We start from the raw sequence: 60,948 nt of genomic DNA on the forward strand, positions 1-60,948 counted from the left end.
TTTTTTTAAATATTATCTCGTGTTTAAAAATAAAAAATAAAACCTAGTACCTAATATACAATGGATACAGTTATTCTTGAGAAAAACCTTGAAGACCTATGGTAGTGATGAAATTAGAAAAAATAAATAAAATACGCAGAACAAGAAAAATATTCTTAAATAGAAACACTGAACACTCGATGAAAATTTACTATGGTATAATTGTATGCATGTATGGCAAATTAAAAAGAAATTAAAATTAGATTTTGTATTTATATTGTGGTAATATATTAAAGATAGGTCTGTAATCACTACACTATATTACATGTTACATGTTTTATAATTTATTACAGTATAGTAAGGCTGCTTACGAACTGAGTCCCAGTATAACCTTTTATGACGAATTGAGTCCAGTGAAATTATAGGTATAATACTAATTGAGTCCATGTTTTAATACTAACTGAGTCCCGTAAAATTAAAAAAAAAAACATTTTCCTTCCCATTTTTACAGACTTAGGACTGTCTGTAACAAAAAATTCTACTCACTTAATATAACTTCATCCATGATTCTTGGCGTACCTCGTAAACTAGAGTGTTTAATATAATGAAAAAAATGTCCGGCCTAAATAATATGTATTATATTATGTTATCTGACGAATGTGATGATAAAAATGATATCGGTAGACGGTGATTATTATACAAGCGATGATAGAAATAAAATCTAAAATTCCCGACCCATAGTATGATATGTTACTATATTATCTGACGAAAGTCATAAAAATGATATGAATGATATGTATATATAGGTATATCCGTATGGAGCGGCTGTGCAGCATAATTTTAATTATTATTATTATTATTTTTATTATTATTATTATTATTATTATTATTATTATTATTATTATTTATTATTATTTTTATTATTATTCATAATTTTCGCTGTGCCTGGACTCTGGATGGTTATTTCATATTTTACTCAAAATAATCCTCGGACTCAATTCGTATACAATTAGTTTCCTAACCACGGACTCAATTAGTATATGTCTCGTTTGTACCCGGGACTCAATTAGTATATTATTTTTTCCCCGTTCAGGTATAGGGACTCAATTAGTATACAGTGTATAGTAAAATGTGATACAAATTTTACAGGGATTCGATGTGTACTAATAAATAGTTAATTTATAATATATTTATCAACATTTAATACAAATTCATTGTATCATCAATAAAATATTTTGGACACGAATGTTATACTGTGTTTTAAGGAAATTCCATTTATATTTTATATTATACGCAATTCGTATTGGATTTTTAACGTTATTAAATTTATGAGCTATTGAACGTAATTTCTCAACTAAATTATGGGTATGTGATTTTCCTTCAGAATGTTATCAAAAATAATGCTTAAATATCATATTTTTTAACACATCTCTATTATAATTGTACAACTACTTAGATTACAGTTTTTACCGGCAATACAGGTATTATTTTTGTATCAGACATTCATCATAATTTTTTAAAATCGTTCAACATTTCTCATAATACACCTATCTTTATATATTATCTTTTATATGTAGTTTTCCCTATCTAAATTGAGACATTATATCTAGTAGATATTAATCAATGTTTTGGATTTGACAATGGAGCACAGTCATTTGTAGTTAATAACTACCAAATTATATTATATAAAATTACTGTGAGAGTAAAAAGGGCTCAAACTTCCGAGGAGAAATGAAAGAAAGAATATCACCACTACCAATATGAATACTGTAGTGTTTGTATCAAAGGAGCTGGTACGCAAGGTTCTTCTACTTCAATTTTGTTTTTATTTTTTACTTTTGCTAATTCACTATCCTAAGTAATGCTGTACGAAACTTATATAACAAAAAAAAAAAACCTAAATAAAATAAAATATAACATAATATTTTAATTGTTTATAAAATAAAAATTAAGTGTTTACTTGATACAATATAAAAATTAAAATTTGGTTATGGTTCTTACGAAGGATGTTTTCAGTTCTTATTAGAATTACCTTATTCGTAAGTACGTATAAGTAATATAATATATTATTAATAATATAACATAAATAATAATAATAACAACGTTCTACCATCAATCACTATCTGTTATAAGATATTTGAAGAAAAAATTAGATATCTGAGAAAAAAGAATGTAAAAGACTATAAAAGGTAATACACGCTCAATGTTGAAAGTATTATTATTTATTTTTCATACAACGTTCAGATTATTGACGAGTTTGTTTTTTGTAAATATTTAATAGGTTAAATAAATATTCCGGTATAGTTTCTTGTAAAGTAATTTAAGAAAACATACAACGTAAATTAATTAAAAAGCGAATAGTAATGGTCACAATAATTGGATAAACAAATATTATACTACAAAATTAACCCCCCATGCTGCACCATAAGATACGTGCTATACTAGTACATGAATAAAACATATAATAGTAAACACCATCTGATATTTTTCATGTGGTGCGAACAGGGCCGTCCCGAAGGGGAATATTTGGGGGGGGGGTGTCTCACCCACTAACAAAAATACCAGTCGGCAGTCGAACTTGTTTCATTATAGCCTAAAAGGACCTAATTTTACTTACGGAAAACAAATATTACATATTTCGTAATACAATGTATACATGAATAAAATATATATAACTACTTATTATACAACATAATATATTATATATATATATATATATAATTAAATTATCAATTTTAAGAACGTGCGACACTGACACATATATTTTATATACATATATTAATATTGTATTATATTATACATGTTAAAAAGTAAAAATACGACTACATAGTAAATTATACTACATACATTGAGTAAAAAAAATTGTAGTCGGCAATTTTCATATTATTCAACCCCCCTTTATTTTCATCTTCGGGACGGCCCTGGGTGCGAAGGAAGGTTTCGCCACTTATTGCTCACCTCACAGATAAAGTTTTATATCGGTCGGTGTTAAATAATCAGAGTCGTTTTCAAATTCTGCAGGGACCCTTGGACACATGGAGTATAGCGGCACTTTTTGAAACAAAAGTAGGATTATTATTTCACATTACCTATTAATTTCGAATTCGAAACGATATTTTCAAACCCCTTTGTTTAAAAACATATCAATAATATTTTTTTTACCACCTGTCACTGTCCACCGATAACTTGTTGTCTATCAAATGTATCGTCAAAGAAAAAATCGTCGTATTTATAACATTTTCATTTCGAGTTGAATACTATTTGATATTAATTTTTAATTACAACTTATTAAGTCCAACAATCAAATATTTGGTTGACATGGGTCGCGTCAATACGTTACAAGTGGATATCCTGAGTGCATCCTAAACAGTACTTTTTTTTTAATTGCGTAAGCATGTCTACAACGAGGTATCGCTCGAGTGCGTCCCGAGAAATAATTTTTTTTTTTTTACATAGCCCGATTACGTCCTAGTTAATTTAGAGTTATCTAGTATGCACCACAAGGAGGTGAACTGGCTTACACCTCAAAAATGTTGTTTTTGATTTATTCAATATTTATATTAAAATTATATTGTCTCGTTTATTTAACGTACACCGAATAATTGTAGATGAGTGTCTTAGTATTTTTTTATGCTTATATAAATTACATTGTTACTTTTTATGTTATGGTTAGGTACGGTTTCTAAGGTACGACATGTCGCAGTGACATGTCGCTGTGACCAGAGGTCACAACGACATGTAGAGCAATTTAAATGAAGTGTTTTATAAAAAACTACATGTCGCAGCGACTTTATTCTTTTCGATTATGGAATATGTTTTCAGTATAGCTTCTAATTTGTAAGAGAACACACGTGAGTGCTGCATTATATTATTTTTTCAATCTAGAAGTTTTCACACTCAACTTTATCTAAGAAGACAAGATGAGGAGTCAAAAACCATCTCTTCTTATTGAATGCTGCTGATCCTGTACCTAGCTTTCGTTTGTTCCTCGCAGAAGAGTCCCTTATGTTCCTCCAACGTTTTTTAGTATCTTCCACTAAGATAATTAAAATAAATTACAAAATTATTTGAGTTAATATTTTAATAAAATTGTAGATCATAAATTATATTAATTTGTTTAATATTTAGGTACTTACCACTTTTTCCAATGGTGGTTGATATATGTTTCCAAATATTATTTTTAATTATGTTGTTTTTAAAATTTTCATCTGCAATACTATACAAAACAGAATTGTTTTGTACTTCATGTACGAGTAGTTCATCTTCCGACGGAGAAAATACTAATTTTTTTGCCATATCGTCATGACATGTCGCAAAGAATTGCTCTCGGAGTAGTAGTGTCATCAGTCGCAATGACTCAAAGTTAGGTCGTTGTGACTTATCGCAGCGACATGTCGTACCTTAGAAACCGTTCCTTTAATGTTTAAAAACCATAATTTTTACAAAATCAATCCTTGAAATTTGGTTATTCTTAAATTTATTAATATTTTCTTCGTTGAATGCAATTTTTTTATTAGTTGTTTCTTTTTTCTTCATAGTTATTTTTGTGGCTACTTTAATTGCAATTTTAGTGTCAATTTGAATTTTTTTTTAATATTTCTAGTTCTCGTTACAACAAATACCGATACAACGAAAAAATCCCGTTATAACGAAAGCCATAGAAGTCCCCAACCGAAAAGCTATTTTAACAATGTTAAGTGAATCTCAATACAACAAAATGATTGATTTTTAAAAATCCCGATACAACGAACTATTTTTACAGGTTAAAATATATTTGTGAGTTTGGAAGTAATGCAAACATTCATTACATCACAAAGCGATGTATCGAATTTAATATTTACAAACATTCACCCTCTACAAAATTATTTTGTAAATAATAATATTTTTACATTTTTTTTTTTATTCGAATTTTCGAAATTTCGTTACAAGGAAAATTATAACGAAAAAAATGTCGGTCCCTTGGAGTTCGTAGTAACGGGAACTTACTGTATATTGCGCGGACGCAATCGGGCTTCTCAGTCCAAGTAGTTGATAAAACCTCGGACGCACTCGGGAAACCCGCCGTTACAACGTAAAGGTGTAAATTATTTATTTTTTTTTCCGTAACCTCTCCCGGTCGGGTGCCCCATTGGTTCTGAGCTCGTGCCCCACACGCCATCAGGGTTAGTAACGCGGGTTTGTAAACAACAGTACACGCTAGGGAACGCGGATCAAAAAACCGTTTTTCTTCTCCCTTCGTTCTCCCTTCGTTCTCCCGCGTTCCCCCTTCGCCGTTTTTTAATACGATCGCCGCCGACCGCGGTCCATTGGTAATAGCGCGTCACGCCGCGCACGATAACGGACCGGCACAACGCTAATCTACGGGGCGACGGCAAACGACGTTAAACACCGCAATTACCGCCGGCGCTGCGTAATAATGGTAATAATATTGTAATGGCGACGACAATCTGTCCGGTGCCGGATCCGCGGCGGCGGCGTACGATTTCACTTTTCCTCCGCGACGGTCACTCGCGTTCAACCGATTTTTTTTTTTTTTTCCCGTTTCGTTTCGTATTTTTCCCACGCGCGAGCCGCGCATTTCCGCCGCCGTATCCTCCGTGCCGACGTGCGCGCACACACGTTACGATGTTGATAATGTTTGTAGCGCTCATCAATAGCCGTCGCGGTCGTCTTCCGCGATTTTACATGCCGGGTGCCTGTTGCCGTGTGAGAACAATCCGCGTAAACAATCGGAGTGTAACAGCCGGGTAAAATAATTTATAATGATACGGCGGATATGGGATGAACCGTCCTGCGCGTTATGCACGTGTGTGTGCAGGCGGTCGTTTTCACTTTTCGCCCGAATAGGAAAACGCCAAAACCGTATTATTATTATTATTATTATTAGGTCCGTTTGCCCGCGGCACGCACTACGTGCTCGCGCGCCCCCGTGACGAACGTTTAAATTTACGGCGACGACGTGGACATGCAGCACGGCAATAATAGTAATAGTCGACGCGACGACGGGCGAATTAGGTACCTGAGGATGTTACGCTGTACCTACCGGCTCACCCACCCGTTTAACTGTTACGTGAAAAATGATTACGAGTTTAAAAACGGAACACGACCGGATGAATGTAAAAATAATTGACGAAACGTGTGCAGCCTAATAATGATATACCACGCACGCGAACTCTCGTTGTGTTCGATTTCGAGGCGATCGAGGGAAATTCGAGAAATCAAAAAATTCGGCAATTTACTTGAAACGTTGTGAACGAATGACGCAGTACCTAAAAGATTCTCGTCGTCATCGCTATCGAAATAAATTCAAAACGCAAACTATTTCTAACAATAATGTATTCCTTAAGTACACCTGTACGGAGTTGTATTGAAAAGAGATGGATTCGTGTTTCGAATATTATTATTTTTTTTTTTATATTCTAATGTACATCAATAATTTGTAATTTTATACTTGGTTACACGTTTGATCTGTTATATTTTACTGTTTTTTTCTTTTATTTCCAACAATTACTCCGTAGACTAATTGTATTCACTATTTTATGCTTGCAAGTCTTTTAACGCGTTACTATTATAAAAATGTTTGATTATAACATTATGACTATAATTCACATTTAATACGTTTTAAATTATCATATATCTTGTACAATGTACCTACTTATTATGTATGTATTTCTTGAACTTGCTTTATTTTATTTTTATATTTATTTTTAAAACTGTTTTATAAACGTATACTTATATGTTATACAATTGTTGTGTAGAATATTTTTCAATTTTTAGTTCTTTGCTTGCACATGTCATAAAAAATATAAGTTTTCTCTTATAAAAATTATATTTTATTTAAAATAATCGTTTGAAGACTTTTAGTATTTATGTAATGTAAATATTCTTTAAATCAAACATTTACTTGTAATTATGTAAGTATACATTTTAAATAAGTTTTATTAATAAAATAAAAAAAAACTTTTTTATGCATATCAGTTATTTTAAAGCATATTTTTTAGTTTGTAAAACATATACATCAGTTACCTAGATATTACATTCATATTGTTATTGTTCGATAAAATATAATATTATAACAATAGTAAGACATTTATAATTTCAATATTATTGTTCAATTTTCATCTGTGTAATACTTGGAAGTTACGTTTTGTTTCATTAGAAAACCGATTGTACATTTGAAAATTAATTGGGTAATTCAAGTTAAATAGTCACGGTTATGATACTAATTCAAAATTGTTATAAAACTAATATAAAATGAAAACTATATTAATTGAATCATAATTGATTTCAAATGTTAAAGATTTACGTAAAGTAAACGTAATACCGAGCCAGATAAAATATTATAATAAAGATTAATTGATTGGGAAAGTATCTTAGCTCCGACAGAATATATAAAACTTCGATCCACGTAATTTTCAATTTTACCAAAATCTATTCACCAAAGGTCACGATTTGTCCTACTTTAAAACACGAATCCGATTAATGTCAAACTGTTATGAAAAGCATAATTAATTTTATTGTTATATGCATTACGAATAAACAGATATTAATTGTAGCTATGGCGACTTCTCATATCATATTTTTACTGTGTTATATGATTCTTTTTTTATGAAAATTTAAAATGTTTTAATTTTATAACTTTAATACAAAATTAATTATACCAACAACTATTGAATAGTATCCGTGTAAATATAAACTAAAAAAAGAAAAAAGTATTTTACGTATTTTGTTATACATCGTAGTATATTCCATATGTTGTAAAACAAAAAATAATGCAAAGTTCATTTTTATTTTGAATGCAACTATTTCAATTATTTATAAGTATAATAAATTCGAAAATAAATCGAAATAGCTTGCATTAAATACACAATAATACAAATTTGTGAAACATAATATCTATATATATATATATATATATATTTCATACAAATATTAGCATACATTGATAGTAAAATTTAAGATTCTAAAAAATTATGATATAAACGCAATATCATATTACATACATTAGGGTGTCCCTTAAATTTTTTTTTTGCATTTTTGTTGGTCTCGCCCACTTAATTTGTGTATATGCCTACAAAAATGAAGTACAAAAAGTTTTAAGTCAATCTATTAAGGTTAACCCGTGCCGACTTGAATTTGAAATTTGAGTATATTAATTCATTCATAATTTAATGATATATTTTACATTTTCATATATAATTCATTTACAATTAGGAAAATTAAAATTTGTTACATAATATATTTTAAATATAATAAAATTATCTATAAATTATGTTCTTACATACTTCTTCTTATTTATTATAATTTACAAGATATATTGAATTTTGTGTATGAAAGTACTATTTTCTCAAAATTATATTATGAATTTTTATAAATACACATTTCACATTGCACACAATTACAGAAATCATTAGATTATTTGAACATTAAAAACGTCGTTATGTTCAATATTATCGTATTTTTTCTAGATAAGAATGGTATGGATTACGATCAACGAGTCTAATAGATTTTTATTAATAATATCGTGTAGTCGTCTTCGTTACGGTACGTGATATAGTTGAGTACATCGTTTGTTGTTACGTTTTTTTTTTTTTTTTTGGTACCTTATTGTTTTGCAAATATGTCTAGAAAATTACGAGCTGATGAACAAATATTTTTGATTGGGTCACCATCTACCCAAATACTAAGCTCAAAACTCCCATCTATTGGACAAGTGCTTTCAGTATTTTTTTATAATGTGAGAACAGTAAAATTTAATACGAGAGAAAGTGCTTCGTTAACCGTTCGTGAATGCAATATTTTTTGGGAAAAAGCTCGAATTCCTGTTCGAGCAGTTCAGCATTATATTAATAAACTTTTAAATGTGTACGAAGAATGGCGTGCTCTACAAAAAAATTCACCAAAGGTAGGTGATTCATTTAAATCAAAAGAAACAGAATTCATAAACAAACTGAACAATTTATTTGATATTGCACATGTTAATGCTTTAAATATAATGGAAATTGAAAATGACAAACAGTTTTTAATTAATCAAAGACTTCTTGGTCGAATTGGTTGTCTTGGTGGTATAGACAAAAAGTTACTTGAAAATGAAAACAAAGCAAAAAAAACGTAAATATAGTGAAATAGAAAAACTAACAAATCGAAAACTTCAACTTTCAAATTATAATGCAACTGAAATCTTCGTACACATTTAAAAGTTTATTAATATAATGCTGAACTGCTCGAACAGGAATTCGAGCTTTTTCCCAAAAAATATTGCATTCACGAACGATTAACGAAGCACTTTCTCTCGTATTAAATTTTACTGTTCCCACATTATAAAAAAATACTGAAAACACTTGTCCAATAGATGAGAGTTTTGAGCTTAGTATTTGGGTAGATGGTGACCCAATCAAAAATATTTGTTCATCAGCTCGTAATTTTCTAGACATATTTGCAAAACAATAAGGTACCAAAAAAAAAAAAAAAAACGTAACAACAAACGATGTACTCAACTATATCACGTACCGTAACGAAGACGACTACACGATATTATTAATAAAAATCTATTAGACTCGTTGATCGTAATCCATACCATTCTTATCTAGAAAAAATACGATAATATTGAACATAACGACGTTTTTAATGTTCAAATAATCTAATGATTTCTGTAATTGTGTGCAATGTAAAATGTGTATTTATAAAAATTCATAATATAATTTTGAGAAAATAGTACTTTCATACACAAAATTCAATATATCTTGTAAATTATAATAAATAAGAAGAAGTATGTAAGAAAATAATTTATAGACAATTTTATTATATTTAAAATATATTATGTAACAAATTTTAATTTTCCTAATTGTAAATGAGTTATATATGAAAATGTAAAATATATCATTAAATTATGAATGAATTAATATACTCAAATTTCAAATTCAAGTCGGCACGGGTTAACCTTAATAGATTGACTTAAAACTTTTTGTACTTCATTTTTTTAGGCATAAACACAAATTAAGTGGGTGAGACCAACAAAAATGCAAAAAAAAAATTTATAGTTAAATAAGGGATACCCTAACATACATATACTCGTATACATTTATATTCGAAATCTATATTTTAACTATCTACATGAGAGCAATTACGTGGGCTAGTATTTTAAAGAAGACTAGTTCTTTACAACGGTGTTGCTTCTCTTATAAATTTATTTTATTTTTATACAATACAATATTGTTGGGGCCCATAGCGTATATATATTTTTTTAATTTACCACTGTGTATCCAATTAAAATACATTGATCTCCTAAGAAATATATGATATTGATTATTATTAATCTATCACCTATGCGATGGATAATTATATTAAATAATATAATTATGCTATGGAAATATTTTGTATGCAAAGTGAATTGAATAGTACAATTATATTTTTAAGTCAAAGATAAAGTAGGTAAATTAATATGTAGGTATATATTATACACATATTATTATTTCATTATCTATTGACAAAATGTTTTTCTATTTTTTATTTATAAGCTTTGAAAATCAAAACAGATATTATATTTTATTTTATTTTATTATTTTAACCATTACAATAAATTTAAAAATATAGTATATTTTAATTAGAAAATGGTAATTAGAACTAATCATAAACAACCCAAATGTTTTATTTTTCGTATTGATGTGTACAAGTATAAAGACATTATTTTATCAAAAATATAAAACTTAATTCATTTTTGAAGAAAAATGAAATTTTATTTCATAGGAGAAAAACATTATTAACATTATATCATATCTACTGCAATATAAAAATCTCATAACAACCATTACGATTGGCGATATAAAAAAAATAGCGGTAACATCAAATCAATGTAAATATTTTTTTTATATTTTTCATAACAGTGGTTTCGCACCGATAAATAAATTTATATTATATAAGTATATAATTATAACTCACTGGTCTATTTTTTAGGAGTAATTTATGTATTTGTGAAATAACTCCTTACCGAACAATATTAAAAATTATTTTATCATTTTTTTTTTCGTACATTACAAAATGTACTTTAACGGCTAATACATTAAATTAAATTAATTCGCTCCATATTTTGTAATTTTTATAAATTAATACTAATGATATATTATAACATATTATCATTATTTGGTAATTTAGTAAGACCCGAAAATTATTGCTATAATAATAATAGAATATAGTGAGCTTTATTTTTAACAATGATTTTATTTGTACAGATTTAGTATATCAAATTTTGTGTTTGTGAAATATTTGATGTTTATAATTCATTTAGAGTTCACCGTTTTCTACATAAGATATACGTATAGCTTATAATAAAAGTTATGCCTGATTATAAATTTGTGAATAACATTGTAAGTGAATGATTGAGTTGTATACACGTCATAAATAATGAATACGGTTACTCTACATTTATGGAAGAATATCGCAATTCAATTATCTCGCTGAAATTATGTCAAATATTAATCGTTATTACTTGAAAAAGGTTGTTGGCCGCTTTATTTAATCGACAATGGATAAATAGCACCAACGATAATATTAAACACTGTCAAGTATCGAGCAAGTTTCGATCAGACGGTTCAGTCTTCTCTAAGTCTACTGGATTATACCGTTATTCGAATTTGATCAACAAAAGAATAGATTAACAACAAAAAAATAAATCTCATCTCTTTTGTGATTATTTTAAAATAACCTTACTCAAGAATAAAAGATAAAGCAAATGCAGTATGAATGGTAATTAACATTTCTACCTAACATTCTTATTATAAAACTAGAAATTGCACCCACCAGTGATCTGCAAGTGTTACATTTTTGTCAACAACACATGGAAGTGATAAAAGCGTTTTTTGTCCTATATTATCATTATTTGTTAATAAAAAAATCAAACGAAAAAAAAATAAAAAATACACTAGTCTTACTAAATGTTCAGGGTACAAATAACATTTATTTAGTACGTTTAATGATGATAATTGTATTATCTATGTACCCAGGATATTTTAAAGTGATATTATAAATTATTAAAAGATATAAATTCTACAAAATCTAGTACATTTTGGATAATACACGTAAATATTCACGAGTTAGAACAATTATTCAGATACCGATATTGTTTTAATACAACACTGATAGAATCTTCACTAAATTCCAAAAATAATAAAGGCAAATAATTTGCATTTTTACGGTGTAAATATCCATTGTTGGCTACTTTTCTAATTTATTTATACTTGTTGAACTATGATCAGTATTTAAATTTTAAATTATATTACTAGTAAAAGTGAATCATTTTAATATTGTATGTACATACAATATTCAATATTTTACAATATTAATAATAAGCGTTTATTATAATACATTATTTTATAAAACACATGGACCATAAATACTTTGATGAACTGATAGCCGAATGTAGACTACTGACTAATAATAAACTTTCTTTTTGTCCCATATGACAAGACGAAAAACTCATACACAATAAAATATAACAATTCAATAAAAATAATTTGTCATTAAGCTATAAAGGGTGTTTACAATTACTGACTTAATTGAGTTTGACGAATGGACAAAATAAAAAAATGCATGTTCCACATTTAATATAATTTTAAAATTTCATAGATTTTAAGTAAAACGATGGCTGTATAGTTTACAATAATTTTATTTTATTCATATGATTTTTATCAGTTTTTTATATCTGCCCCATTATCAATTATCATAAATTATATAAATGAAAATGTGCACAGAATTTACAAATTCTAAAGATAAAGTATAAAAAATCTATGAATTTAATATCAAACTAGTTTTAAAAGAAAATAATTACTTTCTCACTGATCACTTGGGCTTTTTGAAACAAATTTCTAAAAGTCTTATATTCAATTATATTAATTATTTTTGAACTTGTTAAAATATTATGGTCCCTTGTTTATTGAAATATTATAAATATTATTATTGTATTTAAAAAGTGTAATAAACTTTATAATTATTTGTATGTACGAGCATATACCGATTAAAATTGAAAAAAAACAGAGACTAAGACATCATTAATTAATTAGAAATGTATAAATACAACTAAAAAAAATTAAATTTGAGCATTAAAATATTTGATGAAATATGTGAATTTCCTGTATATTACCTATATTAACTCTTTAAAAATATTTTTTGTCATGTATTTTTTCATGTGGCTGAAAATTACAATTTTTAATAAACTAAAATTACGAATAAAAAAAGAAAAAATACGTAAAGAATGCATTTTAAATATTTACTATTTTAATAGTAATCTATCTTGAATTAATGAAATTGGATTTGAGTTAGTAATTGATTAAAAATTGGAAGTGGAAGTGGATAATATTTTAATTGTTTTTAAAAATTTTTAATTAAATATTTATTCCAAAAATATGTTTTTAGTATTTTTTTTTATAATTTTATTATAATATAACTATTTTGAAAGGTAACTCACTTTTTTAGGAGTTTTATATAGGCAATCTTAACAACTACAGTACATGAAAAACTAGAATACTTAAAAAATATTATATTTAAATACATCTTTATAGAAATTTTAAATGAAACATTTCTTTAGATACATCAGCTATTTATTTGATCACTCATACAAACAAAGATCAATCACATATTATGTAGAATAATTATTATTAGTTTTAGATTTAAGTTAATTCAGTTATAATTTTTTAGTTATCATCTTATTAACAATACTCACCAGGTGAAACTTGGATAATATTTAATAAGTATTGGCATGACGATTAAAAAAAAAGTTAATACTTCTACACCATTTTTTATAGTATTTATTAATTATTCTAAAAAGTTAAGCAATATTAATTTAGTAAAATTTTTATTTGTTTGTAGTGGCATGATGCATCATGCACTTGGAGCTCCCCCAAACCATTCCAAGTTTCACTTAAAATTTTTTGTTAATCATAGAAGTATATTATTTTGTTTTTAACCTAATTTAGAAATACCAAATGAAAATTTCTACATTTGAACAATACCGTTCATTGAGTTTATTTCAATTAAAATACTTAGTGAAAACAAAGAAAGTAATTTATTCGTCTATTAAAATGATTCAGATAATTTCTTAGGATTTTATTTAAGAATGAAAAAAGTAACTCAATTGCATTCAATTAGGGTTGGGCACTTTTCATTTACAGTAATTTAATTACTTAAATTGTTAATAATAATAAAATACCTCTATTATGTGACAAATTACATTGTAGATTCTATTTTTTTTTTTTTTTTTTTTTTCATATGAAGCAAATAAAGCAAATACATATTTTCATCTCTTATTCATAATACATTGGATTACAGAAGGTATTAGTGAGTTTAATAATTATAGAATACGAATGTTTTGCTCAAACACAGCTAAACATATAATTGTAGTCAATAATTATGAAAATTTGAGTTCTAATACATTATCAAATGATGAGAACAATTTTTTAGTACGTATGTTTTCGAAGTCCAGTCAATATTTTTTAGATACTTCAAAGCGATATTGAATTGCAACTAATGCAATTTTTTAATAATAAAAATAATAATAATAAAACGCTACAATTCTTAGACAATTTATATTATTAAGTCGTTACAAAATTATTAACTCAATTTAATACTGATATTTGTTCGTCAGCCACTATAGAAATATTTTCTATGCTGATTTTATAATGTTACCTACCCGTTTTGAGCTCATTATCCGATAAGCAATTTGAAAAGCTTGTATTTTTTAAAAGGAAATGATAATTATGGCGTCTAAAATGTATATGTAATTTATAGATTATAACGTTATATTTATTATATTCTACTTATTGTTATTTATTTATCTAAGGTTTCAATAATAATATAAGAACTTCTTATTTACTTTTTTATATTATAATTTGTAATTGCAAGTAATTTAATGATGTATTTTGTAATTTATAATTCAATTTTTCATCGCAATGTAATTTGTAATTTGCAATTAATTACATTTTTCGAATAATTTGCCCATTCCTGATTGCATTTATATGAAATATAAGCTCATAATAATAAAATAAAATAAATAATATATATTAATCATGTAAATACGAAAATACTATATTTTACTACTTAATAACCACAAATAAATATTAATTTAATTTTCACTACATTTAAAAGTAAAATTAAATCATTTTAACGAAAATATAATAATTTATCCTACCAATGCCACTTAAAACGGTATAAGATTGTTAGTAGTTTGTAAACAATGTCTAAATGAAAACTGACCATTATAAATCATAATTGTTTACCTTGTTATAGATGACTAAATCTAAATCTAAAATATATCTGTGAGCCAAATACATGCCATTAATCATGGAAAATTTAATAAATATCAAAGTCTTTTTGACTGAAAATAAAATACCATGTGGTCCTTGACACTTAGAAAACTAGTTTTCGATAATGAACTCATGAATTCATTTTCAAAATAACCTTCTACCTTATAAAACAGAACACTATTATTATAGGTTAATAATAAGTGTATTTATTGATAAGAAACGTAATGAAATGGAAATACGTCATAAGCGTACAAAGCTATGCATGATCAATAAACATACCACATATATACATTATAGCATAATAATATAAAATATTAAACACTATAACGGTCTTAATATTAAAATTATTTTATACTTACAAACGTAGCTTTGATAATTCCACTCCTACAAATGCAATGTAAATAATATGTGTTTGGAGTAAATTAGTGATAATAATAATGAATTGAAAAATTAACATTTGTTTTTAAGTTATATTTTTAATAAGCTGTTATGAAAAAAAAAAGCATACCAATTTCAAATATAATCGTTCATTCCTAAAACCGCACATTTTTGATAAAATACAGAACAAAACCGCACACTTTTGATTTCGACCACAAAAAGGTTATACTTAACTAAGTTAGATATACTTTATTATTTATAATTTATTCAAACAAAAAAAATGCATATATGAGTATTCTAAAATGTAAAATATAAAAATGTATTCAAACAAAAAAAAAAAAAAAATGCATATACGAGTATTCTAAATTGTAAAAAAATATACTATAAATGTACACAAGAGACAAGACCGATAAAGTAAAAACGAGTGGTGACTGAAGTATTAAAACGTGTTAGCATGATTATTGCAGTGTATCTTATAATCTTATATTATCAGTTAGTTAACAGTAAAAATAGAATGCGGTTTTAACCACTATAAGATTGAGGTATTTTGTTATACAATGACCGATAAAGTGTACGGTTTTTGTCTATCGACCTTTTTCGGGTTAAAATCAAAAATGATCGGTTTTCGGACGCAACCAAATATAAGATTCATCAATTTTTAAAAATGGAACTGTAATTTTATATTCATATATATATATATAATTATTTATAAACAATTATTTTAATGGCTACGACTTCATAAGATTTCATACGATCTGAGTTTCCGGTCAAAAGTCTTAACCGTCTAAACTAAGTTACAAAAATAAATAGTCCAACATATAATTGAATTGAATATCAAGTATCGTTATTATCTATGTTCTCATTTTGTTTCATACATACATTTTCTGTTTAATAAAAGACGATAGTAAATTTTTAACTTTTTTTTTTCTTGTCAAACAATTATATGTTTAAACTAATTAAATTATTATACAAATTTAAATAACAGAAGTATTTTTTACACTTTTATGATCAGTGGTGGATCTAGCCACCGTAAGGCCCTGTGCGATACGTGATTTGCGAGGCCCTTACTACTGTATTTTTTTTTTTTTATTAGGTGCAAAATTATGCATTTTTAATGCTTTTTAGAGCAGATTTTCATCATTATCGCTGTTCAATGGCTATAGATTGCATATATAACCTATAATACTTTACAATTTACTTTTTATTCAAAGAGTGGTTTGTTTTTTGTGTATTTAATTAATTAATTAAAATTAATTACCTGTTGGGATGTTTGAACAATCTATAAATTAAACAAAAAGTTAAATAGATTAAGAATAAAATATAATATTAGCACAAGGTATGAATCTGTATTTACATAACAGTTATGGTTACATATGCTTTCAAAAATAAACTCTTCTACTTTTTGTCTTTAATCAAATGCTCAAAAGATGTAACAAAAGCATTATTACCTTATAATACAAATAAAAATTTTCTTTATTTTCTAATCAATAAAAAATGTTGGGTTTACGAACTATTTAGAAAATTATGACTAAGCGTTCTCAAGAAGTACAAATTCATTATAAAAATATTTTAAATTCTGAGTGAAGCGAAGATTCTTATGGTTTTACAATTATGTTAATTCTTTTTTTTTTCTGTAAGCAATTCACTTCGCGCTACTGGCATAATGTTAAATCGTTATCTTGCATGTCCAAGATTACGACTACTTCATGAAAAAATTTAATTTTAAATAATTGACAATAATAAATGATGTTCGGGTTCATACTTGTAAATTTTATTCCGGACCTCCGATTTTTCATAGTAAATCATGAATTAACTACAAATTTTTGCTCGACTTTTTATTAACTGTGGGGCCCTATGCAACCGCACAGCTCGCACACCCCTAGCGCCACCTCTGTTTATGAAATAATGTTTATTAAATAACTAATAAACATAAAAATGTCAGCATTGACTGTACAGCATACACCATTGTATCTCTTCGAATTATTACATTTATATACGTAGATACCTACACCCGTCTAAAATATTGACCTCCGTTGTCTTTATAGTTCTGAAATACTCGTATATAATCTACATTCACAATATAATTTGTAGAAATGTGGAAAAGATTAAAATAAATATTAACTATAATAAACAAGTATATATATTGTAATATTCAATTAATTATAATAAGTCAAGTCAATATATTATTATTATCATTATTATAACATATATTGTCAACCATTTTCTTGTCTTGGGATAATAGCTAGTACTATTATTCAAATTAAAAAATTTAATATTATTTTATGTTGAATTAATTAATCAGTTTTTATTTTTATTTTTTGATTATGTTCATATTATTTTTATTAAGAACAAATATAACTAATTTCATATCCACATTGAGCTAATGATAAAGTTGGGTAATACGATCAAAGTTGAACTAATATTGAAAATATTTGGCACCTGTAGGTATGTAGGAAGACAACATACTTAATTTCATAAAAATTTGTAAAACTGTATTTTATAAAAATACATAATTTATTGAAATGCTACATTGTTAATAGTGACTAAATTGCTAGTATAGAATAACTATAAATAACTAGGTATAACTATTTTTCAGGTCTATTATGCACTTAGTTTATATTTATTTTATGAATTTAGAATTGACAAAGATTTTAAAAAATTAGTTCAGAATTTCATACATATTTTTAATTATTAAACACTTATATTTTGCAAAATATTTCATGTGTTAGAATTTTCAGTAAATTTTAAGTAATTTCGAATATTTTGAATTTTTTTATATTTTTATTTCTATTTATTTGTGAGTATGCATATTTTATGGTTCATTTGAAGTATTAAAAATGCTGGTCTGCGGTTCTAATAATGACATATTATACACCGTTGTTACTTAAATGTCGATCGCTTAGCACTCGCATGTAAACGGGTGGAAGAAACAAGTGGGTAGAAAACTGGAGGGTATGAGTATGTGTATAAAATATACAAATATATTACTGTATTGTCATTGATATTGAATGAACGGTGGTATATAAGTGGTACTATATGCTAATGGTAGGAATTGGAAATTTATGTGCTATTTTGATCTGGCTGGCGTTACATTTTTAATTATGATACTTAAAAGTTTAAAATATATTTTACTCAACAACATTACCAGAAAACTGCGCATTTGTGTATAATCTATATCGTTTTAAGAGTTAATTACTATCGAATTTTGTAAATTATACTTTTTTTGATTTTATTAATATAGATGTAACTAATTCATCGAAAGTATTCTGATATCGAAAATCGATATCAATTCGTTACTATTCCTATTTCCTATAACATGAAAAGTTTTTTTTTTTAATAAAAATAATTACAAAAAAATCAGTAAATGTTGTATTTAGTATTGAATTGTTTTTAGTTATGTAAATTATATCGATACGGCGATAAGATTAGGCTTGGACTAGAGTCTAGTCTAGACACTAGACTACCGGGATGTTGAGAAATTTCCCGATAAGCCGAGGTTATTATGTGACTGCCTGATTCTGTTACATTATAAAAATATTTTATTTTAATAATTGTTCCCTATAGTATAGGTATAGGCCCTATACCTATCATTTCAGTAATATTATGTGTACTGTGTAGTTCCTTTATAATTGGTGGTAGATAATGTAAGTATATACTATTTTGTGATAAAAATGATAAAAAAAAAATCTACAATATGTTTGATATTTAAAAAAAAACATTTTTAAAGCATATCAAAATACAAATTAATCTTTATTTTTTTTTTATTAATTTGAAAGAAAATTATTTTAGTCAAATTGAAAATTAACTTTTTCTAACAATAATAACTAATCAATTGCCTATGTTTGACACAGTATAATTAATTTTGGAAGTTCAAAACTAAAAAAAAGCATCTTGTCGTAGGGTAACAGAAAGTTTGGACGTAGAGAAATGATTAAATAAAAATATTCACCAATATCAATAATCAGTAGTATATTTATAATTTATAAAATATAACTATTGAATCAAAAAGGAGTCGACAAAAAGAATACATTACAATTGGTAAATATGAAAAAGTATAATAAACACTACATTTATGTTTTAATATATTATTGTATTTGATAAACCTCTGTAAAATTAAAAAAAATGGTTGTTTAGTGTGTAATATTCTTAAATAATAACAAATTAATTATTAATTAAATTTTCAATAATATATACCTATGTTACCGGAAATGTTGACATTTTAGGAAAGGATGACAATTCCTAGGAAATGATGACAATGCCTAGTAGCGGAAGGAAATGATATTATTGCCTAGGAATCGTCATAATTTCCGTAGTTTATTAGGTAATGTTATCACTCATTACTTTCTTACACGAAAGCATTGGAACTCATGATGTTACAAGTCATGTGGGATCGGCTTTACAATATAACTATTAGAACGATAACTAACTCGTAGCGGCGACATACTAAAACCCGTAATCGTCACCCGTCGATAAAATGGTTGTGTGAAAAATGTCTATCGCATATCGCATATATTTATCGCAATCTTTATGTATTTTATTAAAAGTGTCCCTAACTTGTACATGCAATATACCACCTTTAGTAGTGTGTTCTTCTTAGTACAGTACGTATTTGTTATTTACACATTCAGTGCGTTTGTTAAAAATGGATCTCAATAAAATGCGAAATGAATTTAATAAAGCAATTTTATTACTAATTGGCGATAAGCATGATGACAACAAATCGTTCATGAATAATGAGGAATACGATCGTCGTATGGAAGATGTAAAACTATCCAAAATTAAAAAAAAATGCAAGAGAGATTATAGAAATATTCGTAAGTACAATGTTATTTTAATAAATGATAAAGAGCGCTTAATTAAGGCCATGAACCATGATAATGACGGTATACGTTATTACGTTAAAAACGAAGAGCTATTCGATATTCTTCACTCTACGCATATAGCTATCGGTCACGGTGGTCGCGACCGTATGATGGCTGAAATAAAATTAAAGTATTGTAATATAACAAAAGAAATAATAATGATTTTTTTGAGTCTTTGTACCGATTGTCATAAAAAATCATCTAACCCAAAAAGAGGTCTTGTTTCCAAACCAATTTTTCATTCAGCATACAACTCACGTGCACAAATAGACCTAATTGATATGCAATCTCAATGTAAAACAAAATGCAAGACGAACAGGTGTGCTTGCAGATCGGCATCTAGAATTTGTAATTCTAATGTCATGGAGGTTTGCCATGTGAAAATAAAACTGAGTAACTACGAAAAATAAAATGTAAAATATAAAAATTGTGAAATTATAAAAATCAAATTGATAAAAAAAAAGTTAAAAAAAACTACTCTATTTTATTATATTATTTTATTATTTTATTATAATATTAGTAATTAACATTTATATATAGTAAAATAATTATTTTAAGTCTAATTAAATCAAATTAAAAAAAAAATGGTATCACATGTATGAAAAAATATGGCATCATTGCCTGGAATTTTAAGGAAATGATAACATATACTAGGCAATGATATAATTTCCTCCCGCTACTAGGAATTGTCATCATTTCCTAGGAATTGTCATCCTTTCCTAAATGTCAACATTTACGGTAACATATATATGTTACCGGCAATATGGATAATTCGGCATTTTGCAAAATGCCTAGGTACTATATTAAATGCCAAAAATCACTCGGCAATATACATAATACGAGCTTTTCCTAGGTATTATGTATAATGCCAAACGTGGAGTAAACAATATGATGAAAACAAACAAAATTGGCATCGCCTATTACCAACGGCCATAATTATCGTCTATGATAAATGTGCGTGCACAATTTAACATAATAAAGATTAATATTCTTTTACTACTATAATAATTATTCAGAGGTATAATATTGAACATACTAATAATTTTATTGCAGTATCGTAATTTTTCTCGTCATTTTCGTGTCTCGTTTTGGTGTTGCAACTATGTATACGATTTATATAAAGTCAAATTTTTATGACAAACTACAAAATTTTTTTAAAAATTAGACCAATAATACTAGTTTTTTATCTAATGAACAGTAAAATGAGTTGATAAAAGTTCAATCAACAGGAATTAACCAAGGATTTTTAAAATGTGTTTGTAAGTCCAAGTGTAAAAATAAAAAGTGTATTTGCCTTAAAAATAACATTTTGTGCACTTAAAAATTTCACTTTTCTACAACATGATATAATAAGTAAATAGTAGTTTAAGTAAAATATGTATATAATAGTTATAATATAATAATATATAAAAATTAAATTTTATCTGTAATATGAGTAATAATGTATAATAATAATAAGAATCTTAATGTAATATAACATATAATAAAATGTTTTGTATCTACTTTGCCTAAAAAAAAATTGGCATTTTGCATAGTGCCTAGACATTTTGCAAAAAATAAAACAATAAATAAAATAAATATACAACTCATTAAAAATACAATATCATTTACTATGACTTATGTACATCGTGTGCCTCATTAAGCATAATAAGTTTTTTGAGTTATGTTATTTAAGTATTAATATTTTAAGATATCAAGGAAAGTGCTATTGTGATTGTACATTCATAATCTGTCTCGTTTTTTGTTCCGTTCGTACACAATGTGTAATAGAATCTGAATCGACCAAAAAAATTTATATTATACACGTATGAGTTCTTAATAAATAAGCGTTGAAGTTTTCCTGTAAATATCGTGTTAATACTATGGAAAAAAAAGGAAGAAAAAAATACAATCAGACGGGCACGATATAACGAGGCCCGGTCGCTAGAAGTTTTCCTGGTCGAAATCGCCGGGCTAGTCCGACGTTGAACACGAATCGATACAATCAACGGGCCGGTAGTCGAAAAACATATCAGTAGCCAAACCAGGGATGGCCAACCCGTGGCCCACCTTGGAAAGTTTATAGCCCGCGATATCTATCAAACATTTACCAAAAAAAGTTATTTTATCCAAAATAAAATATTCTGCCTAAATGAAATGCCTGCACAACGCGAAATGTGTATTATTAACATTGTAATCGCAACAAACTGTTTGATTCATCGACAAAATATTTGTTCCCAAGTAATGTCGACGAACCATAATAGTCATATTATGGAATCAGTAGCAATCAATTACATGCGCTTCCGCAGCGACAGTTTAAAGAGCTCCTGAAAGAATTGGATTCAGAGTACGGTGATAAAAACAATGATAATTCATTGTGTTTATTTCAAATAATTAATATAACAATACTTATTTTATTACAATAATTAATCCTGTTTAAAAGGTTTACTCTATATTTTTTTTTACATCGGGGAAAAATACTCAAATAATTTAACATGTGGCCCGCGGGATCGTAATGTATTTCCAAAGTGGCCCACGAGATAATTTGGGTTGGATGGCAACACTGAACTGAACACTGGTTCGATTGGTGCAGTCGTAACGCCGTCCGTCGCCCGTAGCTCGACGAGCCCGTTGGTTTTCGCGGCCGCGCGGGGTATTGTCGCGCCGCAACGTCGGCGAGGGTGGCGGGAAAAAAAAAACTCGGTCGAAACTCGTGTTGGCGACGGCAATGACTCCGCGTAACGACCATTTATGGTGGTCCGGTGTGCGCGTTGACCAGCGCCGCCACCGGTTTTCGCCCGTACGACACGCTGGACGGAGGAGGGGAGGGCATGAGTCATCATCGTTCCGCCGACCGCGAACCCCGACTTCGACCGTTTCGATGGCGAGGGCGAACGGGGGCTCTCTTCGGCGGCGGCGAAAGTCTGCACACGCGCCTTGCGCACAGGTACAGGAATCAGCGGCTGGAGGAGGGGCGGCGCGGCGACCTTGCCGTCGTTTTGTACTTATTAGGTCGTCGCCGCCGCCGTCATTGTTGTTGTTAATTGTCGCCGGCCCACGTGCCGATGACGTCGTCGTGGTCGTACCGCGGTCGCCGACTCGCGAGTCAGTACGCGAACCACGCTCCCCGGTGCCAGTCGTCGAGACCAGCGGACTCGTGCGCGCGCGCCCGATCAACAACACTTCACGTACGCGCCTTCTCCGGCAACCGCACCGCGGACGACATCAACCGTCGCGTGAGTACCCACCATGTGAATAATTTTACCGGAACAATTGCTCTCGTCGTCCGATATTGTTTTGCGGCGGCGATTACACGTGGCATAGGTTAGTGTCGTCTGGTTATGTGTCCAGCGATCGTGTCGTTTGGCATCACGTGATCGTGACGCGACAAATCGGTCGACCTCACCGCCCGACTATTTGTCGTCCGTACGTAAACGTTTACGTCCCGCACGTTGCGATTGACGTTCACTGTTCGTTTGATCCGTCTCGGTTCTGAAACGCTTGAGCATATTTTTCAAAATACACCACAGCGGCCGGCGGTCGACATACGCTCGGAATCCGTAATACCTATTCCGGTGTTCGACCGTCCGTGCAAAAGATAACGAAACGACAATAGTGTTATCATCTCTCACTCGACATTCTACGAACATGTACGTGTTAAAAAATTCTGCGCCGCGCTCGCGACCAGGGGCGCACCGAGGTCCCGAAAATTTGATGAAATCGGTAAAGGATTCAACGACCGATCGAATCCGTACAAAATGACGATAAGCGTGTGCGTTTTGATCATTTTTGACGGTTCAAAAATCGCGTCTAACACGGGATAATAATACCGTATAGTTATATGATTATCGTTACGCGTAGGCACCGCATATTGGATATTTTTATTACGATGAGAAAGTTTTCGTTGTGTTCGTTATTTTCGTCGGGTTTTCATTAGCGATTGTGCACGGTAGACCATCACCGCACAAGTGTTCCGCTGTACATCGTACAGTAAATGCGATTCAGTATAACGTGGATACGTGTTATGTAAATAATGTACATTGTACGGGGCGCAGTTATAAACATGGTTCCGTTCTATTGGCAATACATCATAGATTATTCGCGTACTTTTAAAACTCGTTAAAGGAATAAAACCATACACATCCGAGCAATATTTTACGCTTATCGTGTACGTCGTACGGCGTACGGAATTGTAAATTAAATGCATGTCGCTTATAAAGTATAGTTTCACTTCCGATGATTTCAAATATTACCTCGAGGTAATCGTCTCGATATTCTTGAGCTTCGGATTACGGAGATTCAACCTACTTTCCACTCGCTCATTCAAAAATATACTTGCCTACGATATAACATATGCATAACGTATTATAATGTATGTATAGGTAGTATGTTCATACGTAGGTACATACACCTTAATACTATTTTCACAAGCACACATCGTATATTATTATTTCGAGTACACGCACATTAACCCACCCGTTCGCCAACGCGCGCGCAAACACGCTGCTGCCGCCGCGGGTACGATAAACGACCGGTCGATGTCGACTTAAATTATTTATATTAACCCCGTTCAACGGTGGGGATAGTTGTTGCCGATGATTATTTTATAAACGCGCGTAGGCATAACGTCGTATCGGGTTGTCTCTATCCTCGAAACCAATGTTTCTCGGTGACTATGTCGCGAATTTGTTTTCGATTTCTTATCGTGCGATGATGGACTTTGTTTCTAATGTAGTTCCTCCAAGTGTTCTAATTTTGTTTAAGGTTTGTTGGAACGGCGAAACGTGAACGGCGGCATATTTACCGACGACGATTAAAAGTAAAAACAAACAATGAGAGCAATTACGTGTAGAAACTTGAAACTTGCACCTACACTCGTGTCGTATAATACCACAGAGTTCCAATAATATATACCGGAATAACGGATGATACACAAGTGGAGCGCACGCACTCGCACGCGCGATCGACGATACCTGGAGCAATGATGGCCAGAGTGGACCGGGCGTAGACCGCGGGGTAAAAGTGATCGATTCGCGTGTGTGAATGTGTGTGCGCGCGTACGTGTGTCCGTCATTAATATGTTATTTTTTTTTTTTTTTTACCATACGCGTTTGAATGAGTGTGGCAATGATATCGTGGCGGCGCGTGGGCGACGTATTTGCGGTTTGCCACGCGCTGTCACCACCTCTTTTTTACGCGCGAATCATTAGTAAAATCGTACGGGCGGGCGATGGTCTCCTGCAAACCGATATTGATAATGTAATTGCGATAGTGCGGACCCTTCGAGTGGTCAGCAGTGGCATGCACTGCACGGGCAAAGCGGAAGGATTTACAGCGGAAACTGCCGGCGCCGTATGTAGGTATTATGATATCATGTCCCGTAGCTCCCGTGCATCGCGTTATTGTTAAGCGTTAAAGCGAATTACCACGGTATTTGCAAATGCAGTGGACGGTGTTTTCAACAAACTCATCCTAGGATCGTATTCGATCGACCACACTAATGTTGCATATTTAATCGACCAGGCCGCGGTATCGACCGATTCAACCGCCACCCGCGATTTTTGACAGACGCATCAACGTTTTCTATTAGGAACGTAGGAATATATAATGCACTTTGGTATGAAATTGACTTGCCATAATAATGTCTTCGTATTTATTTACCTGCCGTTATTTTTGGCTGCCAGAAATATAACAATATTTATAGGAATTTAAAGTTGAAATCAGTACGGTCTTAAAGGAAAACTAGTTAGTACTTGTTCGTGAATGAACCGATTCAGTTCAAAATAACTCGATTTTTTATTCCTATAATAGTGCAAAATAGTTATTAGCTATTTTCAAGTATATTTAAATAAATTACTTTCCTATTTTATAGAATCATAAATCATTATAAAGTCACATATCCATGCATTCAAATTATCATCATAAAATACTTGTATTAAACTGTCTGGACTGTGCCAACTCATATCTCGAAGAAGAAAATAGTTTTTATTCATACTGATTCAGTAGTTATTGTTTAATGACAATATTCCAGTATATTCATTATATTATAATCCCCTTTTATAACACGGTCGTTTTAATCAAATATTATCAAAATAAATATAAATCAATTTTAATTTGTTATTATTTAAAAAATAATTTTATGCTCAAGTGACAACGATTTACGCTCAACTTGTAAATTTCTCCAAATTAGCGATCATAATGTTGGTGAGAATTATATTTATTGATAATTGAAATAAGAAATAAAACAATACTATTATATACAATTAAAACCAAATATTTCAAAGTGATTAATATTAAATTTTGACCCATGATTGTATAAAAATAAATCATTTGCTAATTTATTTATTTTTAAAATTATGGTTAAAATCATTAATATTTTACATTAATTTGAATTTCTCATTTTCGAATTAACATCAGATTCGATAAAATATTGACTAATAAAATACCAATCACGATCAATGAAAAGGGTTTGATAATTATCTTAATTCAGATTCCCAATATTCAAAATAAAATCACTTCGATGCCCACATATTCATTAACTTTATCTCATCGATTACAGTAAATCCATAGTGAATCAACGATTATAAATCTTATATTCATGGATATGGCAAATATATTACTTATAATGTGTTTATGTGTATAATAAAATATTATCAGTGTTTTATAAAGTTATTCAAATTATGGTGGCGTGGTATTGATACACCGATATGGTATTCTTAATTACGCTATCAAACGCGTTTTATTATTATCGTATTGTTCTCGTAGATTAGCAGTTGTTCTCGCAGTCACCGCTTGCACAATCACTATCAATAAAACAACGTGCAACCACTACGCTTGGCTTTTCCTTTAATGTCGCGTAATCCCTACACACCACAGAATTTCAACCTACGACTATTATTATTAATAGTGTACACTCCTCTTACGCTTAGACAAACAAATAGTTTGATACATCTTTCAATCGAAAATCACGTCATAAGAATATTACAAATTATAAAATAAAAAATCAAAATTAGACTGGGAGTTTTAACAGACATTTTATGCATATAAAATATCACATGAGTAAACAAAACAATTATTATTAGTGTCGAGGAAACGTAAATTAGAATTTAAAATTCGAAATAACAAAACGATGATAATATTATAACATAATTAATAGTTTAATATTATAATTAGCACCCATATAAATATATTACATACATTCGAAGTACTATATAAGAGAGTAGTTGCAGGAGTCAGATGTTTAAGTGTAGTGTTTTGTTGCCCAAAATTTGCCACGACAAATTAATTATAAAAACTAATATTTGTGCTGTAACATAAACAACAAATTACCTTTTTGTTTTCTGTGATACAGTATTAATTGATTTATAAAATAGAACAATCACCTGAGCTTATTGGGGTGGTACACTAAACTATCCTTATAGCTATAATATTATTTTATCCTACTAAATGTTTATAACTTAATTACTAATTTTAAAAGAATTACTAAAATTATACATCCAAATGTTATTATTATTATTAGTATTGCAGATAATAAAGTAATATTATTTAGTCATGTGTGTCATAGATATTTTTTATATGACTTGTTTTATATATATATATAAGTAAATATTTCTTTATATTTCTGGTGGGAGTATGTCGTGTGTTAGATTACGGTATAATGTGCGTATTTTGTTTAATTTTAAGTGTTGGACAATTTTTTACTGCTACAATAATACCATATAAGATGCAAAAAATAGTGTATCTTACACGAAATAACTATAATAAATAACTTATTATACTATAATAGGGAGTAATCTACGTACCTTATAATTTATAGCAAACAAAACATTTAAAAATAATACGTCCGTGAAACGTGGCACAGCGGTAATGTATTAGAATTGGACGAGTAAATTTTTCATTGTTAACCTATTCAATGAGTAACCTAGCGAAAAAATGTCGGTACTAACAAATATTACACTCGCTCCTCAACCTTGTGATATTAATTCCGTGACCTCTCCTACACTTTCTTAATCTACGCTTTCTTACGTATTTCATTTTGTTTATGAATACTTTATTTCGAAAATCAATTTTTCGATTTAGTATATAGTACCTATAGCATTATAATGTCGGTCGTTTAAAATGTATGAACAGTTCTTTTTCGTTTCGTATTTCGCTTTTTTTTTCCAGGATCATTAGCATAGAGCATTAATCGTGGAAATATTATACTCTATTTTCAGTTTCAGTTTTGACCAAACTGTATTGTATTATTTTCGTGAGATAAAAGTTATGTTTACGATAAATATAATGAGCCGATACTTTGTTACAGTAAACATTCGATTGGAACTATTTACTATTCTATTCGATATGAAATAAACCATTTGAATACACGCATACGCACATCCATATTTGGTTAGCTTAAATATCATAACTTACCGTTTACCACGTATATATATATTCCGAAATACGTACGTTATTAATTTATACTAGTGCTGAGCATTATTTTGACCAATCCGGATTACGGATTGCAACTATTGAATCCGGATTTCGGATCAATCCGTTTTATTCGGATTCACGAATTCAATCCGTTGATTCGGATTTCGGATCCAATCCGGCTTCATTGTTTTTAATAGGTAAAGGCGCGTTTACACGATGACAGTAGCACTCGACAGTCGCCGTCATGATAGTCGCTGTCGTAAGACTGTCGTCGTGTAAACATAATGACAGTTGCTACCACACCGAACTATCTAGCTCTGCTAGATAGTAGGCAGTAACTAGCTGACAGTATGACAGCCACTTCTATCGTGTAAACAGTGACTACCACACTCTCAACTACTACCGTAGTACGATTTTTGTATTGTTGTTATCAATTATTACTTGTTATCACATATACCTACAGTTTTTATTCAATTAATTTAAATGTTTAAATAATAATATATATCTAATTATAATAATTAATTGAAAATTATATAAATGAAATTATAATTCAAAATGGTTTTTGATACTATTCAATTTCTAAAATATTACGAAGAGCATCCTTGTTTATGGGATAAATGTATACCTGACTTTAAGAATAGGCAAAATTAAAACAATAAGTGAATCAGTTAATTATAAATTATAATAAAGTGAATAATAAAATAAATTAGTGACACTGTTAGTCAATTTTAATTAGCTATCGCACGAAACACAATATTTGTTATGACAATTATTGTCACCGTGTAAACGCTCATCTTCATGTGACAGTAGCTGTCACATTACTATGCGACAGTGCTGTCATGACTGTACTGTCACCGTGTAAACGCGCCTTAAAGGATAAACTATCAATAGTTTAGTAACAAAATATAAATGATACAATACAAATTACGATACGATACGTCGATACGCAATACGTACTAAGTAGTAAGTACTAACGTAATAACAAAATTACTGAGCTGTAACTTGTAAGTAGTAACTAGTAACTATCGACTATCGAGTACAAACTACAACTACAGACTACAGAACAGTGAGTACTGAAAATAAATAACATTACCCTCATGCCTGTTATTAAATATTAATAAAAGTACAATTGATATCGGTTAACATCGTAGAACACAACACAATATTTATTTATAGCACTTCTAAACAATAACAATACACGCGATAATAGAATAACCCATGAAGATAACAAAATTAAATACTTGAAATTTTCACCAAATGTTTATATTTATTAATGTTATTTATAATTTATATATAGTAAATTTGAAATAAACCGGATTTATATCATAATCCGGATTAAACGGATTGTATCATTTGTTTCAATCCGGATCAATCCAAATCGGTAATCCGGATTTGGTGCTCAGCACTATTTTATACGCAATCTAAGTAAAAAAGCTATCTAGTATCACAGATCAGCGTTTTCCGATGAATTCCCGCGTTCAATTATGTACATGTTATGACCGAAATCGAATTTATCTTTCTATTTAGTTTCAAATTTTCAATTTTCAATCACAGGTAAGGTACTACCTACTTAATATTTTTACTTCATGTTCAACAAATCTGAAATGCACATTATGACTTAGTATATAGTACCTATAGTATTATAATTTCGGTCGTTTAAAATGTATGAACAGTTCTTTCTCGTTTCGCATTTCATTTTTTTTTCCGGAATCATTAGCATAGTGCATTAATCGTGGAGATATCATATTTTATTCCTTAGAATACCACCGTAGTGCGTGACCTATGTTTATACGCAAGTACCGTGTTATACACTAAAATAGTAACACGATGTGACGTGTATGATAACAACGTCGACTGTAATCAGTTTGTTATGATATCGATTGCCGCACCGTGTAAGCCTTACGTAACTAAACTAATAGCGAAAACGTCCCGCCAACACATAAAATTGTAATACGTAATCTAAAAATGCACCGCATAAATAAGTTTTTATTACAATACATACAAGTATTGTTGAATATTATCATTTAAATATGCATAATTATATGAGTACAACACGTGTATATCGCTCATCGTGTAGTGTTCGAACACAACTTCCTTAAAAGTTGTTACGATTTCATATTTTTTTACATAACGTACTTCTCATTTATACCGCACCGTCCGTAAAGAGGTTATATTTTTCGTTTCAGTACTGACCAAACCTTATTGTATTATTTTCGTGAGATAAAAGTTATGTTTACGATAAATATAACGAACCGATACTTTGTTACGGTCAACATTCGATTGGAACTATTTACTATTCTATTCGATATGAAATAAACCACTTGAATGCACGCATACGTACATCCATATTTGGTTAGCTTAAATATCATAACTCACCGTTTCACACGTATATACATTCCGAAATACGTACGTTATTCATTTATGCGTATAATTTATATGCAATATAAGTAAAAAAGCTATCTAGTATCACAGATCAGCGTTTTCCGATAAAACCCAGGGTTCAATTATGTACATGTTATGACCGAAATCGAATTTATCTTTCTATTCAGTCTCAAATTTTTCAAACACTGATAGAGTACCTAACATTTTTATTTTTAATTTCATGTTCAACAAATCTGAAATGTACATTATGAATTTCACCGGTAGTCGAGCTTCAGCCGTAACATTCATTCATTTATCAACCCAACCCGACCAAACCATATACACATAACATGCACAAAGTGTTGTAAATATCGTTTTAAAAATTATTTCCTGTTAAAAAATAAAAAATAAAATAATTAAGGAAAGGGAACCATCCGGGTCGAACAAAGTACACCGGAAAAACGAACTAGAGTAAATGAAAAATATTCTTCAACGCCTGAATGTGTGTTTATTGTAGATCATAGCCAGAGAGTAACCGCCGCGTGACTGTGACGACTACAGCGGTTCGAACAGGCGCCGCCGTGTACACGTGCGCACAACGGCGGCGACAACAACGTCGTAGACCCGCGTTTTAGTTACGGACGGACATCACCGTTATGGCGTCGTCCCCTTTGCGGGCACCGGCGGGATCCGGTCAACCGCAATCGAGGTTGATGGACATGCAAGTGAGTGCTTTACTTACCGATAACGTTATTATCTAAATGACGCCCGCGGACGGGAGGGTGTGAAGGCATAAGTATCATACTATTGGAACCTCAATGATTTTTCTCAAAACTGTACCCAGGTCCGGTGAGAGGGTGGGTGGCCGGGGCTGTAGCCAAGGGGCCCGGGCTTCAAAAGAAAGTCCACTGCGTCTCGGTCGTGGTGTCGAGCTATTTATGTTTCACCAACATGAATCGTGCTAATAACCAACCCAAATAATTATAGCGTATATTGTATAGTTATAACGAGTCTACAATAAAGTGAACATTACAATATTGATCCAAAACGTAGAGAATAACATTTTCAAAAAAGATCCATAGGCTATAAATAATTATTTTCATTTAGTATGTGAAATAACCGTGACTGTGATTACATTATCTCTCTGGTATACGCATTTTAAAAGACGACACTGGAAGTCAGTGGCAAGCTTAATACCTCGTATGAGAAGGGCCTGGATTAATTTGTCCCTGGGACCCTTCATTTCTCTCCATGGCCCTGACTGTACCTATATTTAAATGTATAAATATACATTTCGTTCACACGTATCATAATATTGTTCATCTGATGATACCAGGATTACCGATTTATTTTTTCAAGTTCACGAATCACGACTGATAGATATGGGTAACGTTAAGGCGTTGAAAAAAAATGTTCAACAGTGTTACGTCTGTATTGTCCACCAAAAAAAAAAAAAAAACCGAACATCGTTTATCAACGATTGATAACTCTAGCGTGACAGTACAGTAACACCGGAGACACGTGTGTGCTGAAAATGTCTATTATGCGTTAATTTTGACCTTTAAATTTCCACCCTGCTCCGGGTCCGGGTTTTTATTCGGCGACCGTCATAAAAAATGTTAGGTTTTTAACTTTTTTTTTTTTTTTAATTTTCAACACATTACTAATCACTATAACGGTGTTGCGTCCCGTAGAAAAAGTTCCAGGAAAGACACTTAGCCACTTTAGCGGCCGTCAAAGGCGTCGTCGGCTCTACAACTTCGTCCACCTCATCGTCGTCCACGTCTACGGGCGATGCGCCAGTACCACCGAATCGGCGATTCGGCGTTCTTCCGCAACAACAACAACAGCAGCCACGGAAAATAGGTGGCGGATCTGGGCCCGAACCGGATGGAGCCGATTCCCTCGTACAGGTCGACGTGAAAGGAAAGGTACTTTACGCGCGAGTTATTTTTCAATAACAATAGTAAGCTTACGTGTCGCGAACCTGTCCGCTCGAGCGACTCAATTGCACATCGTGTGTGTGCATATAATATTATCGAATGTTTGTCGTTTGAAGCGACTGACGATCTCTTGATTCCAAATACCAACAGTTTTAGAAGTAAATCAAGCTGCACTGCATTGCGCGGTACATCTATGGAACCGATTACAGGTCGACCTGATATTTTTGCGTTTTGTGTTCAAACCATTATTATAAAATACTACATAAAAATCGTGTTTATAATAATCGATTAAATTTTTACTTCGTATTTACTAAACAGTTATCATGAAATAAACCGTCGAAGAGTTGATTGGGTTTGTAATAAAATTACAGATCGTGTTTTTTTTCTTCTCATACCAAGTACGATTTACTGCGCAGTGAAGTTAAGTAAATTCGAGCAAAATATTTATGAAAAAAAAAACATTAAACCTTAAACGAAAAACTATGAGATTCGGTATGGAGATTTGAAAAATTAAAATTTCTCACACACATAAAATCGAAAAAGTTCTAAAAAAAATGAAAGCTATTACTTGTCGATGTGATTTTAAGATTTGTATTATACGTTAGTGACTAATGTAATTTATATTCGTATTTGTGACCGCAATGTACCGTATTACTTCTGTCGCGGTTGAATAGAGATATGAATTGATCCGCCGAGCGGGTGAAGTCTTAATACGATTATAACTACACCGCAAAGATTTTTCATTGTTTTACACATGAATTCATAGCGGTTATAATCATCATCACTGCGTGAACTCGTACCGTGTACGCCAATCGGTTAGCGCGATATTTCGATAGTAATTTACATATCGATACCACCGCACCGGTTAACCGTAAATATATAATGTACACGTGTGCGACGTTGTACAACTAGCACGGTGGAGCGGTGGCATAATCGATATTCCACCTACACCAGGTTACACCAGGTTGACTGGGCCGTATAGAGGAGCCCCAGGGGTCAATCGACTGGGCCTACCGACCGGACTTCACTAATAATAAATATCTGTAGTTAACAATGCTCGATTCGCAATCAATTCTAACAGTAAACGAATGGTGTTTTACTATTATATTTTAATATTACATTTCTTATCGGTATGGCGCTATCGAGGGCCCGGGAAGCCCAATTGCGCCCCGTTGCTTCCCTGGCCGGTCCACCCTCGTGACCATCACCGTCGTCGCGGTCGGGCACCATTCGAACGGTTGCGATGTTTTACCGAAACCACCGCAGTCGTCAAATTCATCATTGCACCGCGCACAACATTTATCGTAACCGAAATATCGCCGCACTCGACGCGCTCGCATTCCCGTCGGTTCGTCGTCGTCACGTTTTATGGTGCCGCGCCCACCATTACCGCATCGCCCGACCGTAACCGGTGCAACGCTTAACCACCCGTTGTTGACGTGACGCAAAGGTGCGGCAGCTGTTCGCCGAGCGGAACCAGTTGAGCCAGTCGCAAGGGCCCGGTTACCAGCACCACCAGCAGTTCCGGCGGCAGCGGAGGAGAAGCCTGACGGGCCGCGACCGGTCCAGGCCACTGAGACCGTTGTCCGATCCGGAGGACGATCCGCTCAGCAAGACGGTCTGCTTCACCGGCCCATCGCTGGCGGACGGCGCCGACCTGGTGGGCATAAGCAGCACCGGCGGGGACGCGCGCCGGGAACTACTAGCGCTCTTCGGCCGTCTGCCCAACCTAGGTGGCAAACTTCTCTCAGAATCGTTCCAGGGTACCAAGATGAAAACGGCTCAATCGGCCCCCGAGCTCAAGTGGCTGATGGACGGTGGCGGTCGCGGTCCCGGCCCACCTCCGAATGTCGCGGCACCCGGCAGATCCGTCGTCAAAAGGCCAGCCGCGCGAAACGACGGCGGTCGAGACACCGGCAGCGGTGGCGATGACGACGAAGATATCGACGAACAGGTCATTATCGGCAAATTCGCAGCCCACTTGACCGGCATTTGCTACGCGGTTGCACGCGAAACATTTAGAAACGTACACGTATGATGTAGAGTACGCAGTGGTGCATCTGACTTGACTCTATGCAGGGAGGGGTGGGCAAATAAAATTCCATTCAAGAAAGGTGGGACTATATTTTTTTTACTCCGCTCTCCAAAAAAGTCCTTGATGTGCCCAGGGAGTTGAAAAAACATTTATCACGCCTTGTATTGGAACTTATTTTATGTTTTTTATTTTACTTGACATAATTTTTTAAAACTTCCTAAAAATGTCAAGGTCTTTGACCCATAAAATGACTGTACTATGTACATTAGACACTAAAAACAGAATTTTTTTAAAATAATAATCAAAAACAGATAATCTTGCTAAATAATAAATTCCAAGTTTCTTTATAATTTTTTTTTATAATTTCATCTTAGTAAATGTATAGCAAATATATTCTGAAACATATCAATTGATTTGGGAGCCGATCACCTCCATCGTGCCCTACCCCTCAAATATTCTACTGTGAAGACGAGTCGCAGCAGTTTAGTACGCTTAAGTGTTGAAGTTAAACATCTAGTTATGTACATTAATTAGAACAGCTGTTCCCATCCGCGTACAACTTACGTGTTTTGAAATTGTTCACGAATCACTTGACCAAAAAACCTTTTCATCTTCTTCGCTCGTCAAAAAAATTAAATGTATTCATTTTTTACGCGTATAGACAGCCTTTTATTATTGTAATTAAACAGTTATTGAATTTCAAACATTCAACGTACAAAATTCAAATAAAATATGGACAGTTATTACATACAAATATAATAATCAATTATAACTATTGTGTATTAGTTAAATAATTTAATAACGCGGTTGACGCATTCAATTAATAAGAACGTGAATATTGAAAAAACCTAATAATATTGCATGTTAATAATAATAATAATGCATTGAAAATGATATCAATTTCTTAGCGTATTGTTTACGGGTTGAGAACCGCTGTATTAGAAGTAGCATCGGCCGCCTAGTCACCGTATTTAAATATTATTGTCAGTAGTGTCATGCAAATAATTTTTGGTTTGATGTGTGACCCAATTAAATCATCTGCTTTGTGACTAAAATGTGATGTTTACCAATGCTGCTTTTATGATTTAAATATAATATACATTGAACCTACAAAAATGATAAAACTATAATTTATTTTTGTATTAATTGTTTGTACGTGTATTAGTTCGTCCACAATATAAATTCATTCGTGAACAGTGCAGTGCTCCGTTGATAATCTGGTTCAGTTTAATTATATTATAATATATAACAATAACCGATTAAATTGTTTAAACAATGAAATTCATCGTGATATTTTAAATCTCCTGGTGAGAAATATTATCTATTATACTAATTCATAATATGAAATAAAAAAAAATTGTGTTTATTTATTTATTAAGTTATAATTTACATTAAAATAACAAATTCATATTTTTACATATAGGCAATGTCTTAAATTTATATTTTCTAAAGCAACACAGTAATTTGACGTACTATTTAAACCTTATTAATTATACTTCCCAAAATATAATTAAATAACTAATTTTAAATAAACCAATTTGACAGAATTAAGTTTTAAATTCGTGTTATACGCCAAGGATCTATTATGTAGGTATCTACCTATAGATTACACTTGTTTGGAATTTTGCGTTAAACTACTTAATATAAACTAACTCAAATTTACAACTGTTAAATGTTTGCTATTAATACAAGATAATAAAAAAAATATATATTTCGACTTATTAAACTCGGCATTCAACTTTTTTGATTTTTGAAAATATTTTCCATGATTTTTTCCTATTGGTTTGTAAAGATAGATAAAAAACCGTATGAGATAATTAAGTCTTAAATAAACTTACAATGATATTTAAACTATGATAATTACAACAAATTAAAAATACCTAGAGACATTTTTTTTGGCCATCCATTGCTAGATTTATTTTTGTTCGTGTAAAAATTAATTATAATTTACTAAAAATAAGTATTATTTTCATACCTACTAATAATTTTAATATATTTATAAAAAAATTAAAAATTATAATTATTCTAAAATATGTTTATTTGAAAATGAAATACTCGGACTACAACTATAAACTAATTATGTAAAAAAAATTGTATTTAATTAATTATAATCATAAAATGTTGAAGTAGAGAAAATATCGAAACAAATAAATCAAGTGGTTTCACATGTATATAATAGTAATATTAATATGAAAAAGAGCGAAAAATTAATTAGAAAAAAAGTTATTCGCTGTGAAAAACACACCGGAACACTGTATTTATTAATATGCAAACGAATTAATTTTAGACCTCATTCCACGGTCTCAATCTTCTTTTTTACGTTTTATTATCATATTAATTTCATAAACATTATGTAATAATTGTGCATTTAATGAACACAAATTATATACGTGTGCTAATAAATGCCATACATTTTGCTATATTTTGAAAAAGGAATTACTACCGATTAACTAAGTTAAACAATGCTTTGTTAAAAATTAACTATCATCGAATATACGGTCCGTCAAATTATTCATCGTTTCAGTAGTCTTGGGTTTTTGGTATTTAGTAACCACAGTAATACTGCATTTGTTGCAGAAGCAGTGATAGTAGACCTGTTTTCTTAGTATAGCATTATTATTTTAAGTTGTAATTAAAGTGTTGTGTAGTAGTGTTTAGTAATAATACTAAGTACAATTGTACACGTTCAATGTGTGAGAGTATACTGTACCTACCTGCATTACCATAATTTAAATGGTCACATCTTCGAAATATCAATACAAGCTTATCACATCACAACAGAATGACTTAAATGTTTGCATAAAGTTACGCTTTCCGTTTCTTACCACTGCCATGTGTGAAAAATGTTTTATCAATTTTTTTTCGTATTTTAATTATATACTTACGTTTTATTCTGTGCATAATATTATGAAATAAACTTTAATTATTATTATTTTTTAATTAGACTATAATCAGTGTCGAATTAAGTCTTTTTCGGGCCTTAAGCAATAAGTCAGACGGACCTAATTGGCCATAAAGAGTAAAAAAAAATATATACCAATCCTAACCGTGATTCTAAACTAGAAATTAAAAAAAAAAAATAATTTTTATAATTTTATCTATGAATATAAATAATATTTAATACATAACCGTGTCGAATACATTTTTAAATTATAAGTTAATACTAAAATATATGTATATTCATTATAAAATTAGTCACTATCGTCGTTGTAACTGTTCACTTATCTATACTTATTTCTTCATCTATACGTTTTTTGTGTACATTAGTCAATTCAATCAAAATCCGGATGTAGTCTGACCATTTTAATTGGCCGGATTTTTTCTGCGATAAATAATCGAATATATTCGGTTGTTACCGGGTCTGTAGATTGGGACACTAAATTAACGGTCTAATTTAGTGTGCCAATATACAGATATTAAATTTTCCCAATACAAAAAAAATTCTACGGGTCGAATTTTTCCGCGGACCTTTAGCAGTGCTTAATTTGCTTATAGTTTAATCCGGCATTGATTATAGTCCTGTCTGTTTTCGATTAATCTTAAATGGACTTACAGGTGAACTCGAAAAACACCAATCCTTCCGGCATATTGAATAATGTACTTCTTATCAGCATAGGTGTGCGCAAAGCTGTATTTCAGCGGGTGCCTACAACATTTTTGGACCCTATCTTAATAAAACGTGTTGGTATATTTAATAAGCTACAAGTATAATGTACCTATACATAATTAACTAAACGTAAGTTTAAATTTTATTGAATATTGCGGTATATTAGTCCCTATGAGAATATTTTCCTTAAATCTCGTATACTCGGAAATTATTTGTGATTTTTACTTTTGTAGACAATTGTATAGCTTTAATATTATTACCATAAGAGAGTTTTATTTTTTTTCATTACGAAATAGATTTTATTTTTGAATAAATATTTTAGAATAAGTTACATTTAATTTGAGAAACATCAGTTAAAATACGTACCCCTTTCTCACAAGAGCGTCCACAAAGGGGGCAAGAAGGGGCATCTGCCCCCCCTTGGCTTTTTCATGGTTCAATTATCACAACGATTATGTAGTATAAGATATCACAAAATAAATATTTTTTTTTTAAATTAAAAATTTTTTTTGTAACGTCGAGTGCCACGGTCGACACTTAGTCGATAAATGTTACACGGATCTTTAAGGGTGTATTACATATTTTTTTCACTGTTGCACTCTCTTAAGTCATTGGTTTTCGATGCATTGTTTCGACTTTTATATGTGAATATTTAAAGTTGGTAAATGTCAAATGGTTTTTTAATTGGTAGTTCTTTATTTATTTTATAGAAGCTAGAAACTTTAATTGTATAAGTAACCTAAAATTATTAAATCAATAGTTTTATTTTATTTATATACAAAAAAAAATGCATTTGTTGATTTAAAGTTGCACATTAATTAATTAAAATGAATACGGCAAAATTAAGTTCTAACTATACACATAATTAATAATTTAATTTATTACGTTTCCTACCTATATAATAGATAGAAAACACGTTAAAAACAATAAGGTACTTTATCACTAATTAGGTAATGAAACAAAAATTAAAAAATTAAAATATCTTGAGCCCCCCCCACCTTGATAAATTCCTGCGGACGCCCTTGCTTACGCATTGTCTTAAATTATGAGGGCCCATTTACATTTCGGGAGTTGCCCGGGTTCACCTGGCACCACCTGTGCACACGCCTATGCTCATCAGTTCAATTCACAATAATTTTCAATTATTCAAATTTATAACGATTTTAACAAAAACTCAAAACCGATGTCTTGCCTACCATTAATGAAACAATTTATTTGTACAATGAACTATTATAATAATAAAAATATATGTTACTATAATTATGCTTGGAAAACAATTCTGAGTCATTATGAATAATGTTTGTGCTTGCCATGAGTTATTTAGAACTAAGTTTTCTAATGCCGAGTGCAGACGGGCGCTGGAACTGTAGAACAGTTTGATCTAAGCGCACCATTACATATCTTATTACATATCTGCCTAGTAAACGCACATGCGCGTGTTTGTAACGACATTAATTCCATTTCGTTTGTCCGCAGCTGGCGCAGCGACCGGCCGGACGAGTGAACAGTAAGACAGCGACACTCGCGAAAAAACCGTTGGCCACGGTCAACGGGAACGGTGCCAATGCCAACGGGCTGGGCCGCGTCACGAAAAAGCCGGTGGCCGCGTCCAACGGCGGCGGGTACGGCGGCAGACCGACCGGCGGTTTCGGCAAACCGGCCGGTGGCGGTGGCGGCAACGCGCCCACCAACAGACTGCTGCTTCCGCCCGTCGTTCAGCCGACGGTGATCAACGCACTGGCGGCGGGCGCGGGCGCAGCCGAAGCTGTGGCCAGCGTGACCGCGGCCGGCGCTGCCGGCGCGCAGAAACCGTTGGTGCGGGCGGTCAGACTTCCGCCGGGGACGCCCGGCCAGCAGCAGCAACAGCCGAAGCCCATGGCCCCGCGTCGACTGACCACGCCACCTTTCAAGCCCGTCGCCGCGCCCAGGCAACCGGTCGCCAAGCACGTCGCGGCCCGTCCGCCCCAACCCATCAAACCGCAACTGTCCGCGGACCGGGGCCCGCCGGCGGCCGGCATGGCCCGCTGTCCGCTGTGCTCGCGAGATTTCGCGGCCGACCGGCTGCCCAAGCACCAGGAAGTGTGCCAGCGTACGCGTGAACGAGACCGCAAGCGCAAGGTGTTCGACACGAGCCGCAAGCGTTTGGAGGCCGTGGCCGCCGAGGCCGGTGTGGACGTATCGTCGTTCAAAAAGAAGGTGAGGATCGCAATACGCGCTTTTCTAGTTCGCGACGATCGCGCGCCCGTTGTTTCCCGTCCGGCAGCGATTCTAAGGACTCGCTAAAAAGGATTCGCGTTTTTGCGATAGCGACAGCATTCTCGCGGCGCAGTAGCGGTTTCGAGTATACATTTATATAAATTTCCCCGGCAGATATATTATTTTTGTGGTAGTCCTTTAACGGTGCCCAGAAGACACCACAAGTGGGCGATTATCACTGCCCTCTTATGTAATAGAGGTAGGTGTGTTCAGTGCATTGAGTTGTTAAAAATATTTTTTGTTAAGTATTGAATGAAATATAGATAAACATTGGCTTCGAGATATCATTTTTTCTTTTGCAGTCGAGCAGATAAAACATAATTTGTTTACGAAAGTACCCCGATACATTTCAATCAAGCTGTTTATTACAACTTTAAGTTCGAGTTAACAAGACTTACATCGAGTGTTATGGGGACATCTAAGGGAATAAAAAAATTCGAAACATCATGTTTTTCGGGTTACCGTTATCGTTAATCGGGGTTTCAGTTATCAGGAATAGGCTGTACTGCGCGAGCGCAACGCCCATTTTAGAGTCCGAGAAATACCGGACGCAATTCACCGTACCATTTTTACCGCCCGCTCGTTGCGAGTCTTCAGTCCGTGCGGACCACCTCACCTCCCACCACTCCCCCCCAAAAGGCCGATGTGCGCGCCAATGACGACGGTTTGTTTGTTTGTCCTCTCGCGCAGAGCGAAAAGGAGGACCAGCGGGCCGCGGAGAAGCTGAAGAAGAAGAAGGACGCGTGGCGCCGGAAACACGACCAGCTGGTGCGCAACGTGCGAGCCGCCCGCGCCGTGCAACGTCACCTGGCCGCAGGCGGGTCGGTGCGCGACCTGCCGCCGGAGCTGGAGAACGCGTCGGCCCCGGACCCGGACGATGAGGCCGACTCGGACCTGGTCAAGTGTCCGCACTGCGGCCGTTCGTTCAACGAGGCGTCCGCCGAACGGCACATACCGTTGTGCGCGGACCGGCAGCGGAACGCGGCCGCCCGGATGCAGAACAAAAAACGGTGAACGGGCCCGTCCCTCCAACACCGTACCCCTGCACAAGGGCCACGGTCATCGCCGCGCGCCCCGTCGTGTTCTCGGTGAGCGAATGGACTCGGGACCGGGTTTTCCACCGTATCCGCCACCGACCGCAGCGGACCATCGTTGTGCAGCCAAAACGCATTTCATTTCTTCTCCAACCCCCTGTTCCCGACGGCATTCGGGAATCATAAAAATTAACAAATATAATCATGACGCGTGTGCGCTTTAACTGTGATGGTTTTTTTTCATTTTTGTTCTTCTTCTGTTTGCTTTTACCGGTGTCCGAACGGAGATCGAAACGCGAAACGTACGTACAACGTTTTACCGAAATCTCCGGCACCGGGATACGTCCATATTATTTTTATTATTATTTTGTAATTATACGCACATATTCAATTATAATACCGTTTTAGTGTTACCGTTCTCGTCGTGCGTAACAATAATGTATTGGTTAAGTAAGACGTACTGTAGATTTATATTCGTGTAATCTGATCAGATATTGTTAAGCCCCTCTCACCCGTTAATAATTGATTAATCGATTTTAATAAACAACCTACTGCGGTTGTACGCATATATAAACGGAAATTTTTGGTTACTATGATTGAAAAGTAAAATTGTATGCTGTACCCGAATTATTATTCGCAGTTCACCGAACAAAACGGAATTACGGATCATATCGCGATTTACCGAAATATGTACAATGATATTGGAAAACATCGTGTGTTAAAAATGTACCTGTGTAAAATATAATTCGTTCGTTATGTTATACTATTCTTTAAAAAAAAAAGTTATTTCCAAGAAAATGTATTGTTTATTCAAATATTTTATAAATGTTATGTGTTGATTTTTTTCGTGCATAAAGTTTTTCTATAAAAGTAAATTGTTTTGTGGCTTATACTCTTAACATTTAAATGAAGTACGATTAAATGATTTATTAAAAATGGTATTAAGCATTACAAATAATGTAAACAAAATTAAAATATAAGACATTGAAACGAAATTTATTGTCTAGAGTATTATTATTTACTGAATGTACATAACACTTAAAACCAGTTACGATTTCAAAAAATCATCGTCAGATCCAAAAAATACACTTAAGTATAAAAATAAAAATGAAGAACACTTACAAATACAAATTGCTTACATTTTTTATTGAGAAATATTAATTTGATAAAAAAGTCCTGTAAAAGAGACTGTTTTTTAGATTACTGGGTAGTTATAGAATTATGAATGTATTATAAAATTCTTAGTTATTAACTAAGACTTATTAACTATTATATAAAAAAAGATTGAACATTTATGATTTTATTTAATTAATTTTTCTTATCTTCATTATGTAAGTATATGCAATCCTTCTGAAACAGAATTAATTCAAACAATTTTTCGGTTATTTAATGATTCTATATTTTTAGTTGTAATACAATTATTATGATATGGTTTTTATAAGATTTGTTTTTCACCAATATACCAACGCCATATGAAATAATAATGAAAAAAATGATTATTTTCTAAAGCATATCATATCATGTAAGAATAAAATTTTGATCAGACAAATTAAATTTTGTTTCAAGAATTCTTTGTACTTAGTTCTGAAATTTATATTCACTTTATTCACTATACTAATATACACTTTATCACAACCATAGGCGGAAATCGGGAGAAGCTTGAGGGGACTAAGCTCCCCAAAAATGTAAAGTACAGGATTTAGCCCCTCTAACCCTAAAAATACAATAATTATTATAATTATAAAATGCATTTTTAATAACTGTATTAAAAAAAAAATTTCTGTGATAAAAATTAAATCAAATTCGTAAAATTTTACAAACTTATTGTCATGACTTGGAACGATCGTAATTAATGTAATATTAATAATATGTCATTATACCCGCATTAGTTATATAATTCAATGAATTAATAATTTCTGTTTAGAATGCCTACTCCAAAAATGTTTAAGATAAGACGCCTAATTGTGTTTTTGTTTGAATTATTGAGTATGTCAAATTGTCAAACTTTGTAAATTGTCTTCTAATAATTACGTACAGGGGTTATACCTATACAGGTATACCTATAGGTATAATAAGCAAATAATGCTCAGCCCCCTACTAATTTCACCAAATTTCCACTAATGATCACAACTATATTGAAATCCGCAATCTGCATACATCAGCATTATCAAGGGAAGTTTGTATTTTATTTAAGTAAATTTCTAGCTTTGTTATTTATGTGTCTCATTAAATTGTTATTATTTTTTAAATCCACCTTAAAATGAATTAGATTATCATTTATAATCTTAGGCAAATATTTGATAAATTATAATTATTATTGTTGAAGAATATTCTATGTTACAATAATTTCAAAGGCAAGGTTTTGTTTTAACTTTTTTTTTTGCACGTTTATGGATTTTTTTATAATACTTAAATTAAAATTATATTTATTAGCAATATCATAAATATTGTCGAGTTCCTAATAACGACCTATTTTACTACAATTATATAATGTATATAATTATTCTCTTGGTAAATATCTAAATAAATTTAAATTATATTTTTCTTCTTCTCCTTCGTCTTTTTCCCAACTATTTGAAATCGGCCACCCTTGTTCTGAACCTCCGATTATCTCGATTTTCTATATCCTCTATTAATTCTTATTAATATTATTAAATAATATTAATAAGAATTAATACAAATTACAAATTTTGTAATATTTATTAATCTTGTTTTTATAAAATAATGTTTATAATCAAAGCTTGGAACTTAACACGTTAAAAAGTACTAAAATATGGGCATACATATGCTTTAAAAATATCATAATATGCAGAAAAAATTTGGAAGAATATGCAAAATTATTAATTTATTGAATTAAATACGATTAATATAAATTAGGTACATAGGAAAATTAAATTAAATATACTTGCACACTTATTATTTTTTACATTAATGTATGTAAATATAATAATTTAAGTAGATTGTATATGACAGCCTACAACAACAAGTGAACCGCACTCACTAGAATGATCTGTGCGAATACAAATTTTTAGCTTTCAAGATAAAAATGATATAACTCAATTTAAATGCATTATTTAACAGTAAAGAAATGTTATCTAAACATTAATCTCATGTTTTAAAATCTATCAAGTATTTGTAAAGCCGGTTTTATTGCTTTATTGATATAATAGCCGAATACGGAACAAAAAGTTTTATATTAAAATTAATTTTAACGCATATTGTATGTGTCTCTTGTGATTCGATTGATCTTTAAACGTATTACTTTTAACGTACTTGAATACACTACATCTATACTACGTTTTGCGTTTATACGTATTCAAGCTTGCGATCCTCTTCGGGTAAAAATTAAATGTTCAATCAATCGAAGTATACAAATACTTGAAAACACTGAGTAAAAAAAAAAAATTCGATCGTGATAATATTATGTTTGTAAAATTAATTTTCATTCTTTATTCAAGATAAATCATTGCGTTTGATAACAATAATAAACATTTCTGAATTTATTATTCACATATTTTTATACGCTGAAAACACTATTTTCCTTATTTTTTTTTATATATAAAATATTAATCTAATATACTGTAACGATGTCTTTTAAATAAATTGTACACCAAGTGTTAAACATTGCTATAATTGCCGCATAAATCGTTTGACTGCGAATAGAAAGTAAATTCGTTTTCTCGGCGAAATATACAAAAAAAAAAAAAAAAAATTTGAAGAACTAAATTGTTCATCGAACCACCTTGTATATCCCTGGTGGGGATCGAACCCACGACCTTTGGATTAGAAGTCCAACGCGCTATCCGCTGCGCTACAGGGACTGTAGAAAAATTATGGACAAAACGTTGTAATTGATTAGCACGTTTTATGATAAAGTGTTATAAGTATCTAATCAATTTCATAAATAATAATGAAAAAATTATCATCGAGTTCGAGTAATAATTATTATGACCATTTTCTATATTTTTAACGTGAATTTAGATAAAAATCTATTCGAAACTATGAAACGCAACATTATCCAGGTACTTTACTGTAAATTAGTTATAACATAAAGAACTATGATAATTACAAATAAATAAGATTCCTCGTCACAGTTAAAAACAACAGTATATTAGTATTTTGTAAAACAGTTCGAATTCAATGGTCACCAAATATCACTAATATCACAATCTCTTTCTATTTTTACGTCAGTGTCATTCAGACCTGGGATTATGACAGTTTTTCATTTCATTACCACACAAAAACATGATGAAAATAACTTTTTTTTTATACGAAATATATTTAAGCATACTTTTTTAATAATTGTGGTCCAACACCTACAATAAAGAAATTAGAACCAATATCCTTGACAAATATTTTTTTAAAATTGTTATTATGAACTGTATTAATTAATAATAATATATTAACATTATAATTATAATTATAAAATTATTACAAGTCCAACACCTTCGACAAAAATGTTAGAAGCAATATCCTATAATTATTAATATTATTAAATGTATTAATAGTTTAAATATTTTTATTTATTATTTATTTATTATTCTTATTTATTTTAATTTTGTATTTAATAAAAATACTAATATAAAATAAAAATAAAATAGAAGTAATAAAAACGTAATTAATGCATGAGAATAGCAAAAATAACACATTTCAGTGAAGAAACATTAATGCATTTGTATAAAGAAACATGGCACTGAATTGCACAGTGGAAAATATTTACTTTCATTTGTATAAATTCAGAACAAATTATTTACTAATTAATTATGTTAACACATAATAATACTCAGGACTGGCATAAACAAAAATAGTGCACTCTACAAAATCAAATTTTGACTCTGAAAAAAAAATTGAGCTCTAATTTTAAAATAGCCCCCCTCTATTTTTATGTGACTAACTACATGAAAAATATTTTAAAGAAATAATAAGTAGTGGAACTATCAGTTTTTTTAAGTATTTTTATTTAAACGCCAAATTTGTAGTTATTTAATTTACTATGAAATCATTGTATTTAGATTTTAGATTATATATTCCTATATATGTATAGAAAACATTGTCATTCCTTCTTGAGGATGTTTCTTCTTTAATTTGTATTGTCTGCACTACTGGCTAAACCGCTAGATGGCATTACAGTCATAATATGTAATGTTCTATAATTTTTAACAAGACTCAATGTTAAAAACATACACAATTTTTATTATATTTATTTATGTAAAAATCATTTTATTTGGGTTATTAATAACCAATAAGCACCTATTTAGCTATAAAGAAACTAAAATAAGGACTTTAAATGCTGATTCTTTAATTGTTTTTATGATGAGGAAATCAGGAAATGTAATGTATAATAAATAATATAATTAATAAACCTTAAATTGTTTTTATAGAAAAACAAAGTTGAGCCTTGATTTACTAGACCGGAGGACTAGTAACATAATATATATCAAAATGTTTTTTTTTTTAAAATATTGTTCACTATTAACCTTTCAAATAACTAAAACATTGTCATAATCTTAAAAAATTAAACAAACTTTATTTAAAAAAAACTTTTTTTTTAGTTTTATTTAAAATTGATTTTTTGCTTTAAGAGAAACAAAGCTCAGTAGAAGTTTATCCGTGTCTAATTTATCAGCAATTTATTTTTCAGTAGAAAGATTTGCTAATCGTTCTTGAGATATATTTGATCGCAAATCATTTTTTTTTAAATTTTGTTTTGTGAAACTTCTCTTGACTGTTACAGCAGTTACAAGTTAAATTAATATAAATCTTAATATTTTAGAAGTAGTAGGGTTTAGTTCTATCAACATGTTTTTATAAATATACATAATGTAACACATTATGTACTCAAAAACTAATTTCGGATATCATTAGAAATAAAAAGTAAGAGCTCAATCATAAAAATGCTGTTCACTAATAATGTGGCGCTCTAAGCAGGTACTTAGGTCACCTATACCCTTGAGCCAGCTCTGATAGTATTTTAATACAATTTCTAGATAAATAAGTTCAAAATATATTTTTTAACTTTTTATTTTTTTCAGAAAATCATAAAAAAAAAAAAAAAATTTAAATCCTTTTTTTTGTAAACTTTGATTGTAAAAATATTAATAATAATAAAAATAATTAATGTTTATAAAAGATTATTAGATATACAATAAATAATGTATAAGATATTCCTTTTTAGTTTAAAATTGTTATTTTAATATTTATAATTATGAAAAAAAATAATTTATAATCAAAAAGAGGTAACTTATTCTAATTAACTTAAAAATAAAATCATAAAAATTAATTTAAATCCTTAACTTCAGTTTGTTGCTTTGTTTTTTTTTTCTAGTGGTTCCATGGATCCTAGAAAACAAAAATTATGATATTTACATTAAGAATATAATAAAATAAAACTCACTCATATCTTTGAGATTTTTTACATCCTCTTCATTTTGACCGATTATTAAAGCAATTAATTTAATAACTTCTGCAGAAGAAGTATCTACCAATTTACTGGTTTTAGTTTTTTTAATTTCTGGTAAAATTTTAGTGATATCAATTTTCCTTAAGAGTCTAGGATTTTTTAATTTCAATTCCTTTAAAATCAATCTAGCTGCTGCTTCTACAGCAGCAGTATGTACAATATTTTCATCAACAAACAATGGACATCTGTGAATTAATTTACATTAATTTTTAATTAATTATTTAATTTAACTAATACATACTTGTTTTCAACCACTATATTGTGATAAAAATGATTATAACTGGAATCAACTGGTTTTTTACAAATGTAACACATGTTTTTACCACAAGTGCATTTCATTTGGTTGCAGCCAGCATCTTTTATAAATTTACAGTTACAATAATAACAAGTTCTGAATAAGATGAATAAAATAAATATTAGTTTTATTTTCAGTAGAAACTTAATGGTCAAGTGTTAATTACCTTATAAGTACATCAGACATTTTATTTTCTATCATGATTCTAACTTGTACTTCAGGATCTTTTTCTTCCAATTCATTACATTTCAATGGAAAATGGTTTTCTCCTCGGCATTCCCTAGATATTTTATAAAAATATATTTAAACTACATATTTAAGTATAAAAAATACTTTTTTTCATTTTTAGAGATTTTTTTTATTAATAATAAACAAAATATTTATTAAATGTATTAATATTAATGGTAATAATTATTACCAATAGTAACAAGGCAAGCATATTTAAAACCCTAAGCAATGTATTTAAACAATAACAACTCCTCCCCCTCCCCTTACTGCATAATATATATAAATATATAATTGTATACAATTATTCAATATTACTACCTATAGGATTTTTCTTTATTCTTTTCAAATACCTAACCTATCCATCATATGTGGATATAAATTATTTTTCAATGCATGCATTAGCCAAATAATTTGATTATTTAAATAAAATATGCTCATAAGTATATGAGCCAAGGGATACCCAGCCCCATGATAGGTTTCTAAGGCTAAGCTATTGCATTAGACAAACGTCAATCATGACGCCACTGATTACCAAATATTTTTAGTTTCTTAAAATAAATTTCATAAAAAAAGAATAAAAGAATTAATATTCTAACCTACAAGTTTCTTTTAAGCATTCAGGATTTAAGCACTTTATTGTTTTAATATTTCTGGATAAAATTACAGAATAATCACAAAATGCACATGTTTCAAGTCCTTCAATATTAGCTGCTTTGATTTCTTGCATTTGCTTCATTTTTATTATATGTTGGTACAATTTATTATCAACAACATTCTAAAAATAAATAAAGAGTAATTAAAATAAACTGTCGAATAATTAATAGAAATGAATTACTTTAATCATAATTAAACTAAATTCTTCATTGCAATTGGCAAAGCATTTAAAATTTAGTTTACCTTCAGAGACTATAATTTCAACACCCCTAGAACATTATTAATTATACTGTAAAAATATGAGTAAATTGGAATATTTACAAAACGAGAGAATAAATTACTTTTTTATGCATGATAAACAAAAAGTATGGCCAGCTTGACAGAAATTTATTTCAGTAGATAGCAGTTCATCATTGAAGCAACATTCACAGGTCTGAAGTTGATTACTTGACTTAGCCTAGGATAAACACATTTTAATAATTAATATGAAAGAAAAATATTAAACATATTTTACTTCGATAAATTTTCTAGTACGGATGTTTTTTTCTGATTGAATATATCGAAGAATATTATCTTTGTTATCAATGAATGCAATCTAAAAAATAATAATGGTTATTAAATTTAAATGTTCAATTATTAGATGTTATTTATATTTACTTCAGTCACTAAGTCAATATTATCAGATGATTTAAAATTGAATGGTTTTGGTTTTTCAAATAGCTTTCTTGTATACTTCAAATTATTTTGATTAAGTGTCAATAGATCTTCAACTGTATTTGATAAATTGTATTCATTGTAATAAAACACATTTTTAAGCATTTCCATTGATACATTCCTAAACCTAATTAAAACAAATTTTTATTTAAGACAAATTTACAATAAGTAATTCCAAAATTACTTATAACTCAAGTATGACATTGACTCCTCGATGTAGTGATTTTTTTTTATATTACGATTCAGATTTTTGAAATAGTTTACAGGATCTGGGCACAATTTTAAAAAATCTTTAACATTAAAATTTACTGTCAAACTTTGAATAATCTTTAAAGTCTTAAGTTTTTCATTGTATCCTGTAATTCTTGGATAACTTATAATATTTGTGGCAACTTTATCTAAAAATTCATTCAGACCAGTAATATTATTTGAAAAGACTTCTCCGACTATATCTAAATAGATAGGATCAGCATTCGGAAATAATTCTTTTAAATCATTTGTACATCTAATCGCTGAAAGAGGTTGGCGTAAATTATATGAATGTAGTTCAGAAAGAGTATCAATAAGATTGTTCTTTGATAAATCAAGTTTGAGTAGTAAACATAAACGGCTAATATCTTTATGATCTTCGAAGTCCAAAATTCTTATCATATTTGCTTTATAATTTGTATATAAAATCTCCCAGCCAAAATTTGAAAATTTTGGATAGTTGAGACAATCAGAAAGCTTATCATATCGAGGTATTACGTTAAGATCTAGAAAACAGTCCTGGAAAATATTAAAAATTAAATCAATTTATTTAATGACTAAGTATCCAATTTAATTAAGTACAAAAAATAAATTGGTACAGTAGAACTTCTTTAAATTTAAACCAATTTAAGAATATTTTATAAATAAAAATTTAGGTTACATTTTAGAACTAAAAAAATCATTAATTAATAATATAATGTTTCATTATTATTATTATATTAATACATACAATAGAAGTATTATACAACGGACCGTACGGTATATACTGTAATGTCAATATCTCAGTTATTATATATCAGAGAAAGAATAATATAGATATTAAAGTATGTGTTATTATTTGTATATTCAAAACAATAAATTTGCAAGTAATTTTTTTTTTACAAACAAATAAAATCATTTTTTTTTTTTTTTTGAAGGATGTTGTAATAGAATATATATTATAAATATAATATTATTAACCGAAACAAAGAATAATCTAAAAAACACAGCAAATATTCTGATGAAGGAGGGGACAAAGATTGGCAGCTTAAAAATTAATGAAACAAAGACAAAATATATGATAGTGTCAAGATAAAATCACAGAATAGACTCCTTAAATGTAAAGGACCACACTTTTGAAAGGGTAAGAAATTTTAAATACTTAGGTGCAGATATTAATGAAGATGCAAAAAGCCACGAAGAAGTTAAAGACTGACTAATCGCAGCAAACAGGTGTTACTATAGACTGCTACCATTGTTCAAGTCAAATTTTTATCAAGAAAATCCAAAATAACCTTATATAAAGTCCTAGTTAACTCAATAGCTCTATATACAAACAGTACCTGGGCAACAACAAAAACTGATGAAAAAAGTTAGAAGTATTTGAGAAAGATATTGAGGAAGATTTTCGGCCCCGAAAGAAACAATAAAAGAGATTATGAAGTACAAAGCAATAATAACTTAGAAGACCTATAAACAAACTTAGCATTTTTTAGGACCCTGAAAAGCGTGCAAATAGAATGGACCGGATATATATATATATATATATATGGCGATCTAAAGGTCTAATTGAACAAATAATTACCTGGAAACCAAACACAAAGCGACCCAGAGGATGACCCAGGCAAAGATGGATAGATTGAATAAAAGAAGACTTGAAGATGCTGGGAGTATGGAATGGGGAAGTAACAGCAGAAGATAGAGAGAAGTGGAAGCAAGTAGTTGTTACGTCGATGGGACTAAAAGGCCTGTAGAAAGCCAGAGAAGAATATAAATATAAAATATAAATTAGGTAAATGATTAAATAATCACATAACCCTAGGAAAATAAATAAAACTTAATAATAAGTTATAAATATATATATAAATTAGCATATTACACATAAATAATATATACAATATTTATTTTTAATTTTTAATGATTGGTATAAATATGAGGAAAATTACATCTGAATACAACAATTGGTACTCTTTTAGTATACTACTATATTACTACCATAATATTTCAAGGCAAGCATAAATTTCATAGAGGACAATTGATAAATTGAGATATAATTTCAAATTAAGTTGATGATTTATCAAGTGATACACCGACGATATCGATGATTATTCCACAAAAATAAAATTGGGGAAGATCATAGGCGCCCACAGACATTTATCTAGGGAGAAGCAAGGTCTATAAAATATAAAATAATGACTGAAAAAAGGTCTTAAAATGTTCTTCGTGGCTTAAGATACAAGTTAACACAATAATAAAAACCAGTAACTAATACTGTAATACATACCTATAAAATATGCAAATAAATGTATGCATATAAAGATAATAATTATATACATTTTTTTTTTTATACAAGAAAACTGAAAGATGTATGAAAAAAAATTAGAACCATGTTTTTTTTTTGTTACGTACAATCCAATAAAACTACTGAAAAATTATTTAACTGACAAATTTATTAAAAATTATAATGATAGTAAAATATTTAGATTAAAAATTATTCTTGTTGGAAAGGCAACTGTAACTGTCTTACATCTTTTGCGAAACGATCAACCATTGTCTTGTCAATATGTTCGCTTATTAAATTGTATACAATAAAATTTTGTGCAAAATGTGCATAACATGCATACAAAATCAAGTCCCTTGTCTGTCATTTATTATTATAACCAGATTTTTACCGTCTGTTATGTACTAAATGACTGTTCAGTTGTACAAGTTGTGGCCAGTATAGAAAGACCAATATACAGAATGTAGTAAGTAATGAAAATATTTCAGCTTCTAAAATATTTTTGAATTAATTAATATCCGTTTGTTCTTTTATAATAATTATACCAAATCTTAGATGTTAAGATTGATAATAATATACTTTCAAAGATAATATATTATCATTAAATTAGAATTATAAAAGTATATGAAGAAAACAATTGTCGAATTTACTTTAATGTAAATTGTTCATGTTATTAAGTTCAATATAATATATAATCATGTTATATAATAGATTTTAATACAGCTAGGGCCCTGTAGGGGAGGCAAATGCCCCGTCTAGCCCCTCCCTCCAGTCACCTATGAGGAAGATCCATTAATTCACAATACAATTTATAAGAAATTTTCTGAGATGATGTAAAAATAATATATTATGACGTATAACAATATTATAAAATACTTGACAATGATCATCACTCATCAATAGGACAGAGGAATTGTAGTATTGTCATATTTGTTTGAGACATTCACAAAAATGACTGAGTATGAAACAAATACATATGATATCATAAAACTAGTCTTGAAATTTTATTTAGCATAAAATGCGTATTTGATTTGTTTTTTTTGTTTTTAGGACATAATTCTTTCGTTTTACACTTTTAGATGCAATTGTAAATAATTTATCATTTTAACAATACTTTTCTATCGGCGTTCTTATTACATCTAATATATGACCAGAGTATTGTTTAATTCATTATTCACAAATGCATTTGTTCCTAGAAATACGTATCGAGAGTTGCCAATTAAATTAATTTGATTTATAAAGTAAACCCGTTGTCAATTTTTGTTCGTGTCAATGTTTTGTCTTTGTGTACTGTTTTAATGCCAAAAGATAAACAGTCTTTAAAGACGGTTAAAGTTAATTATCAAAATTTGTAAGTATTTTTGGCTGACAGTAAAGTCCTATACTGCAAGTATTATGACGTTAGAGTAAGACATGAAAAACGATTTAATGTTACACATCATTTAAATGATTTATTTATTTTTTAAATATATTACTTTAAAAAACAATATAAGGGCATGTTTTTTAGAGCATATTATGGGAGTTTAAAATGCAAAAGAGTGCTTATATATTTAGTGTTTTTTATTTTTTTAGAGCTACAAGTCTTCTGTCTTACTCTCATCAGCAATATATCAATGTAAAATACGGCCGCGCATAGCAAATGTCTGGTGCGCGCAGTGTTCGAACGGCAAATCCGTGAGACAACGATAGAGTACAGGAAAGAAGATTTTCGAAAGTCAACCGTTAACAACGCCGTGAAAAGTGCCGTCGAGCGCCACCAACGCGCACGTGCGTCAAGTTGACGGAAACTAGACTTACCATGGTTGTCGAACGACGAGGCAGTATTTAAATATTTGATAAACAAACGTTCAGTAAGGGTACGCAGTCGTAAAACGAAATAAAACGGGACGGGCGGTCGACGAACAGTGATCGTCCGACATACACGACGGTCGACGGTACAGTTATGCGATTAACGTTGAGGACGTGGTCGTGGTGGTGATCGCCGCGCGTTGCCGACGGCTCTCGAAGTACGGGGCGAAGTTTGTCGTCCGCAGAGGTGGGGATCGTTGGGGGAAAATCGGTCCGACGAGGTTAATAATAAAACACGTTGGACGTTCGGCGCGCGCGGGCCGTCGCCGACCATCCCCCGTCGGTCCGTTGCGCCCGCACGTTCAACCCGTGCACGAACGATTGTTCACGCCGAAAACGGAAATTTCGCGATTTCGAGCGCGAGAAAAACTATTTCGGTCACGAGACACGAATTCCGAGTATAGTTCGGTCGAAATTCAAACAATTATTACGGTACGCCGACAACATACTACAAAAGAAATTCATTTCCCCCGTCGAATACGGGAACCGTGTTTTATAATTACGGTTTTTTTCTTTAACGATTCATTATTTTATTCCGAATCAGTGGCGCTCAGACAGGTTACCAAGGGGTGCAATTGCATGTGCTCTCGTCGGGGGTGGGTGTATGGATGGGTTGGTGGGTATATAATTGTTCAACTTGGATACCAAACATTATGGAGTATAACTAGCAAATAACATTATTATTATAACACAAACATACCTATACGGCACTGAGTGTAGACATCTTAATTTCTTAAATTTATAGCAGTTTTAAGAGTTAATTATTGTTACAAACAATTTAAACGAACGTTTTTATAAAAAAAAAAAAAAAATTTGCGGGTGGGTGTGTAACTTTTTTTAGTTCAATTACTTCTATGCGCCACTGTTCGGAACCATCGCCTTGGTCACTGTTAAGTGGTCACTACGGTAGACTACGCACGTCCTACAGAACCCATCAGGTCTTGACGGCTCGTACAAATAACAAGCCGAGAGTACTCGGTAAAATTTCCCTCGAACCTCCTCCACAGCACATGCACGTTCGTTAAACAATGCAATTTTTATAAATATGAGATGGATAACGTACGTGTAAGCGATTCCGATTCTCTTTCATATTTTGTCTCGATTTGGACCTAACCAGTTCTGCGCTAGACATGTGCCAATTTATAAGAATGTCGTCCTAATACAATTAATAATTATTTGCGCAAAAAAGTAAGGATTTCGCATAAATTAAATAAATATTCAGGTCCAATGAACATTTGTAATTATTTTAACACGTCGAATGTCTTATTGGTGTAATCGACATGTGTAGCCCGTGAGCCGCCCTGAACTAGACCGCGCACAACGTCGGCCACCAGTGCAAAACCGTAATTTGTACAGTCCATTTTCACTATTATTTATGATTTGAAGAATGATTAATATAATAAAAAAAAAAAGCGTTTAAAACATTGAAATATTTAAGCTAAAATTTATCATCATAAATTTTAATAAACAACACCACTATATACATCGAAAAATGTAGCTGCATGAAACGCTTTACGAAATACTATTATTATCAAAAATTCTGGTTTATAAATCGGAAATTAAAATTCATTTTCGTTTATAAATAAGACAAATAAACAAGTTAGCTAGACAACATTTAATATAATATTAGGTTAATAACCATTTTATCCGTGCACGTGAACCAAGTAATTTGCTACAAAAATACACGATCATCACGACCGGTAATCTTCGTTAACGGTTTCTTGGAAAACAATTCACTAAAAATAAACGAATACAAAATCCAAATATGCCGTTCAAATTAAAACATTTTACTGAATAACCACGAATAATAAGAAGAATGACTCTGATAACCGAATTAATAATAAACCCATAAAGATGTCCATATATGGATAAATATATAATTCTATAGAATTTGTCGATTACCCGTCTAAGACAACGGCACCGTTGTCGATCACGTGTTGACAGCGGCACTTAATGTGTCAATCACGGTAAATTTGAATAGGAAAATAATTTATAAAATTTAAGTAGTATAATTATAATTACACGAGTAAATGAGTATGACGGATGATCTATATTTTCTAAATTTAATTTGAACATTTCTGAACATCATGGTTTAGTAAATGTTTAAACAAATGGCTCTCCTATGAAAAGGTTGTCGACTCCTGCCCTAGGGCTTTATTGGTAATTAAAATCAGGGATAGTAATTTGTAGGAGCGGATGGGACATCATAACCTCATCAATACCTAAGAGCGCTTATATCGTTTTCTTGTCTATTTTCATCACTGCCTACTATAAAAGATTTTATGTATAATTAATAAAATAAATTTCATAATACAGATATAAATAATATACACCGATAAAACTAAAATGTTTTAGGGAATTTAAGAAATTACTCTTCGAACAATTGGAATATTCAATATTTCCAATAGTTAATTGTTTATAATACGGAAAAAAATTAAAAGTTTCAAAATTTTAGGTCTTGAGAATCTCCAATAAATTCATCATCTGATCGTCATTATTTCCTCCCCTACTACTATTGCAGCCCTTGTATAGTCCGCACATTCCTCCGTCGGCTCTGATAAGACTATTACAGTTTACAGTAGGAATTTTATTAAAATTAGTATATGAAATAGTACAAGTAGCGGTAGCGGTACTGACTAAAATATTATAATCAACTTTTAAGTGTGATACATGGCCAATTATCCGATCGTGATATTTAATATTCACATTCATACGACGCGGAGACTACTGTCATCAAACTATTATTAACTTCAATGTTTGAACTATTTTTAATGAATAGTCGTAATTTACTAGGTACAAACAATATTATTTGAATAACTGTTATTGTATATTACATTTTTAATTATTATTGTTGCAATTCAACTTGAAATTGACCTTCATTGACCCTTTTTAAGTTTAATGGGTGAACCCAATGGTTTTCTTTTCAGTGCGTTTGGATATGCATGTCTCTTGTATAACGCGTAGATTATACACACAGCCTCCAATTCGTTTAATGTTTCCATTATACGTTAAGGAGGTCGGTACTGGTCATTTATTAAGGAGTAAAATTTAGGCAATTAAATTCACATGTTGTATCGGCAGCGCACCAACCGTGCATGAATGTGAGTGTGTAAATCGATATGAGTGTGCGTGAGCTATTATAAGATAAAATTAGATAATTACACTGTCTGCGCGTTATCGGATGTGTATCTATTTGTATATTATACGTCTTATTAGTCCATGCGTTATCGTTTCATAGAATTACTGTTATGAATTGTGTTTATTATTATTATTATTATTATTATTATTATTATCAACTGGAGATCACAATAATTGATGAAGTCTCTTGCTTTCTACGATCGATTCTTATTTACAATCCAATATAACGTATTATATGACGAATTGTGTGTGTTTTTTTTTTATTTTGTTGCAAATAATACTAGATATGGAAAACAAAAAAAAATATTCAAATAAAAAAAAATATATAACAACTTATCGAAAGAAAAAAGGACGGAAACATATGAGGTAAGTACTACATGTATAAAAAATATAACACGGCTACTACTATAGTAATATACTATACAGTGGTTAGTGAATCATATTCTAAATGAATTCTAGATAATTTTTCTTCAAGGACTCCAGCAATGACGTAAGAATATTAGATAGTGTATCCACTGTGCAATGTTACGATGCATTTATATGTATATAATAATAATTGTTTTGTTACATATTTTGGTTTGTACGCAAATAGATACGGAATACAATATGAACCAATGGCTAAGGAAGCATTTGAATCTTTATTCAATGTTAAAGTTTTACCAGCTGGTTTATTTGTTGACGAGCAATATAATTTTTTAGCTGGTTCTCCAAATGGATTGGTGGGAAAAAATAAAATTATTGAAATAAAATGCCCACGTATTAGTAAAGATACGATACCACAACAAGGAAATGTGGCTAAAAAAATCAAATTTTTAAAAATAAAAAATAATGGTGATTTGCAGTTGGACAAAAACCATAATTATTATTACCAGGTTCAGGGACAATTAAGAGTAGCCAATAAATGCTCGTGTTATTTTGTAGTTTGGACTCCAAAAGGTAATAAACAGTAATATATTATGACCAAATGCTCTTTTTTTAATTCACAGTTTAAGTATGGTTTTTGTTTTTAGATATGTTTGTAGAAATAATGATGCATGATGACGACTTCTGGAAGGATAAAATGGAAACACAATTGGTCGAGTTTTATAAGTGTTATTACAAGAAATTATAAATCCTACAATTTTAAAATAAATAGAAATTTTTTAAACTATTATTATTGTAATTATTAGTCGTGAATTATTATCATATACTAGTTTATATTTTATTTAGATACATTTTTACGATAATAATAATATATAGAAATATATAATGGACGGCTGTTATAATTTGTAACTGATAAACGGTTACTATTTTTTTTAAATAAATTGGTTTTCAAAAGCGCGGACTGACCAACGTATGTGATATGGTGCGCGAGTGACGACTGATGATACCGGGGTCTGATACAGTCGTACGGAAAAATACAACAGCCGCCGAAGCTTGTTCTTATTCCGAATATAATATACAACACCGTATCGTCAATAGCAAATTATTTTTAATTTTATCGGGAACTGCGATACGCAATTTATACTGGTTGTGTTCGTTGACAAACGCACAGATAAGGATATTTACGCACGCGCACGCACAGGTCAGTGATCGACTTTGGTCACTATTTTTCGAAGCACTGTTTAGGATGAACAAAAATGCTTTTACGAGAAAAACTCTTACGCCACAGTTATTTGTCGGATTTTGACAAAATTTTTTTTTTCTGAAATATGAGAACATTTTGCAGGTCGGATCAAAGCCCGAATTTTCATTTTACTTTGAACAGTGCTGGAAAATTACATTTGAAAAAAAGCAAATATTGTGCATTATTGAAATGCATATTTTAGGTTCTTCAATTATAATTTTGAAAATTGCGTTTTGATCCGACCTACGAAATGTTTTCTTCTTTTGAATAAAAAAAAATTTAACAAAATTAACTTTATAATCGCGCATATGCTCGCCGAGTATTTTAACTAGAAGATTATGTCGTTCCTGCACGACTCGTGTATTAACCGATTATTCGGCAATCGTGTATACTTTCCTCGTCTTCGTCAATACTCGATGACCATCCCATTATTTATAACACAATCGAGGTTACTTAAGAATTCAAATTATAAACACCTTATTAATAAAACGTATTATTTAGTTAATAAATTAGTAAAATAATTTATTTAATAATTAAATGTTTAAATCAAATTGTTTTAACACGTCACTACGCACAAACACCGAGATGTAAAATAATAAAATACGTATTGGTGGGCGTGATTATTTTTAATTCCTTTGATTCGAATCACGTTTACCGACAGCTAAAGCCGGTCCCACACGATTCGTGTACTCGGCGAATAATCGACGTACGTTACGCCAGCACCGCCCATTAGGAAAATTTGATTTTTTTTACTATCAATAATAAGCACGTAATTAGCATGAATTTGCATGACCAATTTCGCAATTTGCATGTCATCCATTTCTCCAGAATCGCAAAAATTAACGGGTGGTGCTGCCGAAACGTTTCGCCAGCACCGCCCAATCGCAAAAATGGAATTTCATATATTTTTTCATAGCCATTATTTAGCACGCAATTAGCATGAATTTGCACGACTATCACCGAAATTCTCTCGATCGTTGTTTCCGTGCAATAACGTATCCAAGAATTTGCGCGTTTCGCCAGCACCGCCCAAAATCGAAATTTTACGAATTCCTAAAATTCAACTACGCCATCGTTTAGTACGCAAAATAGCAAAATATTCCAAAATTATTCGCAAAAAATATTCGCAAAATATTCCTGAGGTTCTACAATATTCGGGGAAAAGTTTTAAACTTAGAGGAGTTTGTAGTTATCGCCGTGGACTTAGTCGTCTTAGAACATCCATAGGTCACTATTTGACATTGTGTAAACGTGGACCCCACAACTGGGAAATATACGACGATCTACAAAATAAACCAAAGGCTGTAAAAGAAACCACCACAGTTCCTTGTGAAATTCTCATTTACACAATATAAAT

General features: G+C 30.8%; 2 protein-coding genes and 1 non-coding gene across 4 annotated transcripts; 1 reads left to right on the forward strand and 2 right to left on the reverse strand.

Annotated features, from left to right (window-relative positions):
• The first annotated feature begins 23,543 nt into the window (after window positions 1–23,543).
• LOC112692211 (ankyrin repeat and KH domain-containing protein mask-like) lies at window positions 23,544–42,363 on the forward strand. Of its 2 annotated transcripts, XM_025566813.1 has the most exons (6): window positions 23,544–23,727; window positions 31,782–31,989; window positions 32,959–33,195; window positions 34,658–35,161; window positions 40,326–41,045; window positions 41,796–42,363. In XM_025566813.1, exons 2-6 carry the CDS (start codon window positions 31,921–31,923, stop codon window positions 42,117–42,119), a joined length of 1,854 nt encoding a protein of 617 aa, XP_025422598.1. In that variant the 5' UTR covers window positions 23,544–23,727; window positions 31,782–31,920; the 3' UTR covers window positions 42,120–42,363. The 2 variants fall into 2 exon arrangements, with proteins under 2 accessions (XP_025422598.1, XP_025422597.1); XM_025566812.1 differs by lacking the exon at window positions 34,658–35,161.
• A 3,524-nt stretch (window positions 42,364–45,887) lies between these two features.
• Trnar-ucu lies at window positions 45,888–45,960 on the reverse strand. The gene has a single exon. It is a non-coding gene; the product is annotated as a tRNA-Arg (tRNA).
• Window positions 45,961–48,434: 2,474 nt separating this feature from the next.
• On the reverse strand, window positions 48,435–54,950 carry LOC112692176. Its single transcript, XM_025566747.1, has 11 exons — window positions 54,797–54,950; window positions 50,675–51,258; window positions 50,434–50,617; window positions 50,291–50,371; window positions 50,118–50,233; window positions 49,958–50,045; window positions 49,719–49,897; window positions 49,061–49,174; window positions 48,841–48,990; window positions 48,534–48,784; window positions 48,435–48,478 (listed from the first exon to the last, which is right to left on the reverse strand). Exons 1-11 carry the CDS (start codon window positions 54,797–54,799, stop codon window positions 48,435–48,437), a joined length of 1,794 nt encoding a protein of 597 aa, XP_025422532.1. The 5' UTR covers window positions 54,800–54,950.
• Between the last annotated feature and the right edge of the window lie 5,998 nt (window positions 54,951–60,948).

Source organism: Sipha flava, unplaced genomic scaffold (assembly GCF_003268045.1).
Source record: "Sipha flava isolate LNK unplaced genomic scaffold, YSA_version1 71_pilon_pilon, whole genome shotgun sequence".
NCBI classification, from domain to species: domain Eukaryota; kingdom Metazoa; phylum Arthropoda; class Insecta; order Hemiptera; family Aphididae; genus Sipha; species Sipha flava.

Bases quoted from the DNA above. Each gene is read 5' to 3' on its own strand.
- LOC112692176 (XM_025566747.1), bottom strand. The intron at 50,618-50,674 runs GTAATTTTGGAA...TGTTTTAATTAG, and splicing joins ATGTCATACTTGAGTTATAA to GTTTAGGAATGTATCAATGG. The intron at 48,479-48,533 runs GTGAGTTTTATT...TTTGTTTTCTAG, and splicing joins AAAAAATCTCAAAGATATGA to GATCCATGGAACCACTAGAA.
- LOC112692211 (XM_025566813.1), top strand. From the start codon at position 31,921: ATGGCGTCGTCCCCTTTGCGGGCACCGGCGGGATCCGGTCAACCGCAA. The intron at 31,990-32,958 runs GTGAGTGCTTTA...TGCGTCCCGTAG, and splicing joins CGAGGTTGATGGACATGCAA to AAAAAGTTCCAGGAAAGACA. The intron at 41,046-41,795 runs GTGAGGATCGCA...CCTCTCGCGCAG, and splicing joins TATCGTCGTTCAAAAAGAAG to AGCGAAAAGGAGGACCAGCG.